The sequence below is a fragment of the Canis lupus genome, chromosome 5 (assembly GCF_048164855.1).
Source record: "Canis lupus baileyi chromosome 5, mCanLup2.hap1, whole genome shotgun sequence".
In the NCBI taxonomy this organism is placed as follows: Eukaryota; Metazoa; Chordata; class Mammalia; order Carnivora; family Canidae; genus Canis; species Canis lupus.
The window spans coordinates 23,795,030-23,846,918 of NC_132842.1; the positions used below are offsets into that span (position 1 = coordinate 23,795,030).

The 51,889-nt window shown below is 44.3% G+C and overlaps 2 protein-coding genes across 4 annotated transcripts; both read left to right on the forward strand.

Annotated features, from left to right (window-relative positions):
- The first annotated feature begins 1,636 nt into the window (after window positions 1–1,636).
- Window positions 1,637–20,565, forward strand: LOC140633364 (phytanoyl-CoA dioxygenase, peroxisomal-like). 2 transcript variants are annotated; one of them, XM_072825787.1, is made up of 9 exons: window positions 1,637–2,063; window positions 3,794–3,852; window positions 6,109–6,219; window positions 6,851–7,019; window positions 11,703–11,784; window positions 12,985–13,166; window positions 15,437–15,586; window positions 16,865–16,928; window positions 18,134–18,269. In XM_072825787.1, the coding sequence occupies exons 1-8, from the start codon at window positions 1,989–1,991 to the stop codon at window positions 16,913–16,915; spliced, it is 879 nt and encodes a 292-aa protein (XP_072681888.1). In that variant the 5' UTR covers window positions 1,637–1,988; the 3' UTR covers window positions 16,916–16,928; window positions 18,134–18,269. The 2 variants fall into 2 exon arrangements, with proteins under 2 accessions (XP_072681888.1, XP_072681887.1); XM_072825786.1 differs by lacking the exon at window positions 16,865–16,928 and adding an exon at window positions 20,255–20,565 and having other exon boundaries at window positions 1,642–2,063; window positions 18,134–18,268.
- Window positions 20,566–32,317: 11,752 nt separating this feature from the next.
- Window positions 32,318–51,397, forward strand: LOC140633365 (phytanoyl-CoA dioxygenase, peroxisomal-like). Of its 2 annotated transcripts, none has more exons than XM_072825789.1 (9): window positions 32,318–32,696; window positions 34,406–34,464; window positions 36,940–37,050; window positions 37,682–37,850; window positions 42,530–42,611; window positions 43,807–43,988; window positions 46,261–46,410; window positions 47,689–47,752; window positions 48,958–49,093. In XM_072825789.1, the coding sequence occupies exons 1-8, from the start codon at window positions 32,622–32,624 to the stop codon at window positions 47,737–47,739; spliced, it is 879 nt and encodes a 292-aa protein (XP_072681890.1). In that variant the 5' UTR covers window positions 32,318–32,621; the 3' UTR covers window positions 47,740–47,752; window positions 48,958–49,093. The 2 variants fall into 2 exon arrangements, with proteins under 2 accessions (XP_072681890.1, XP_072681889.1); XM_072825788.1 differs by lacking the exon at window positions 47,689–47,752 and adding an exon at window positions 51,087–51,397 and having other exon boundaries at window positions 32,325–32,696; window positions 48,958–49,092.
- The last annotated feature ends 492 nt before the right edge of the window (window positions 51,398–51,889 follow it).

The window sequence follows — 51,889 nt, forward strand, 5'->3', positions numbered from 1 at the left end:
TTAGGCGTCCACCTTCAGCTCAGGTCATGATTCTGGAGTTCTAGGATTGACACCTGTATCAGGCTGTGCACTAAGCATGTACTCTGTTGTCGCACTGCTTCTGCTCCTAACCCCTACTTCCTTTATCTCTCTCTCAAATTGATGAATAAAATCTTAAGAAGAAACCAAAATGATGACATATTTCTAAGGTGAGACATTCCTGAAGTAACTCTTTAAGACAAAGAAACAATGAGAAAAATGAAGAAGGAAAAAGAAACAATGAGATGCTATGTCAATCATCTGCAGAGACTGGATGAAAAGATATTCTAGAAAGAATTTCTAGTTCTTACAGTCATTATGGAAAGCAGTATGGAAGTTCCTCAAAAAATTTGAACTAGAACTACCATATGAGGGGCGCCTGGGTGGTTCCGTGGTTGAGCGTCTGCCTTTGGCTCAGGTGGTGATCCCGGGGCCTGGGATCAAGTCCCACATTGGGCTCCCCGCAGGGAGCCTGTTTCCACCTCTGCCTAGGTCTCTGTCTCTTCCTCTCTCTCTCTCTCTCTCTCTCTCTCTCTGTGTCTCTCTTATTTAAAAAAAAATAAAAATAAAAAAAGAACTGCCATATGATCCAGTAATCCCACTTCTGGGTATCTATCCAAAGGAACTGAAATTAGATCTCAAAGAGATATCTGCACTCCCACCTCCACCTAGCACTATTCACAAGAGGCAAGATAAAGCAAACCTAAGTGGTGGTCAACAAGTGAAAAGGTAAAGAAAACAAGGTACACACATACAATGGAATATGATTCAGCATTAGTGAGGAAGGACATCCTACCATTTTGTGACAACATGGATGCAGCTTGAGGGCACTAGGTTAAGTGAGATAGGCCAGTCACAGAGAGACAGGTACCTCCTTCTCCCACTTACCCAAGGAATTTAAGAGTCAAACTCACAGAAGCAGAGACAATGGTGGTTACCAGGGGTTAAAGAGAGGGGAGAATGGAGAGGTGACGGTTTAAGGCTACAAACTTTCAGTGAAGCTACATAAGTGGTTCGAGAAGTCTATAATACAGCATAGTGTCTACAGCTAGCAACGTTGCAATATATACTTAAAATTTGCTAAGACAGTGGATCTTATCTTGTGTTCTTCCCACATACAAACAAAATAGTGAGGTGAAGAGTATGGGAGAAAATTTTGAGAAGGGATGGTGGTTATGACCTCGATGGTGGTGGCAGTATCATGCATACTTACCCCAAAGAAACTGAATTGTTGGAACGGAACGGAAAGAAAAGGAGGGGAAGGGAAGAGAAGGGAAGGCCTGGCTTGGTTGGTGGATCCTGAACTACTGATGTTGGGGTGGTCAGTTCGAGCCTCATGTTGAGTAGAAATTAGTTCAAATAAATGAATTTAAAAAGAGAGAGAGAAAGATAAAACTTCAGAGTTTTAGAAAATTTAAAATACTAGACTGTGGATCACACTAGCTTCAGAGTCATTCATTCCTTCAGGGACTTTCTTTTTCTTGAATGAGAAGCCAATATGTTTCGGCAACCTCAGACTGGATCCCCAAATTCCTCTTTGGATCAGCACCTTACTTGTATGGGTGAACGACCACGTGAATTGTCAGAGCATCTGCACAGGGAGGGAGGGGCACAGTCACGTGGGATTAAACAGACTGAAAGTCCCGGTTGGGAGCATGGGTCATGTGTTGGCTCACTTCTCCCTGGACGACCTTCACCGGGTTAGAAGCCCTTGAAAAGCACTTGCTCTGCTCTGGGAGGCAGTGAGGATCTCTGCGATCTCGAGGAGCAGGGTGTGCGGGCATCCATCCTCTCCGCCCGGGGCGCCCAGTGCGTGGACCCAGGAGGCCCGGGGCATCTCCGCACGACGGAGAATCCGGGAGTTCTACGCGCTCCGCCTGGGCCACTACTGCTCCTCATCAGCCCCCACCCCCCCACGCCCAGCCCTGCAGCAGCTGTCAGGCCCTGCTGAGCCGTCTCCTGTCGCGGCCATGAACCAGCGCCAGGCAGCCGCCCGCCTGCGCGTCGTGCTGGGACACCTCGGCCAGACCTCCGCCAGGACCGGCGTATCCTTTGGGCTGCGGGAGCTCGGGCTGCAGGAGGGGTGGCCTCCAGGGTCCCCTGGGTCGGCGCCCGCGTCCCCGTGATGGTCCCGCCTGTTCCGGGCGCCCGGGGCGGGGGGCAGGGCGGCAGGCAGCAGGGGGCATCCGGCCGCCGGGAGGGCGCGGGCAGTGCGGGCCCCGGGGCTGATGCGCGCCCCCAGCCCCCGGCGTCCGCGCCGTCCCGGGCCCGGGGCCCCGCGCTGCGGGCGGAGAGCAGGCGGCGTGCGCGCAGCTCCCCGGGCCTCTGGCCGCGGCCGCCCGGAGCCCGGGAAAGGCGAAGCACGGGCCCGGCACCGCGCGCGGAGCTGCCCGGGGCGGCCGGGCGGGCGGGCGGGCGGGCGGCAGCGGGACCCTCGGGCCGGGCCGGCCCCCTCCGCGGGGGAGCCCGCTCTGGCCGCGGCCCCGGCGCTCCCCTCCTGCCCGGGACCTGCGTGCGCCGCCCGCCGCCCGCCGCCCGCCGCCCGCCGCCCGCCGCCCGCCGCGCCCAGGGGCCCGCGCTCTCCGCGGCCTCGGCCTTCACGAGGGCAGCTCGCAGGCGCCGTGGGCGCCACTGCTGTGGCATCCAGGACACGTCGCTGCAGGACAGGGACACCAAGTTGCCGGATAGAACCGGGTCTCCTGATCCCTCTGGGGGCCACTTCGGGGAGCCTGGGAAACGCTGCGCGCGATTTTCCCTTAAGCCGCGGGACTAGTCTCTGTCCTGCTGTGGGCAGGGTCCTGAAACCTTTCCTACAAATGAGACTGGCTGTTGTAGGATTGCTCTGAGTTCCAAGCCGCGATGCAGCGGTAAACCAAAGTCCAGCCGCCCTCCCACAAGGCTGATGAGGTGATCTCATCCGACGGGCCAGAAAGCAGAAACCCAGGCCAGGGGAGAGGCACACTCTTGACCGAAGCCATTTAACTAAAGCAGTGTGTTCCCGGGACGGGCACCGTCAACAGCAGCTGGAAACTTGCTAGAAAGGCAGATTCCAGGCTCATCTCTGACCCTGGACTCCAAACACCCGCGAGTGGGGCCCAGCCATCTGTTTTCACTTGTTTCGGATACATGCCCAACAGTGAGAAGCACCAACATACTGGGACTAGGGATAACTGGGTCCAGTCTGGTACTGCTGTTAACATTTGATATCATGGGCCCCTGGGTGGCTCAGTCCACGAGGCATCTGATTCCTGTTTCTAGCTCAGCTCTGGAGTGGAGCCTGTTGATTTAATGGACTCTTTATTTAATTTTTTAACGAGCCTTACTCCTTCTCCTATTTTGGTCTGGACTGCCACTAACTTCAATACCTCTTTTGAAGAGTACATTGCTCCTCACTGTTAGACATGAACCTTACAATGTTTATTTGTTCAGTAGTTTGGTGGAAGGAATAGTCACATAGAATAAACTAGGGAAATCTATGAAGGAAACAGTGATGGCTCAAGTGTGGGCTCAGCCATTCTCTGCTGGGTGACCTTGGACCAGTTACTGAGCCCAGGGGTCCAGGCCACCTGCTCTGGGCAGCTGGAATGCTGATAAAGGTCTTGGGGCTTCCAGCCCCTCCTCAGGACTTTGTGAATTGAAATGATGGAAGCAAGGGCGCATACCTGTCATCAGCTCTGTGTGTCTTCCCGGATGAGGGCTAATCCAGGGCCAACTGTGGGTTCCAGAAAATGCTGACTCTGAAATTTAATTTTATTTGCCTTAATTCATATTGTAGGTAGCTTACCCCACTTCGGGAGCTGTGTCTCCAAACAGCTTCCATCCTCCACAATTCCAGTAAGTAGATCTAATGGTCATTAAAAACCATATGATATACATATATACAGCTTTTTCTAGTGGTAATTAAGATATAAAATACAGGGGATGCCTGGGTAGCTCAGCAGTTGAGCATCTGCCTTCAACTCAAGGCGTGATCCCTGTCCAGGGATCAGGTCCCACATCAGGCTCCCTGTGAGGAGCCTGTTTCTGCCTCTATCTCTCTGCCTCTCTCTCTGTGTCTCAAATAAACAAAAAAACAAACAATAAATAAAATATTTTTTAAAAAAAGATATAAAATACAACATATCATGTTGTACGGTGAATTTATTACACAGGGGGTGGGGCGCTTGGGTGGCTCAGTGTGTTAAGCATCTGACTCTTGATTTCTGCTCAGGTCATGGTCTCAGGATAATGGAATGGAGCCCCATGGAGGGCTCTGTACTCAGCAGGGAGTCTGCTTGCCCCTTTCCCTCAGGTCCTCACCCTGCCCTGCCTGTCCTCCCTCCCTCCATCCCTAAAGAGAATAAATAAAATTAAAAATATAATTCATGGGGCAGCTTGGGTGGCTCTGTGGTTTAGAGCCTTCCTTCAGCCCAGGGCCTGATCCTGGAGACCTGGGATCGAGTCCTGCGTCGGGCTCCCTGCATGGAGCCTGCTTCTCCCTCTGCCTGTCTGTCTGTCTGTCTGTCTGTCTCTCTCTCTCTCTCTCTCTCTCGTAAATAAATAAATAAATAAATAAATAAATAAATAAATAAATAAAATATTTTAAAAAATAATTCATTATAAAAATCCTCTGTTGCCTGGACTTGTTCTAATTAAACCTAGGGAAAATGTTGAAGACCTTGACTTAATTTTTATATGTATTTTAACATTTAGAAAGGCAAAAAATTTTAGAAGTGTATAATCTGATTAATTCTTTTTAAAGATTATTTATTTTTTTATTCATCAGAGAGACAGAGAGACAGAGAGGCAGAGACACAGGCAGAGGGAGAAGCAGGCTCCATGCAGGGAGCCTGATCCGGACTGAATCCCGGAACTCCAGGATCATGCCCTGGGTGGAAGCAGGTGCTAAGCACTGAGCCACCCAGGGATCCCCTACCCCGGTTATTTCACATTCAGGCATGTTACACCTCATTGAAGTTAGCCCTTAGTGTGTGGTCATACTGCTCTATTAGGTAGTATCTTTGGTTTATCTTAAATTATCTTTGTAGGAGAAGACATGATATCCATGGACTATTATCATAGAGCCACAATTCTGATGTAAATTAATGGATGGGATGCTCTGAGTTGTGCATAAACTGACTTGGATTTTTCAACTTTGATTTCTTCTGAGAATGTATGATTTTTTTTTGAGAATGTATGATTTAATATAAAACATAAAATCTGTTATATTTAAAATAAAATTAAAATATAAAATCTACTGGATTTGATTCCCACCTAAAAAACCATACTTATTCCTTACAAAACAAATTACAAAATCAGAGAAATAAAAGGAATTTTAAAAAATCATTCATAATTCCATTACATAAGGCAATCACTTAAAAAACATGTTTTTAAAAAAATTTCTCTTCATTAATTTCAAGTAGTGTCTTGGTTTTGTGCAAATCTAAGTATATTTTACTATTATAAGCACTGTCCATGCTATTAAGTCCTTCATTTTTTTTAAAGATTTATTTAATTAAGAGAGAGAAAGCATAAGGGGTAGTGAGTGAGAGAGGGACAGAGGGAGAGAATCTCAAGCAGATTCCCCACTGAGGCCATAGTAAGCCATGGGCTCAATCTCAGGACCCATGAGATCATGACCTGATGTGAAATTACCAGTTTGCACCTAACCGACTAAGCCACCCCAGGGCACATGCTCTTCACTTTTAAAGCCCGAGTCCTATCTATCCCATTGAGTGGACATAAGTAATTAATTATTCTTCTATTTTTTGGTGACAGTAGTTAATGTTTTGGATTTAGACCTTTTCTAAATACATGTTGAGTTTAGGGGTTCCTGGCTTGCTCAGTCAGAAGAGCACATGACTCTTGATCTTGGGGTTATGAGTTCGAACTCCATATGGGATATGGATATAGGGATTACTTTTAAAAAAATGAACAAACTTAAAAGAAACCATTAGACATTAAATAAAAAGGTTCAGATATTTTCTTAGAGTAAATAAAAAATAGAAATGCCGGATGGAAGAGTAGTAGAAACATTTCTCAGGTTCTTGATACATAGTGTTGGGTTGTGATTTTTCAGTTGGACTTATTTGAAAGTTTTCTTTCCTTTAGGTATACTCAGGATAATGATGTCCTAAGCCTAGAACAGAGAAAATTTTATGAAGAAAATGGGTTTCTTGTCATTAAAAGTTTGGTGTCTGACCCGGACATTCAACGCTTTAGGTACAGTAACCTTTCATTATTTTAAGAAATATGTTGTATGTTTGCAATGGGAACATGGGTAGTAAGAGTAGTGTGTGCATGTTCAGATATTTTTCAGGGACTGGTTACTTGGGAACTGGTTGGGAACATGAGCTCTGGAGCAAGAAGGGCTGGCTTTAATCTTAGCCCTTCTACTTAATCTTGTGTGCCCTGGGGCAATTTACATTCCATGCCTCTCCTTTCTCATCTGTAAAATGGGGATAATAGTACTGAGCCCTAGTGTTGTTGTGAGGACTGAATAAGGTAAAAGACACACAGAGTGCTTCCAACCGGGCCTGGCCCATGGAATGGAGGAGAGAAGTATTTGCCATTGTTACTCAGATGCAACCAAATCACAAATTTTCCCCCACTGTTTTCTTAGGCTAAGGAAGATGTGAGTTCTCACAGCGAATTCTGGCCTCACAGTGAGGAGGCAGGGGCTTGTGAGCTGGCCATTTCCTCACCCTATGCTCAGAGCTGCTCAGTCTGGCCTGGAGGTCAACTTGGTGCAGAGACACCATCTCCTCAATCTTTGTGGATCTTTCCACAGAACTGGCCAGGCAGGTGCCTAGAGCCTGCAGTAATGACATCATCTGCCAATTTCATTTCCTAGGGACCAGTTTGAAAGGATCTGCAGAGGGGAGGTGAAACCAAAACAAATGATAATAATGAGAGATGTGTCCATTGCAAAATCAGAATATATTCCAAGTGAAAGGATGATTTCAAAGATCCAAGACTTCCAAGAAGACAAGGAACTCTTCAGATACTGCACTCTCCCTGAGGTTGGAGAACCTTCCTGTGTTTTCTTTGTTTTTAGGTTAACAGCCCACCGACATGCCTGCCCCAGGAATTGCTGCTTTTCCTTTCTCTGAGCCCCTCTCTGGTGGTTGTAGAGCAGTGGTTCTCAGTTGGAGGAGCACATCTGGTGGCGCCTGGAGCCCTGTAGGGTTGTCACAAGGTTTGGTCTGTAGAGCCTGGGCATGCCGCTAATGGAGCCCAGGGAGCCTATAATGCACAGAACAGCCCCTCCCCCCAATTAATGAATTATCCGGCCCCAAATGTCAATACTGGCCAGGTGGAGATACCCTGCTCTGGCGCTTGGTAATTAACCTGGTGGAGAAGGGCGGGAATTCTGCAGTGGAGAGGGGGAGCCTCTCTCACACTGAATATGGGCATATCAACAGGAGTCACATTGCAGATCCCACTCACTATACATCCATTTATTGTTGCTTTTGTTTCTGTGAATCTGGTAGTAGAGGTTTAAGTAGGTCTTTAGAGTTAAACTTGTCTAAAAAATTCTCATTCTTTAAGCATAAATCATGTTTATAAAGTTATCCACATAATATAGAACATGTAAAGTGAAGTCTCCCAACGTTCAGCCCCACTCACTGCCAAGCTTTTAGGTGTATTCAACTAGAATTCTTTCATGGCCATGAAAATGCATACGTAACCCCCCACGTTTTGTGTATCACGGGAACAAACTGGTTGTCACCGAGTCTTGTCCACTTATAATAGATCTCAGACATCTTTCCATATCACTTACATATTATCACTTATGTATCTATATCATACTTGCAAATTTCTGCATAAATATATGACAGTTTATGGATAATTTATTTAGAATGGTTTTAGATTTTTTATTGTTTTTTAAAGATTTTATTTTTTCATGAGACACAGAGACAGGCAGAGACATAGGCAGATTGAGAATAAGCTACCTGTGGGAAGCCTGATGTAAGACTTGATTCCAGGACCCCAGGACCATGACCTGAGTCAAAGACAGACACTCAACACTGAGCCACTCATGTGTCCCTTGACACATGGCACACTTTTTTTTAAGGGGCACTTTGCATATAGAACATTTTGGAAATTATAACCCCAAATGCTAGTAGATAATTTGACTTAATGGGAACCTGGCTGCTTTAGTTGGTAGAGCATGGGGGATCTTTTAGTTTTTAAGAGGTATGCACTTTTTTTTTTAAGATTTATGCATTTATTTTTGGCATGAGAAGGGGACGGGGCACAGGGAGAGGTAGAGGGAGAATCCTCAGGCAGACTCCCTGCTGAGTGCAGAGGACGACACAGTGCTGGATCCTTAGACCAAGATCATAACCTGAGCCCCAACCCAGAGGTGGACATTTAACCAAGTGAGATACTCAGGATATTCATGAGATATTCATGAGAGACGCAGAGAGAGAGGCAGAGACAGAGGCAGAGGCAGGCTCTTCACATGGAGCCTGCGCAGGACTTGATCTCTGGACTGGGATCATGCCCTGAGCCAAAGGCAGATGCTCAATCGCTGAGCCACCCCGGTGTCCCAGTTGCATGTGGAGATTATTTAAAATTTAGAAAAAAAAATACTTAAATAAATAATTAAAAAAAGGAAGAAAATTGTCCTCATGAGAAAAGACTGTACAGGCAGGCCACCTATCATGTCCAGCCCCTTGGGTTGGGGACAAAGGGGGACATGGCCCCTGAATCATCTATTCTTCCCAACCTCAAGTCTTGCAATAGAAATGGAACTTGTGAGCATCGATCAAGGAGGAAAAGCTTGAAGTTAGAGGTAACTTGTGTTAGATGAATCACGATGAGGCCTCCAGGGTTCCCACCTTTTGTGTAACACGGGAACAAACTGGTTGTCACTGTGTTTTGTCCACTTATAATAGACCTCAGACATCTTCCCATATGACTTACATATTATCACGTGTATCTATATCTATATCATACTTGCAAACTTCTGCATAGCATCCCATTGTATCAATGTACCACAGTTTATGAACCATTTATTTCAAATGCTTTTAGTTTTATTTTTATTATTTTTTAAAGATTTTATTTATTTATTCATGAGAGACACAGAGAGAGAGGCAGAGACATAGGCAGAGGGAGAAGCAGACTCCTCACACAGAGCCCGATGCCGGACTTGTTACCTGGACTGTGATCACACCCTGAGCCAAAGGCAGAGGCTCAACCCTGAGCCACCCAAGAGTCCCGGTTGTGTGTGGATATTACTTAAAATTTAAAAAAATCTTTAAACAAATGTTAAAAAAAAAGAAAGAATATTTTCCTCATGAGAGAAGACTGTACAGGCAGGCCACCTATCATGTCCAGCCCCTTGGGTTGGGGACAAAGGGGGACAAGGTCCCTGAATCATCTATTCTTCCCAACCTCAAGTCTTGCAATGGAAATGGAACTTGTGAGCATCAATCAAGGAGGAAAAGCTTGAAGTTAGAGGCAACTTGTGTTGCCTGAGGCCCTGGGTACCCGGAGGCCTCCAGGGTTCCCACTGTTCTCAAGTGTGCACCATGCACCTACTGGTTCATGCAATGACTTTTAGGAGATGGGTACGATATAGTAGTTGGGTATTTATTTCAATATGTATTGGAAAAAGTAGCTGGTGCATCAAACCTATGACTTCAGGAATATTATTAATCAGGATAAGACATGAGTTAATTTAGGAAAATTATTGACTAATATTGGGCAGTTAGCAACATATGCTAGAAATGGTAAAATGTCTCTTGAGTCACTGAAGTTTAGAAAATACTGGTAGGAGATGCTGGGCAGGCATGGCCCGATGGAGCATGTGAGTCTTGATCTCAGAGTCGTGGGCTCAAGCGATAGAGATTACTTAAAACCAGGAAACAGGAAAGGAAAGTATATGAAGAAATATATTTGAGGAATATATTCTTCAAAGAAAATATCACAAGAAAATATAAAAGATGACACCCTTTATAAAAAAAAAAACAAATATGAGCCCCGACTCCTAGGATTTGGGACCATTTCGAGTGTTTCATGCTCAAATTGCCAATATGGCTTATACGGGAGATCAAGTAGTGAGAAAGCAGTAGAAGAGGCTTCATTTTTTGAAGTCAGACAGAACTGGAGATGGAATACCGTCCTTTTCGTTGAAATTGCTCTGCCACCTTGGGCACTTTATTATCTGCAGGATAATGATCATTTAAAGGATCTTTAATTCCTGGGGGCATTACTTTTCAGGGATTGTTGTGAGACTTAAGTGGCTGACACATAAAGCGCCTGGCAGGTGGTAGGCATGCAAAGCTGAGTGCTTTCCTCCCTAGTGGGTTAGATGTAGGAGGGAGCACACCCGCTGCCAGACCTTTGGCCAAATTCAGCCTCCCCACCCCGCCTCTGCTTCCTCATACTCTGTAACTGCACCTTGCTGTCAAGCACCAGTGCCCATGTCATTATTTAACATCCTTCCAACAGAATATAGATGCCATGGGAGGAGGGACCTGCTCATCTCACTCCCTGCTGCGTGTCCTTTTCTATCACTGTCTGGTTTGTAGCCCTCAGTGAAGAGCTGTGGAAAGGGAGGTGGCCTGACTGTGAAGTGTCCCCCTGTTGCTGTTCTCTTGTCCCCTGGGCTCTGCATGGCAGCTGCACGTTATTGGGGCCTCTCATGGTCCTTTCATTTATTATTCTCTTTAATGATTCTACTTATTTGAGAGAGAAAGTGAGTGAGATCAAGAGAGATCATGAGTGGCAGGGAGGGGCAGAGGGAGAGGGAGAAGCTGACACCTCTCTGAGCAGGGAGCTGGACATGGGGATCATGACCTGAACTGAAGGCAGATGCTTAACTGACTGAGCTGCAATGGTGTCCCCCTACCACCTTTTTAAAAAGTGACTTCTACACTCTAGGAGTAGCTTGCAGTCACGACCCCGAGATCAACAGGTTCATGTTCTAGTGATTGAGCCAGCCAGGTGCCCCTCGTGGTCCCTTCTTATGAAGAGTCTCCGTGAGGGGAAGAGGAAGGTGCCTTCTCCCTGGGCATCTATGGACAGTGTCAGGTGAAAGGAGGGTATTCCTGCCCTTCCCAGTCGAAAGCTGAGAGAAACTCTTCGCATTCTCGTAGAAAATGGGGTTTGGTTTCCAACTGGCTTAAAAAGCCTGTTTAAGGGCAGCCCCGGTGGCCCAGCAGTTTAGCGCTGCCTTTGGCCCAGGGTGTGATCCTGGAGACCTGGGATCGAGTCCCAAGTCGGGCTCTTGGCATGGAGCCTGCTTCTCCCTCGACCTGTGTCTCTGCCTCGCTTTCTCTATATCTCTCATGAATAAATAAATAAAATCTTTAAAAAAAAAAAAAAAACCTGTTTAATTCAGAGTGTTACAGATTTCCAGTGCTGAGTTTTTCATTCTTTGTTTGCAACGTTGGGAAATACCAACTTTTTTTTTTTTCCTTTAAATAATTGTTTGATAGAGAGGGAGAGGCAGAAGGAGAAAACCTGAAGTAGACCCATTACTGTGCAAGGACCCCAAGGCAGACCTGTATCCTATGACCCTGAGAACATGACCTGAGCTGAAATCAGGAGTTGGATGCTTAAGCAACAGACTCACCCAGGCACTTCTACCAAGTGTTTTGTATAACTATGTGCATTTTGACTCTTGTACAAATAAGTGTACATTGTACTACGTGGTTGTTTATTTGATTTCTCATGCAACTCTTTACTCTTAGATTCTGAAATATGTGGAGTGCTTCACTGGACCCAATATTATGGCCATGCATGCAATGCTTATAAACAAACCTCCAGATTCTGGTAAAGTGGTTTTATTTGTTAAGTAGAAGCCAAAAAAAAAAAAAAAATATAGAGAAAGGTAAAGTAAGAAAAAGTTTCAAGGATTCAAAGGATCGCTTTGTGTATAACTGCTGAATATTAAAAAACAAATGTGGGGACGCCTGGGTGGCCCAGTGGTTGAGGGTCTGCCTTTGGCTCAGGTGGTGATCCTTGGGTCCTGGGATCTAGTCCTACATCAGGCTCCTCGCAGGGAGCCTGCTTCTCCCTCTGCCTGTCTGTGACTCTCATGAATAAATAATAAGATCTTTAAAAACATAAAATAAGGGCAGCCCAGGTGGTTCAGCGGTTGGCGCCACCTTCACCCCAGGGTGTGATCCTGGAGACCAGTGATCCAGTCCCATGTCAGGCTCCCTGCATAGAGCCTGCTTCTCCCTCTGCCTGTGTCTCTGCCTCTCTCTCACTCTCTGTGTCTCTCATGAATAAATAAATAAAATCTTTAAAAAAAATGTGTATATACTTTTAAGTCTTAAAACAGTATGTAAAAAAAAACCAGTATGTATCATAAGAATCGTGGAGTAGGGATTTCAGATGTCAACTATATGGTTATTTTTTCTTACTTTTAAAGATTTTATTAATTTTTTTGAGAGAGAGGGAGAGACACCATAGAGGAAGAGAGAGAAGCAGATTCCCTGCTAAGCAGAACCCTTTGCAGCTTGATCCCAGGGCCCTGAGATCCTGAGCTGAGAAAAGGCAAATGCTTAACCCACTGAGCCACCCAAGAGCCCTTAGAGGCCTTTTATTAACTTAGTTAGCTGATATTTTTTGCATCAGCCACTTAGAAGGCTAACAGGGAACCTCAAATTTGGTTGCTCTCTTCAATTACTCAAACTTTTTTTTTACTTTTTGAATTCTAGCTTCTATGCCCAAACCACAATTACAAAGGAATAAAACACAATAGAATTCATGACATGTGTATGAATTGCTAGTGAATGTTGTGTGTCAGTAAGTCCTCGGCTCCCAGAAACCCAGAAAAAAAATAGAGGATCTGGAGTTGTCCTGTGGATTTGATATTCAAATTTGATGCTTATCTCTCTGGACTGATTCTCAATAATGTTGTTTCACTTCTTTGGGTTTTGTGGGAATAGTCATTGCTGTGGTTTTGCAGGCAAAAGAGATGAAATCTGAGATGCAAGTGTGTATTAACAGCAGGTTCTGTTTCAGGCAAGAAGACATCCCGCCATCCCTTGCACCAGGATCTGCACTACTTCCCCTTCAGGCCCAGCAATAAAATTGTCTGTGCTTGGACAGCCATGGAGCACATCGACAGGAACAATGGCTGTCTGTGTGTGTTCCCAGGCACACACAAAGGCCCTCTGAAGCCACACAATTATCCCCAATGGGAGGTATGTCTGCGTAGAGGAGGCATCATTTTTTTGTTGTTGTTTTTTGTTTTTTGTTTTTTGAGGTTAGCTTTTTTTTGTATTTTTTTATAGGGTTCGATTTTTCAACCTATAGTATAATACCCAGTGCTCATCCTGTCAAGTGCCCCCCTCGATGCCTGTCACCCAGTCACCCCATCGCCCTGCCTGCCTCCCCTTCCACTACCCATTGTTCCTTTCCCAGAGTTAGGGGTCTCATGTTCTAGCTCAGAGGAAGAATCTGTTTTTTGTTTGTTTTTGTCGTTGTTTTCTTTTAAGATTTTATTTATTTATTTGAGAGAGAGAGAAAGAGCACAAGCAATGGGAGAGGAGGGGAGGAGAGAGACAAAGGGGAAGGGAGAGGGACAAGCAGACTCTGCTGAGCACGAGTCAGATATGTGGCTTGAACTTCGCACCCTGAGATCATGACCTGGGTTGGCATCAAGACTTGGACGCCCAACTGACTGAGCCACCCAGGCACCCCTAGAGGAGAAATCTTAACCAGAATATTGTTTGTTTTGATTTCACATCACTCTCCCTAAAGAGCTTTAACAATCAGATGGCATTTCCTTCCTTACAAAACATCATTATAGGATTTACAATTAGGGTCAGGGAAGATTCAAGGATGTCAGGTAAAATAACCATTTTTCCATCAAGAAGTGTTGGAAAGCTGACCAGTGTGGGGCACTTTGGTAGGTACTATATAGGATATGAAATTATCAAGCCCAATTGCACAGGTAAGATGTCAACACTTGCAACACCACATGCATGTGTAAAGTGCCAACTACAACTTACCCACTGATTGATGGCTCTTGGCATAAAGAAGAGAGAGGAATCATCTCTTTACTGCTAGAGAGACCAATGAAGACTCTGGGGAAGCATGAGTAGTATTCCATTGCATGACTGTTACATGGTGTATGGAATTGAGCTAGTTGAGGATGGAAAAGTATAGAAGGCTTTTGAGCCCATGAATGGTGAGATCAAATTGATCCTTCAATAATGATAATCTAGAGGCTTAGAGCAGGATATACTGGAGGTAGGGCTCCAGAGGCAGAGAAACCAGAGAGGAGATGATAAGTGTTTTAGGTATCAGACAATATGGTCTTGAAATCCCATAATGATGGTCAGAAAGAGAAGAGCACGGGTTGTTAACGCAGGAAGAATGAATGTGGTCTGTAGGAAGTAAAGAATATGGCTTTCAGGACTTCTGTCTCAATTAGATTCTTGCACTGAGCATTAGTGCCAAGGAAAATACTGGGGTCTGGATTCTGATATAACTGAAACTGTGAGATTCACAAATTCAGTTGAGTTTTGGGGAAAGTTTGGTGCAGGCAACAGAAGTGGGCTGTGGCTGACTTAAGCCAAACGAAGTGTTTTGGAGGGTGGCAGGCACCTGCTGAGTCCATGGAAAGGCTGGCTAGCTCTGATGAGCAGGAGAGTGGGGGTTATGTTCAGTGGGAACACTCGGGGTGGGGCACCTGGTGGGGTCAACTGAACTGTGATCATGACCAGTGCCTTCCATCTTCTGCTCAGATTCAAAGTGACCACAGTGGGCGGTTAGATTGACTTAGCTTAGGTCACGTATCAACCCTGGCCAGGAGAGAAGTGCACTGGATGAAAACCACAACTGAGTCCAGCAGGAAAGCAGTCCTTTCCCCAGAAGAATGTGGCACAGTCTCAGGAAGGGAAATGTGATGCCGTCCTTCCAACATAACTATTACTTAATGAAATAACTGACTTGGGAAATAGTTATAAAAAACAGAATGTTTTAATTTACTGTTTTTCTTTCCTTACTCTGCATGTGACATCAGTGCTTTCTGAGCTGAGAAAAATTGAGATTTTCTCTCTGCTGGTTTGGGAGAACAATTAGCTTCTTAGAGGTACTCCTGAGTTATAGAAGAATGGTTCAGGCAAAGTTCTAGGTGAGGAGAATATCATCCTGGGAAAGAATGATTATACATTCAGGCTTGAAAGGTGATCTCCCATGTTAACTGCAACATGCAACGTTGATCTAGATCCTCAATATAATACAGTTATGAAGGGTGAGAAGAAATTTCAGCATCTTCCTTTGCCTCCCTAAATCCATGATTTTAATATCACAATGTGACTTTCACAGCCACACATCTGAGAAGCTTTTGTATATTTGCAGTACCTGTTAAGAATCTATTTATCTTTCTCTTGGAAGAACTTAGGAAATCTACTTTTTAGTCATTGGGTTCCTCAAATACAGAGTTGGGTTCTCTTATGTGTTCTAGGGGGGCGTGAACTTAATGTTCTATGGGATCCAGGACTATGATGAAAACAGCCCCCGCGTGCACCTCGTGATGGAGAAAGGAGACACCGTTTTCTTTCATCCTTTGCTCATCCACGGATCTGGCTGGAACAGAACTCAAGGATACCGCAAGGTATGCATTACATCACCGTGCTTTCCAAAGACGAATAGGTTAGAAGCAAAAATGTCAAGATATGTGAAACTTTATGAGATTTGTGATGTTTAACTAAACTGCTCTTGCTCTGGTTTATTTACCAGGAAATATATTTGATACCACATTCTTTTTTGCTAAGTTATCAGTAGGAGGCCATGTGACCTCCAGTTCCCAATCCTACTGATCGTGAATTAGGAACATTCATAGAGTTGCTTGGTAGCCCACAGCCTGTGCTTTTGGAGACAGAAAGAATGGATGATGTACTAAAATCTTAAAATGGGAAATGGATATAGGAACCGTTTATGACGGCAGTTTATAATAGCTTTGTTATTGAATTGGCTGCCCAGAAATAAGATTTAGCAGCGAGCCATGTTTTTTGCCCCTTAGCTATGAATATATTAAAAACCTATTGATTTCATTGCTTGCATTAAAATTTGACAAAATTTCCCATATTCCCAGATTTCTCTCTTCTCAAAAATTCAGCAGCTCTGACAGTACTGTGGACTGACATTATTCCACATTACATGGCTCTTATTACGATATATAGGGGGTTTTTGGGGTTGAGTGAAGCGTGCCAGTTTGTCACACCAACACCCATTGTCTCCCTAGGTGCAGGGTTAGCTACCATGTTTCATCTTCCATTCATTCATATTTCCACCAGGTCAACAGGGCCAGGATGAGGGTGAGGCAAGAAAGCCCTCTCCTCCAGGGAAAATTTAGCAGCGGTCGGGGGATGGTGCCAAACACCTCAACAATCAAGTTAAATGATAGTTTAAGGCAGTATTTAGAAAATCAAAATCAATGCAAAAAATACCTTGATGAACACAATGCCAAAATTTTAAATAAAGACTAGATCAGACTCCCCACCAACATGATCCTCAGAACTGTACAAGCAGGGGTACAGCCACAATGACATAAATAATATGAATGTTCATGAAATTCATGAATTTGGCCATTTATCATGTGTCCTTGGTGTCAAAATTCAACTTGATATAAAAAATGGAATTTTATGTATATCCATCTGTATCAAAACAGCAAGCTAAGACAAATAGTCTTAAAGTCTGTATGAGTCAGAGAATTATATTACTTCCTATATGATCAGGGTTATAAACTGAGTAGGATAACAACATACTGAAAGATCTCATGTCAAAACCTGAAAATATAGTATAAAGTGATTACTGTATGAAACTAAAAGGTAAATGATAAGAAACCAAGTAATGTGATTGATAATATCCTAACTTTGTAATTTTTCAATAGTTTTTGAACTACTTTATTTGGGAAAAGATGAACCCCTACAAAAAGACTTAAAAATGCATATATGGTAATGTACTTATCCCCTTGGATGTCACTTTTTCTTGGTGTGGTTTGGGGGCTTCCATGGGAAATGGGGGTCCCTGTGTGGCTCAGCGGTTGAGCGTCTGCCTTGGCTCAGGGGGATGATCCCAGTCCGGGGATCCAGTCCTACATCGGGCTGCTTGCATGGAGCCTGCTTCTCCATTGCCTGTGTCTCTGCTCCCCTCTGTGTCTCTCGTGAACAAATTTAAAATATATATATATAATAAAAATTAAAAAAAAAAAGGAAATGGAATTTGTGACTCCACTGTCTACAAATCTCATGTTGTAAGCAAAGCAGACAGCCCTTCTGAGAGGTGAGGTCATCTCAAGAGAAGAGAACTAACATGCGACTAGGAAAGTGAGTTTTAAGTTTATCTGCTGATAACCTTTTCAAGAATGGGAACAACCGGGCAGCCCCGGTGGCCCAGCGGTTTAGCATGCAGCCTGGCGTGCAGCCTGGGGTGTGGTCCTGGAGACCCAGGATCGAGTCCCATATTGGGCTTCCTGCAGGGAGCCTGCTTCTCCCTCTGCCTGTGTCTCTGCCTCTCTCTTCGCTCTCTCTGGATGAATAAATAAGTAAATCTTAAAAAAAAAAAAAAAAAAAAAAAAGAATGGGGAGAACCAAGTAACCTCCTTTCCCTTAAGAAGGAAACAAGATGTGTACCTTATGTGAATGATCTTGGACTTCAAATGTCCTTTTGATTTGAAAGGGGTGGGTGTGTATATTATTTTCCTTTGCAAGGTATTTTTAATGTTGATTTCCCTGATCTTTAGACATTAAAATAACAAAGCACCACAAACTCAGCTGAGTAACTAACTTCTGTGACTAAGAAGAGGATGAAGAACCCTGGAACCCATTCCTGTTTAGGACTGGAGGATATGCACTAGCTAGATAAATCACATGTTAAAAAGTTTAAAGTCCTCTTACTCTTGTCATTATGTTCTCAGCCCATTTTGAAAACAAGTATCCCAGGGAGCTTAAAACCTCTTGGAATTTCTCAGTCAGCCTTTAGCTGTACCTAGGGGGAGAAAAGACTCCAACCCCAAAGAGGCTAATCCAAGACACGATGGAACATTCTAGAAATCAAATGCTAGTGAAATAGCTGATGTTCTAAAAGAAGTCTTTCTGTTTGGTTGTTGCTGTTAACAGATTTTTTTCTCCCCCAATATTAATCATTTCACCCTGCACAGGCAATTTCCTGCCATTTCGCCAGTGCTGACTGCCACTACATCGATGTGAAAGGCACCAGTCAAGAAATCGTTGAGAGGGAAGTTATGGAGTTAGTACACAGATTATACGGAATTCCGAAAGATACCAGCTTGCAGGTACGTTTGTATGAGATGAAAGATTTATAAGAGTATTTTCTTCAATGCATGACAATACTCATATCTATTTTTTTAAAGATATTCTTTATTTATTTGAGAAAGAAAGAGAGAGGGAGAGAGAGCATGAGCAGTGGGGAGAGAAAGAGGGAGAGGAAGAAGTAGACTTCCTGCTGAGCAGGGAGCCTGATGTTGGGATCAATCCAGGATCCTGAGATCATGAACTAAGTGGAACATAGAGGCTTAACCAAATGGGCCACCAGGCAACTCTGTTATCCCTGATTTAATTTGGAAGCATAATGTGCATTGTTTAGAGCACCGTGCAGAAGCCTTGCTGAGATCCACTGAGAATTTCAGCTAATACTTGCTTCCCCCACGTGGGGCACCTGAGCATCCCAGACTTCTTTATGTCTTTTGGCCGCCCTGTGCTGTGTAGGCTATCCTGTTCCAGGACCGGCAGGTAGGAAAGGAAACAGCAGATCTGGAGGAGAGCAAGTGAGCAACAAAAGCCACCTTCTGAATGCACATAAGGAAAGTTAAAGGTTTGGGGTGTTACCCATAGGCCTCCCTTAATTTCTCTACAACAGAGTATTTACATATATGCAGATCCAATAACTGTCCCAGAAGCAATTCTCAAGCAGGTTTCTGAGTGGGTCAGTTAGCATCTGGGGTTCCACGGAGCTGATGGCAGAAACCACTGATGCTTATCAAGAGGGGACATGAGACATTATTTCATATGCTTTGCTACTTAATACACAACACTTGTAAAGTAGTTGCGTGTAGCTAGTGGGCATTCAGTGCTGCCGATGATCCCCAGACAAATTACAGTCAAGCCAAAGAAATAAACATATTTGCCTGGTAGACAAAGACATTTTAGCCTCCGAACCAAGAGGCTGATCCTATGTTTCAATTTGCAGGAATCACCAATATATGTTTTCCTAGGGGGTGACAGGACCTCCACGTAGACTGAATGTAATGATAACTCGGCCCCTCTAGTACTGTGAAGAGTACCGCACACCAGCACTACGCTACTGGGCCACTGGGAATCACCTTCTGAAAGTCATTCCTAGCTGAAGAATCTTACTTCCCCCTTGGCCCCTTCTCCCTTTAGAACCTATGAATCTACCCCATATCAGAAAAGACTCTCATTTCTCATTTGCCGATGGTGGGAAGTCTTGTCCTTCTCTCTTTGCCCAGTTTTTAAAACGCTTTTATGAAGGCATCCTATTTTGTGAAGTGGGGCTTCCGGGCAACACACTGATTCTTGCAGCAGAAAACAAAAGCATATATTGTGTTGGCAGTTTGTCAGGGTTGTAAATGAATGAACTGCCGCCAGTATTTATTTCAATTATTTGAGAGAGAGAGAGAGAGAGAGAGGAGAGAGAGAGAGAACGTGAGCAGGAGGTGGGGGTATGGGCAGAAGGAGAGGGAGGGAATCTCCAGCAGATTCCCCACTGAGCCAGGACCCCAACACAGAGTCCATCCCAGAACCCTGAGATGAGTTGGACTCTGACTGAGCAACCCAGGTGCCCCAAGAAAGTTTGTTGACTCAAAAGTCTCAGTTGTTTGATGAAGAACAAAGCAATAATACCAAATCACCCCAATACCAAATCATGACCTGATTTTCACTGAGGAGCAGATCACTCTAGATGAGGCAGCGAGTGGCTAAAGGAAAGCCAGACAAGGAGTACAGGTCTTCTTGACCAAACAGCATGCTAAGCCTGTTGAGGACACCTGTAGTCAACAGGAGCACCAATTGGCACAGGCTGACTGGCCTGACTGGCGTCTGGCTCTCTCAGTTTGTTCAACACGATTTCAGATGTTGACAAGTAAATTATTGGGAGTCTTAAAAAATGGTTTATTTACTGATAGGACCACTGTGAGAGTTTTTCCACTTAACTATTCGTAGATGCTAGAAATCTACTTTTTTCTTATGCTGAACACATTCCCAGTGTTCCGTGGACTCCTTGTGGTTGGCTTTATTTCCAGGATGTCTTTAGACTGGGAGGACAGCTGGTGAAAGGAAGAAGGACCAACCTTTGAAGTGGCCGTCTGCTGGAGCTCTTTGAGAGGAAACCAAAAGGAATCAAGATGCCTATGGAACCTGTTTTATTAATGAGCTGTCCTAATCTTTCTTGTCACTTGTTATGAAGATCACAACGCACTTACAGGGAACTTTATGGGATCTGGTTAGCTCTGGGTGAGGGGCTGTTGTTTTAATGGATGAACAGGTGTAACAGTGGCATATTACTATTGTCAGGAATACTACTTTGCACCTAATAAAGGTCACTGATGTCTAATTTAAGTGTGTTCAGTTACTTTCATCCAGTTAGCTCTTTGCCCAAGCAAGAAGGAAAGCTTTGAAACTCAGGGTCTGCTGACTTTTTCGCACCCCTCTTCTGGAAATCCCACCACCCACTGATTTCATGGCATGAGAGACTTCTCAGATCTAGAACACTGTCCTCTACACACACGTTTAATGAAGGGCATTGTGGAGTGAGGACAAGGGTGGATGTTCATGCTCTGACACATGTCCTTGTGTCCTTGAGTCCTTGCATGACTCTTCCAACCCAGCCAGCTTGCTTAAAGAAAAGCCAGAAGTTTTCCAAATCTTTCTCTGTTGCTGAAGAAGGAAGACAAAGGTGACTTCCTCTGCTAGTTAGGCAGCTGGAAACCCTCAGCATTTATGAATGAAACCTAAACTCTCTCAAGGTACAGGGAAATTGTTAGTTTCGATTTCTAATGGGCAGGAACTGGGGAAATTTGTTTTTTTTTTTTTTTCATTTAAAGATTATTTATTTATGTTAGAGAGAGCACAAGGAGCAGCAGGTTGGAGGGGCAGAGGGAGTGGGAGAAGCAGACTGCCCGCTGGGCAGGGAACCCGATGGGGGCTCAACCCCAGGACCTGAGCCTAAGGCAGAGATGTTTAACCCACTGAGCCACCCAGGTGCCCCATGGGGACTTTCTTGTAATACAGAGCTGTGTTTCTACACCAGCTGAGGGTAGCAAAGACACATACTACTGATTATTAAGCATACCAGTTAGAATTTAGATCAGGAATAACAAGGAGTCCTTTTCTTTCAATCTGCTAAGCAGAAGTTGTTCTAAATGGACGTTCACCTTTTTTGTTGGTTTCTTTGAGGACGCTTTCTTTCCTTCTCTTTCTTTCCTTGTGAGAGAGCTCAGAGGGAGAGGGAGAAGCAGACTCTTTGCCTAATGAGGGCTCGATCCCCAGGAACCTAGATCATGAGATGAGCCAAAGGTAGATGCTTAACCTACTGAGCACCCAGGTGCAGGAGGACACACAGTTTAAGTTCACATCTGGCTGGAAACTGGAGAAGGTAAGACTATCCCTGACAGGGTTTAAGGAAATTGGATTATGGAAGAATTGTACATAAAATGTACATAAGGAATACGGTGTAATCAGCATGTATGGAGCACTGTTCTAGCAAAAACATTTTTTAACTCTTCAAATTTCAAATACATTTGAAAAAATAAACTTCAATAGGAAAGCAGACAGCACAGTTTATGTCCCTTAGGCATTTCTGGTTGCCAACTAGTCTCTCAGGAAACAATTCATTTCCCATTTGTTCTGTGTCCCTGGTGTCCATTAATTCATTTCCCAAACATCCAAGCATCCATTCCTATTCAGCGCAATAGGACTAGATGTCAAAGAAAGACAACAAGTGGAGGAGTTAGGACGGCTCCTTTTGTCTGTGTGGACCCACCTGGGAGAGGTGGGCAGGAGGATCAGCTGTAGAATGGAGAGCTGGGACGGGATTACCACCGGATCTTGGCAGAATGAGGAGCAGCCTGGTTTCCCAGTGGCTGTAAAGGGGAGGGATTTATCCTGGGCTAACCTTTTATTTCCCCAGAGACTCACTTCAAAGGGCTATAGGAGGTACTCCAAGTGCAGACCAAAACAAATAGAAAGGGTCCCTTTCGTTGATGATTGGCACTGACAGCCTCAGAAAAACAGACCTTGGCTCCTGGTATCTGCTTGGAGTTCCTCCTTTGTGAGCCACAGACTGAAGCAGTTTGAAAAGCTTCTGATTGAATCAACAAAGGGTGGTAACCTTTCCCAAAGCCAATCCTAGTAATATGGCTGCATGGTTCAAACCAAATCCACCTGTGCAAGACCTTTTCCTACTAACCCCGGGCAGGCCGGCAACTCAGCTCCCGTACCCATCCTGTATGTACAGCATAGCCCATCACTTGGCCCTTGACTTTTCCGGAAGGGATGATGTTCTTTTTTTTTCATGTTAAGACCCTGCCTTCCCAAATAGAGAGGGTAGGCTCTTTGACAGCCCTGTCTATTCCTTTGCCCCTCCTGTCCCCCGTGACCACTTCCAGCACACTCACACTCGAGGCACGTACTATTTATGGCTTGTTCAATGTGAACACCAAACTTCTCATTTTTGTAGCTGTCCCTCCTACATAAGAGAGTGTCTTCTTGGAAATGTAGACACTTTACCTGCACGGTACCCATTATGGTTCCCAGACATGTTTTTTTCTGAATGTTTCAACCACTTCTCCTTTTTTTTGAAATATATTTTACTTATTTACTCATGAGACTTACACACACACACACAGAGGCAGAGACATAGATAGAGGGAGAAGCAGGCTCCCTCTGGGGAGCCTGTTGCAGGACCGAATCCCAGGACTCTGGGTGGGATCATGCCCTGAGCCCAAGGCATATGCTCAACCACTGAGCCACCCAGGTGTCCCAGTTCCAACCACTTCAAATTCCAGGGCTCTCTTCACCAAACCTCTCCCCTATAGGTGGTGGTATGGGGGGGCGGGGCACTGGAAAAGTGGTGACTGTGGCTGAGTTTTTGCTCACTCATCAGAACTCTAGAAAATGTTTCCGTTGAATTCAACATTTTGTAAGTTTTAGTTTTATATTCTTTATTTTTTAAGTTTTATTCATTTTTAAAAATGTAATCTCTATACCCAGTTTGGTCCTTGAACTGATGAATCTGCCATCAAGAATCAGATGCTCTACCAACTGAGCTTGCTAGGCACCCCCAGTTTTGTTTTTTGTTTGTTTGTTTTTGGCCATGGGTGGATCCTGCACAGGGAGGGGCAGAGGGTGATGGAGAAGCAGACACATCACAGGGTGGGGAACCTAGAGTACAGCTCAATCCCAGGACCCCGAGATCATGACCTGAGCAGAAGACAGAGGCTTAAGTAAATGAGCATGCCCCCAGGTGTCCCCAATAGCCCCTAGGTTCAGTATTCTTAAAGAATTTTTTAAATGGTAGCAAAATGCACATAACACAATTTACCATCATCATCATTTTTAGGCCTCTAATTCAGTGGCATTAAGTACAATCTAATCGTTGTGCAACCATCACCGTCATCCATCTCTAGGACTCTTTGGCTTGAAAAACTGAAACTCTGTCCTCATTAAACACTAACTCCCCATTCCCTCTCCCCCAGGTCCTGGCACCCACCATTCTACTTTCCATCCCTATGAATTTGACTACAATGATAACTCAGACAGGGGGTGGTCCTACAGTATTTGTCATTCTGTGACTGGCTTATGTCACTTAGCATAATGTCCTCAGAGTTGATATATGTAGTAGGTGATGTGTGAAAATTTCCTTCTTTTTGAGCGCTGAGTAATATTATATTGTATGGATATACCCAGTTTTGCTTATCCATTCATCAGTCTGTTGACATGTGGTTTGCTTCCATCTTTCATCAAATGTGAAAATTGCTATGAACATGGTGTACAAATATCTCTTAGACACATTGCTTTCTTTTATTCCAGATACATATATTTATATGTATATTTTTAATATTTATTTATTCATCAGAGACAGAGAGAGGGAGGGAGAGACAATAGGCAGAGGGAGAAGTGGGTACCCTACTGAGAGTCTGAGAGAGACTTGATTCCAGAACTTTGGGATTATGAACTGAGCCAACGGCAGACACTCACCGATTGAACCATGCAAGCGCCCAAAGATACATATTTTTAAGTAGGCTCCATGCAAGGCATGGAGGCACTCACAACCCTGAGATCAAGTCCTGAACTGAGATCAGGAATCAGACACTTAAGTGACCGAGCCACCCAGGCGCCCCTGGAGAACTTGCTGTCAATTTTTTGGTATATATACCCAGAAATGGGGTTGATGGATCATATGGTTTTTCTATTTTTAATTTTTTGAGGAACCCTCATACTGTTTTTCAATAGTGGCTGCACCGTTTTGCATTCTTGCCAACATTACATGAAAGTTCTAATTTCTCTACATCCCCGCCAGTACTTGTTATTCTATTTTTGTGTGTTTATTTTTCTGGTTTTCTTGGCAGTATTCATCCTCACAGAGGTGAGATGGTGTTGTGTTAGATATTTTTAACTAAGGTAAAAATCTTAGCTCGTACTTCCAAGGACAACTGGATGCTAACTATGCCTTCACAATGACTCAGGGACAAACCGATTGTGAGGATAGCTAGGTTTAAGCTAGAGGGTTAGACAAGTTTAAAAAAATGAGCTGGTGTTAAGAAGGGGGGTGATGATGTTACAAAGCTGTTTTCTATGTTTATTGTTTATAAGGACCATGTAATAAAGCAGGCACGCTTTCTGATTGACTCTACAGAGGAAAGCCTTGCAAATGAAGCCCTAGCATAATGATTCTGGGCTTCCCCTCCCTGAACACAGATGGTCCCCCTGGAAGCTTTGGAGGAGGGGGATTTCACAGGAACGTGGAAGGTTTTGGGACTCTGGCTCTGCCACTTCCTAAAAGTTAACATTCCTGAGCCTGTTTCCTTACTGTAAGGTAGCAACACATATGTCTGACCTCTAGGGTGACAGTAGAGGATAAACAGGATAATATACTGTGGGGGCATGCAGCACTGTTCAGATTCTTTTCAGGAATAAAGAATTGGGGCCCCTGGGTGGCTCAGTCTGTTGAGTGTCCGACTTTTGATTTCAGCTCAGGTCATGATCTCTGAGTTGTGAGATCATGCGCCACGTTGGGCTCTGCACCTGAACTCTGGGCCTGGAGCCTGCTTAAGACTCTCTACCCCTCTCCTTCTCCCTACCACCTCCTCTCAACAGCTGATATGTGTGTGCACTTTCGCTCCCTAAAAACAAAAAAGAAAAGAAAAAAGAATATTATCTCTAGCTTTGAAAGGGCTGTCAGCAGATGTTCTTTCTGTCAGCCCTCTAGGGAGGGCCTCGGCTGCAGAGCTGCCTTGGTCTAGGTCATGTCCCTGCCCTGTGTCCACTGGCTGGTACAGCGTTAGAGCTGGTACTGCGTAGGGGGTATGAAAGCTGACACTTCTCAGCCCAACTCAAGGCAACTCTAAAGGGCCATTCCATTTCAGAATGTCTCTTGGCCAAGGGTGTCTCTAAGCTGTGCCTGCATTAGATGGTCCAAATCCTTTTAATTTTTGACTATGTAAAAGGAAAGCAACATATAAGTGGTTATTAGAATTTGCATTCCTTTCATAATAATGAGATTGAGGATTTGTCTCATCTTTATAGGCTTTCTGTGACTGACCAGCTAAATGCTGGTTTCTTCTTAGTTCTAGGTACACCGTCTTCTATAAAAGTTGTAGAAAAGATTTCACATAGCCATACATGACTCAAATGTTTTGAGAGATTAGCCTATTTTTTCTTTCTCATTCACTGCATGCCTGACTCCATGTTGTTATTCCCTGCCTCAGGGACTTTAACAGAAGCAGAATGTGATGTCCAGTCCTGAACCCACTGAGAGGTGCTGATATATGTCCTGGTAGGTAGGGAGGAAGGAGGGTGGGGACGAGGGTTTGGGCAGGGGTGATGTCTGAAGTATGTAACGAAGGCACCATTAATTAGATATCATGCAGACAGGAATGTGGCACATCTTGACAGTTTGTGAAGTTCCTGAGAAGTGGGTAACTCATCAGGCTTACTGGAACCACTCCAGGAAAATGGCCAGGCTCCGGAAGGCTCTCAAGGCAGGCTGTTCCCTGTGGCAGGTTGGGGCCTGGGTCTCACTTGCTGTCTCAGTCCTTGTCTACTATTTCCAGAGCAGCATTCCCTCTGCTTCCCATCCCTGGTTATCTCAACTCGGAGTAACTTACACCCAGGCCCCTTTCCCCAATGTAGGTGGGTACAAGATACATCATCCAGAGAAAAAGATCAATAAGGAATTGATGGTTTTCAATTAAACCAGAACCACCTAATACGTACATGTAGAACATTCTACCCCAAAGCAGCGGTGTACATATTATTCTCACATGTACATGGGACATTCTCTACAACAGAGCACACAAAGGACACAGGACAATTAGGAAAATGTAACTATCTCAAGCATCTTTTCCAACCACAGTGGTATGAAAATAAAAATTAATCACACAAAGATCCCCCAAAATGTGGAAATTAAGCAACATGCTCAACAAGTCATCAAAGAAATCGAAGGAGGAAAAATACCTAGAGACAAATGAAAACAGAAATACAATACAGCAAAATTTGTAAGCTGCAGCAAAATGATTCTAAGAGGGAAGGTAATAGCAATACAGGCCTACCTCAAAAAGCAGGAAATACCTCCAATAAACAATAAAATTTTACACCTAAAGGAATTATAAAGAGAAGGAAACAATAATTCAGAGCAGAAATAAATGAAAAAGATGAAAATGATAATAGAAAAGATCAATGAGGGGATCCCTGGGTGGCTCAGCGGTTTAGCGCCTGCCTTTGGCCCAGGGTGCGATCCTGGAGTCCCGGGATCGAGTCCCGCGTTGGGCTCCCGGCATGGAGCCTGCTTCTCCCTCTCCCTCTGCCTGTGTCTCTGCCTCTCTCTCTCTATGTCTATCATAAATAAATAAAATCTTTGAAATAAAAAAAATCAATGAAATTAATAACTGATCATTTGAAAAGATAAAATGGGTAAACCTTTAGTTGGAATAACTGAGAAAAAAAAGAGAAAAATATAAATAATCAAAATCGGAAATGAAAGAGGACATTAGTTTTAGTTATGACTGTTTAGATACAATACCGAAGGCAATGATCCTCAGAGAAAAAATTGACAAGTTGGAATTTATACCAAAAAAAATCTCTACTCTGTGAAAGATGCTAAGAATGAAGAGACAGGCCACAGACTGGGACAAAGTCCTTATAAGACCTATACTAGGGCAGCCCCGGTGGCGCAGTGGTTTAGCGAAGCATGCAGCCTGGGGCGTGATCCTGGAGACCCTGGATGGAGTCCCACGTCGGGCTCTCTGCATGGAGCCTGCTTCTCCCTCTGCCTGTGTCTCTGCCTCTCTCTCTCTCTCTCTCTCTCTGCATCTCTATGAATAAATAAATAAAATCTTAAAAAAAAAAAAAAAACCCACATACTAATACGATCCAGCGGTCCTGCTCCTTGGTATTTACCGAACTGAATGTGACAACTTCTGTCCACCCAAAAACTTGTACCCGGATCTCTTCACAGCTTTACCCGTATCTGCCAAGACTTGGAAGCAACCAAGAAGTCTCTCAGCAGGTGAATGGATAAGTAAACAGGTCCACCCAGGCAAAGGAATATTAGTCAGTTCTACAAAGAAATGAGCGATCAAGCCATAAATGACATGGAGGACCCTTAAAAGCATATTTCTGAGTGAAAAAAGCCAATCTGACAAGATCAAATGCTCTAGGATCCCAATTCTGATAATCTGGAAAACGCAGTACTGTGGAGAGAGTAAAAAGATCAGTGGTTGCCAGTTTTTAACTTTTGGTAAAGTATGAATAGCTACTTTTCCAGATGTGTTATTTCTACTTACTAATCCATACACTTTTCTGTCTTTGAAGGCTTTGGTAACAGGTTTCAGCTTTTTCTGTTTTGAAGATTACAGAGCCACTGACAGCATCTAGATATTTAGGGATACACTCTTTCATGATCTTGATTTTAAGTTAAAAAATATACAAGAAGTCTTGTGTAAAAGGAGGATTCCATGTAGAAAATCAAATCAAAGAGGAAAAGTTCTTGTTTGGTTTTAAAGATTTCTTTCAGTGAAGGTGTGACTCGGTGGATCAGTTGGTTAAATGTCTGCCTTCGGCTCAGATCATGATCTCAGGATCCTGGGATCAGGCCCCCAGCTAGTCAGGCTCCCTGCTCAGCTGAGAGGGTGGGGCATGGGCTGCTTCTCCCTTTCCTTCTGTGTGCATGTTATCTCTCTCTCTCTCTCTCTCTCTCTCTCTCTCTCTCTCCCCCTCCCTCCCTCTCAAATAAGTGAATAAATCTTAAAAGAAACTTTTTAAAGTCTTTTATGGGACCTATATTTTCTTGAATTAAATTTTGTAGTTCTAGAACAAATAGGCGATCTAAAAAGGTGTTTATCCGTGTTACTTAAGAACAGAGGCTTCCCTCTGTTGTAACCCACAAAAGTGAGAGGGACTGTGGTCATTAAGCACAAGCGCTGACTCCTCGAGTGTCCGCCTGAGAGAAACAGCACCTGGCCCAGGAGCCTCCCAACGCCTCCTGCCTCCAGGCACCAAAGCCTGGACAGCAGAGCCTGCCTGTCCTCCCCAAAGGAAGCGCCCCTTGGGGATGAAGCCCCAGAAGAGGCTCGGCTTGGATGCACCCTCCACGAGGAGCCAGAGGGCAGCCTTTCTGCAAGTGGGATTGGAACTCAAGCCATAAGTACGCTGTGCGGGACCCGACAGGCTGCTACGGAACTGACTGTAATTGGACATTTTATAGGGATTTATACACATGTTGGTCCTCAAAAGCGACAAACCAGTGCTCTACAAAATAAAATGTGTTGGAAACCTCTGAGTAAGGTGAACATACTGTTGGGCTTTTTTTTTTCTTTTTCTTTTTTTTTGGTATACTGGTGATGACTAAATCTGAATTCTTTTGAATGTCCATCATGTCTTGAATGCTGCTGGCTTCTTCGGTGGCAGGTCTCCTGAGAGGCAGGGAGCTAAGCAGATGATGTCCCTGAGGAAATCATCTTCGTGAAGATTGGATTTTGTAAAATGCAGGTCTGTGTGATTCATGTGATCCCGAGGAGGAAGAACTGGTCTTTAAAGCAGGGTTTCCCAGAGTGCATTCCAGATCATCTGGGGGTGCTTGTCACGGGCACGGTCTCGGGTCTCGCCACAGATCCGCAGGATCCGAGTTCTGGGTGGCCCAGGGAGTCTGTCTTCCACCAGCATCCCAGGTGGCTCCGTGCACTGAAGTTGGGACCACAGATCTGAGGAGTGTCCCAGAGGGCCAGGAAGAGGCAAAGGAGGGAAGGAAAGTGCAGTTGCTCTGGCAGCACCACTCTGGGCCCAGCAAACACGCACCCACGCCCAAGAATTTGGAGAGTTCCTTGAAGAATCAAGTGATTGAATATTTGACCTCTTAGCAAAATCTGTGTAGGAGATCTTCCAATTTGGTGAATACTTAATAAATAGACAATTATTTGGCTTCCTGATAGCATTTTAAAACTTCACATTGACCTTGGTATAGTGAGTTGTTTTCCTTAAATCCTATGATTTATCCAAAAATATAGCTTGTTGGGATCCCTGGGTGGCGCAGAGGTTTGGCGCCTGCCTTTGGCCCAGGGCGCGATCCTGGAGACCCGGGATCAAATCCCACATCGGGCTCCTGGTGCATGGAGCCTGCTTCTCCCTCTGCCTGTGTCTCTGCCTCTCTCTCTCTCTCTGTGTGTGTGACTATCATGAATAAATAAATTTAAAAAAAACAAAAAACAAACAAAAAAACCCACAAAAATACAGCTTGTTAAAATGCACGGCATTTTAAACTACAGTCTGAAAGGGCACGGCCCTGGTGAGGTAGGTTATTCCTATGGGCAACAGGAATTACCTGTCAATATCAAGGCTCAGCTTGTTATATTTGCACAGGCTGTGTTGAAACTTGGAATTCTGCCTAGGAAGAGATACTGAAATACTTACTGTGTAAGCAATATGTACTTTTTGGCCAAATATTTTTAAAATAACTTAGTACGTTGTAGTCTGCAATTCTGCATGCCTTATGATGAATAAATGGGAGTGCTTTAAGTTGTTCTGATCTGAGATGTTTGAGCCAGCAGTTTTGGTCTGAATTTAGCGTTGCCTTTCAAGGAGTTATAACCGAATTCTAAGTTTTACAGTTTTATTCTGTAAAGAGAGACCAGAATAGCTATACTGTACTACTACTGCGATGCTTTTCTTTATTTTTAGAAGTAATAAAGCAAGCATAGATAATGATGCTTCAGATACATAAGTATCTTGTGTGTGCATGTATGTGGGTACACAGAGAGAGGTCTAGATTTCCCCCAACCTACCTCCTTGAGCTTCTCATCCCCCAAGCTCGGAGCACCCTTTTTCTCTAGACAAGGTATTGGTTGCATAGATAATATAATTTACTTTCAACAGTAATTTTGCACCTTTTCTCACTAGAGAGAATAGTGCATATGGGGGGCACCTGGGTGGCTCAGTTGGTTAGGCATCCACCTTCAGCTCAGGTCATGATTCTGGAGTTCTAGGATTGACACCTGTATCAGGCTGTGCACTAAGCATGTACTCTGTTGTCGCACTGCTTCTGCTCCTAACCCCTACTTCCTTTATCTCTCTCTCAAATTGATGAATAAAATCTTAAGAAGAAACCAAAATGATGACATATTTCTAAGGTGAGACATTCCTGAAGTAACTCTTTAAGACAAAGAAACAATGAGAAAAATGAAGAAGGAAAAAGAAACAATGAGATGCTATGTCAATCATCTGCAGAGACTGGATGAAAAGATATTCTAGAAAGAATTTCTAGTTCTTACAGTCATTATGGAAAGCAGTATGGAAGTTCCTCAAAAAATTTGAACTAGAACTACCATATGAGGGGCGCCTGGGTGGTTCCGTGGTTGAGCGTCTGCCTTTGGCTCAGGTGGTGATCCCGGGGCCTGGGATCAAGTCCCACATTGGGCTCCCCGCAGGGAGCCTGTTTCCACCTCTGCCTAGGTCTCTGTCTCTTCCTCTCTCTCTCTCTCTCTCTGTGTCTCTCTTATTTAAAAAAAAATAAAAATAAAAAAAGAACTGCCATATGATCCAGTAATCCCACTTCTGGGTATCTATCCAAAGGAACTGAAATTAGATCTCAAAGAGATATCTGCACTCCCACCTCCACCTAGCACTATTCACAAGAGGCAAGATAAAGCAAACCTAAGTGGTGGTCAACAAGTGAAAAGGTAAAGAAAACAAGGTACACACATACAATGGAATATGATTCAGCATTAGTGAGGAAGGACATCCTACCATTTTGTGACAACATGGATGCAGCTTGAGGGCACTAGGTTAAGTGAGATAGGCCAGTCACAGAGAGACAGGTACCTCCTTCTCCCACTTACCCAAGGAATTTAAGAGTCAAACTCACAGAAGCAGAGACAATGGTGGTTACCAGGGGTTAAAGAGAGGGGAGAATGGAGAGGTGACGGTTTAAGGCTACAAACTTTCAGTGAAGCTACATAAGTGGTTCGAGAAGTCTATAATACAGCATAGTGTCTACAGCTAGCAATGTTGCAATATATACTTAAAATTTGCTAAGACAGTGGATCTTATCTTGTGTTCTTCCCACATACAAACAAAATAGTGAGGTGAAGAGTATGGGAGAAAATTTTGAGAAGGGATGGTGGTTATGACCTCGATGGTGGTGGCAGTATCATGCATACTTACCCCAAAGAAACTGAATTGTTGGAACGGAACGGAAAGAAAAGGAGGGGAAGGGAAGAGAAGGGAAGGCCTGGCTTGGTTGGTGGATCCTGAACTACTGATGTTGGGGTGGTCAGTTCGAGCCTCATGTTGAGTAGAAATTAGTTCAAATAAATGAATTTAAAAAGAGAGAGAGAAAGATAAAACTTCAGAGTTTTAGAAAATTTAAAATACTAGACTGTGGATCACACTAGCTTCAGAGTCATTCCTTCAGGGACTTTCTTTTTCTTGAATGAGAAGCCAGTATGTTTCGGCAACCTCAGACTGGATCCCCAAATTCCTCTTTGGATCAGCACCTTACTTGTATGGGTGAACGACCATGTGAATTGTCAGAGCATCTGCACAGGGAGGGAGGGGCACAGTCACGTGGGATTAAACAGACTGAAAGTCCCGGTTGGGAGCATGGGTCATGTGTTGGCTCATTTCTCCCTGGACGACCTTCACCGGGTTAGAAGCCCTTGAAAGGATCTCTGCGATCTCGAGGAGCAGGGTGTGCGGGCATCCATCCTCTCCGCCCGGGGCGCCCAGTGCGTGGACCCAGGAGGCCCGGGGCATCTCCGCACCACGCAGAATCCGGGCGCTCCACGCCCTCCTCCAGACCGACGTCCGCTCGTCGCCCCGCCCGCCGCCCGGAACGAGGCCGAGGCCGAGGCGGAGGCCGACGCCCGAGACCCTGCTGAGCCGTCTCCTGTCGCGGCCATGAACCAGCGCCAGGCAGCCGCCCGCCTGCGCGTCGTGCTGGGACACCTCGGCCAGACCTCCGCCAGGACCGGCGTATCCTTTGGGCTGCGGGAGCTCGGGCTGCAGGAGGGGTGGCCTCCAGGGTCCCCTGGGTCGGCGCCCGCGTCCCCGTGATGGTCCCGCCTGTTCCGGGCGCCCGGGGCGGGGGGCAGGGCGGCAGGCAGCAGGGGGCATCCGGCCGCCGGGAGGGCGCGGGCAGTGCGGGCCCCGGGGCTGATGCGCGCCCCCAGCCCCCGGCGTCCGCGCCGTCCCGGGCCCGGGGCCCCGCGCTGCGGGCGGAGAGCAGGCGGCGTGCGCGCAGCTCCCCGGGCCTCTGGCCGCGGCCGCCCGGAGCCCGGGAAAGGCGAAGCACGGGCCCGGCACCGCGCGCGGAGCTGCCCGGGGCGGCCGGGCGGGCGGGCGGGCGGGCGGCAGCGGGACCCTCGGGCCGGGCCGGCCCCCTCCGCGGGGGAGCCCGCTCTGGCCGCGGCCCCGGCGCTCCCCTCCTGCCCGGGACCTGCGTGCGCCGCCCGCCGCCCGCCGCCCGCCGCGCCCAGGGGCCCGCGCTCTCCGCGGCCTCGGCCTTCACGAGGGCAGCTCGCAGGCGCCGTGGGCGCCACTGCTGTGGCATCCAGGACACGTCGCTGCAGGACAGGGACACCAAGTTGCCGGATAGAACCGGGTCTCCTGATCCCTCTGGGGGCCACTTCGGGGAGCCTGGGAAACGCTGCGCGCGATTTTCCCTTAAGCCGCGGGACTAGTCTCTGTCCTGCTGTGGGCAGGGTCCTGAAACCTTTCCTACAAATGAGACTGGCTGTTGTAGGATTGCTCTGAGTTCCAAGCCGCGATGCAGCGGTAAACGAAAGTCCAGCCGCCCTCCCACAAGGCTGATGAGGTGATCTCATCCGACGGGCCAGAAAGCAGAAACCCAGGCCAGGGGAGAGGCACACTCTTGACCGAAGCCATTTAACTAAAGCAGTGTGTTCCCGGGACGGGCACCGTCAACAGCAGCTGGAAACTTGCTAGAAAGGCAGATTCCAGGCTCATCTCTGACCCTGGACTCCAAACACCTGGGAGTGGGGCCCAGCCATCTGTTTTCACTTGTTTCGGATACATGCCCAACAGTGAGAAGCACCAACATACTGGGACTAGGGATAACTGGGTCCAGTCTGGTACTGCTGTTAACATTTGATATCATGGGCCCCTGGGTGGCTCAGTCCACGAGGCATCTGATTCCTGTTTCTAGCTCAGCTCTGGAGTGGAGCCTGTTGATTTAATGGACTCTTTATTTAATTTTTTAACGAGCCTTACTCCTTCTCCTATTTTGGTCTGGACTGCCACTAACTTCAATACTTCTTTTGAAGAGTACATTGCTCCTCACTGTTAGACATGAACCTTACAATGTTTATTTGTTCAGTAGTTTAGTGGAAGGAATAGTCACATAGAATAAACTAGGGAAATCTATGAAGGAAACAGTGATGGCTCAAGTGTGGGCTCAGCCATTCTCTGCTGGGTGACCTTGGACCAGTTACTGAGCCCAGGGGTCCAGGCCACCTTCTCTGGGCAGCTGGAATGCTGATAAAGGTCTTGGGGCTTCCAGCCCCTCCTCAGGACTTTGTGAATTGAAATGATGGAAGCAAGGGCGCATACCTGTCATCAGCTCTGTGTGACTTCCCGGATGAGGGCTAATCCAGGGCCAACTGTGGGTTCCAGAAAATGCTGACTCTGAAATTTAATTTTATTTGCCTTAATTCATATTGTAGGTAGCTTACCCCACTTCGGGAGCTGTGTCTCCAAACAGCTTCCATCCTCCACAATTCCAGTAAGTAGATCTAATGGTCATTAAAAACCATATGATATACATATATACAGCTTTTTCTAGTGGTAATTAAGATATAAAATACAGGGGATGCCTGGGTAGCTCAGCAGTTGAGCATCTGCCTTCAACTCAGGGCGTGATCCCTGTCCAGGGATCAGGTCCCACATCAGGCTCCCTGTGAGGAGCCTGCTTCTCCCTCTATCTCTCTGCCTCTCTCTCTGTGTCTCAAATAAACAAAAAAACAAACAATAAATAAAATATTTTTTAAAAAAAGATATAAAATACAACATATCATGTTGTCCGGTGAATTTATTACACAGGGGGTGGGGCGCTTGGGTGGCTCAGTGTGTTAAGCATCTGACTCTTGATTTCTGCTCAGGTCATGGTCTCAGGATAATGGAATGGAGCCCCATGGAGGGCTCTGTACACAGCAGGGAGTCTGCTTGCCCCTTTCCGTCTCTGCTCACCCTGCCCTGCCTGTCCTCCCTCCCTCCATCCCTAAAGAGAATAAATAAAATTAAAAATATAATTCATGGGGCAGCTTGGGTGGCTCTGTGGTTTAGAGCCTTCCTTCAGCCCAGGGCCTGATCCTGGAGACCTGGGATCGAGTCCTGCGTCGGGCTCCCTGCATGGAGCCTGCTTCTCCCTCTGCCTGTCTGTCTGTCTGTCTGTCTGTCTCTCTCTCTCTCTCGTAAATAAATAAATAAATAAATAAATAAATAAATAAATAAATAAAATATTTTAAAAAAATAATTCATTATAAAAATCCTCTGTTGCCTGGACTTGTTCTAATTAAACCTAGGGAAAATGTTGAAGACCTTGACTTAATTTTTATATGTATTTTAACATTTAGAAAGGCAAAAAATTTTAGAAGTGTATAATCTGATTAATTCTTTTTAAAGATTATTTATTTTTTTATTCATCAGAGAGACAGAGAGACAGAGAGGCAGAGACACAGGCAGAGGGAGAAGCAGGCTCCATGCAGGGAGCCTGATCCGGACTGAATCCCGGAACTCCAGGATCATGCCCTGGGTGGAAGCAGGTGCTAAGCACTGAGCCACCCAGGGATCCCCTACCCCGGTTATTTCACATTCAGGCATGTTACACCTCATTGAAGTTAGCCCTTAGTGTGTGGTCATACTGCTCTATTAGGTAGTATCTTTGGTTTATCTTAAATTATCTTTGTAGGAGAAGACATGATATCCATGGAATATTATCATAGAGCCACAATTCTGATGTAAATTAATGGATGGGATGCTCTGAGTTGTGCATAAACTGACTTGGATTTTTCAACTTTGATTTCTTCTGAGAATGTATGATTTTTTTTTGAGAATGTATGATTTAATATAAAACATAAAATCTGTTATATTTAAAATAAAATTAAAATATAAAATCTACTGGATTTGATTCCCACCTAAAAAACCATACTTATTCCTTACAAAACAAATTACAAAATCAGAGAAATAAAAGGAATTTTAAAAAATCATTCATAATTCCATTACATAAGGCAATCACTTAAAAAACATGTTTTTAAAAAAATTTCTCTTCATTAATTTCAAGTAGTGTCTTGGTTTTGTGCAAATCTAAGTATATTTTACTATTATAAGCACTGTCCATGCTATTAAGTCCTTCATTTTTTTTAAAGATTTTTTTATTTTTTATTTTTTTTAATTTTTTTTATTTTTTTTTTTAATTATTTATTTACGATAGTCACAGAGAGAGAGAGAGAGAGAGGCAGAGACACAGGCAGAGGGAGAAGCAGGCTCCATGCACCGGGAGCCCGACGTGGGATTCGATCCCAGGTCTCCAGGATCGCGCCCTGAGCCAAAGACAGGCGCCAAACCGCTGCGCCACCCAGGGATCCCTTAAAGATTTATTTAATTAAGAGAGAGAAAGCATAAGGGGTAGTGAGTGAGAGAGGGACAGAGGGAGAGAATCTCAAGCAGATTCCCCACTGAGGCCATAGTAAGCCATGGGCTCAATCTCAGGACCCATGAGATCATGACCTGATGTGAAATTACCAGTTTGCACCTAACCGACTAAGCCACCCCAGGGCACATGCTCTTCACTTTTAAAGCCCGAGTCCTATCTATCCCATTGAGTGGACATAAGTAATTAATTATTCTTCTATTTTTTGGTGACAGTAGTTAATGTTTTGGATTTAGACCTTTTCTAAATACATGTTGAGTTTAGGGGTTCCTGGCTTGCTCAGTCAGAAGAGCACATGACTCTTGATCTTGGGGTTATGAGTTCGAACTCCATATGGGATATGGATATAGGGATTACTTTTAAAAAAAATGAACAAACTTAAAAGAAACCATTAGACATTAAATAAAAAGGTTCAGATATTTTCTTAGAGTAAATAAAAAATAGAAATGCCGGATGGAAGAGTAGTAGAAACATTTCTCAGGTTCTTGATACATAGTGTTGGGTTGTGATTTTTCAGTTGGACTTATTTGAAAGTTTTCTTTCCTTTAGGTATACTCAGGATAATGATGTCCTAAGCCTAGAACAGAGAAAATTTTATGAAGAAAATGGGTTTCTTGTCATTAAAAGTTTGGTGTCTGACCCGGACATTCAACGCTTTAGGTACAGTAACCTTTCATTATTTTAAGAAATATGTTGTATGTTTGCAATGGGAACATGGGTAGTAAGAGTAGTGTGTGCATGTTCAGATATTTTTCAGGGACTGGTTACTTGGGAACTGGTTGGGAACATGAGCTCTGGAGCAAGAAGGGCTGGCTTTAATCTTAGCCCTTCTACTTAATCTTGTGTGCCCTGGGGCAATTTACATTCCATGCCTCTCCTTTCTCATCTGTAAAATGGGGATAATAGTACTGAGCCCTAGTGTTGTTGTGAGGACTGAATAAGGTAAAAGACACACAGAGTGCTTCCAACCGGGCCTGGCCCATGGAATGGAGGAGAGAAGTATTTGCCATTGTTACTCAGATGCAACCAAATCACAAATTTTCCCCCACTGTTTTCTTAGGCTAAGGAAGATGTGAGTTCTCACAGCGAATTCTGGCCTCACAGTGAGGAGGCAGGGGCTTGTGAGCTGGCCATTTCCTCACCCTATGCTCAGAGCTGCTCAGTCTGGCCTGGAGGTCAACTTGGTGCAGAGACACCATCTCCTCAATCTTTGTGGATCTTTCCACAGAACTGGCCAGGCAGGTGCCTGGAGCCTGCAGTAATGACATCATCTGCCAATTTCATTTCCTAGGGACCAGTTTGAAAGGATCTGCAGAGGGGAGGTGAAACCAAAACAAATGATAATAATGAGAGATGTGTCCATTGCAAAATCAGAATATATTCCAAGTGAAAGGATGATTTCAAAGATCCAAGACTTCCAAGAAGACAAGGAACTCTTCAGATACTGCACTCTCCCTGAGGTTGGAGAACCTTCCTGTGTTTTCTTTGTTTTTAGGTTAACAGCCCACCGACATGCCTGCCCCAGGAATTGCTGCTTTTCCTTTCTCTGAGCCCCTCTCTGGTGGTTGTAGAGCAGTGGTTCTCAGTTGGAGGAGCACATCTGGTGGCGCCTGGAGCCCTGTAGGGTTGTCACAAGGTTTGGTCTGTAGAGCCTGGGCATGCCGCTAATGGAGCCCAGGGAGCCTATAATGCACAGAACAGCCCCTCCCCCCAATTAATGAATTATCCGGCCCCAAATGTCAATACTGGCCAGGTGGAGATACCCTGCTCTGGCGCTTGGTAATTAACCTGGTGGAGAAGGGCGGGAATTCTGCAGTGGAGAGGGGGAGCCTCTCTCACACTGAATATGGGCATATCAACAGGAGTCACATTGCAGATCCCACTCACTATACATCCATTTATTGTTGCTTTTGTTTCTGTGAATCTGGTAGTAGAGGTTTAAGTAGGTCTTTAGAGTTAAACTTGTCTAAAAAATTCTCATTCTTTAAGCATAAATCATGTTTATAAAGTTATCCACATAATATAGAACATGTAAAGTGAAGTCTCCCAACGTTCAGCCCCACTCACTGCCAAGCTTTTAGGTGTATTCAACTAGAATTCTTTCATGGCCATGAAAATGCATACGTAACCCCCCACGTTTTGTGTATCACGGGAACAAACTGGTTGTCACCGAGTCTTGTCCACTTATAATAGATCTCAGACATCTTTCCATATCACTTACATATTATCACTTATGTATCTATATCATACTTGCAAATTTCTGCATAAATATATGACAGTTTATGGATAATTTATTTAGAATGGTTTTAGATTGTTTATTGTTTTTTAAAGATTTTATTTTTTCATGAGACACAGAGACAGGCAGAGACATAGGCAGATTGAGAATAAGCTACCTGTGGGAAGCCTGATGTAAGACTTGATTCCAGGACCCCAGGACCATGACCTGAGTCAAAGACAGACACTCAACACTGAGCCACTCATGTGTCCCTTGACACATGGCACACTTTTTTTTAAGGGGCACTTTGCATATAGAACATTTTGGAAATTATAACCCCAAATGCTAGTAGATAATTTGACTTAATGGGAACCTGGCTGCTTTAGTTGGTAGAGCATGGGGGATCTTTTAGTTTTTAAGAGGTATGCACTTTTTTTTTTAAGATTTATGCATTTATTTTTGGCAGAGAAGGGGACAAGGCACAGGTTGAGGTAGAGGGGAGAATCCTCAGGCAGACTCCCTGCTGAGTGCAGAGGACGACACAGTGCTGGATCCTTAGACCAAGATCATAACCTGAGCCCCAACCCAGAGGTGGACATTTAACCAAGTGAGATACTCAGGATATTCATGAGATATTCATGAGAGACGCAGAGAGAGAGGCAGAGACAGAGGCAGAGGCAGGCTCTTCACATGGAGCCTGCGCAGGACTTGATCTCTGGACTGGGATCATGCCCTGAGCCAAAGGCAGATGCTCAATCGCTGAGCCACCCCGGTGTCCCAGTTGCATGTGGAGATTATTTAAAATTTAGAAAAAAAAATACTTAAATAAATAATTAAAAAAAGGAAGAAAATTGTCCTCATGAGAAAAGACTGTACAGGCAGGCCACCTATCATGTCCAGCCCCTTGGGTTGGGGACAAAGGGGGACATGGCCCCTGAATCATCTATTCTTCCCAACCTCAAGTCTTGCAATAGAAATGGAACTTGTGAGCATCGATCAAGGAGGAAAAGCTTGAAGTTAGAGGTAACTTGTGTTAGATGAATCACGATGAGGCCTCCAGGGTTCCCACCTTTTGTGTAACACGGGAACAAACTGGTTGTCACTGTGTTTTGTCCACTTATAATAGACCTCAGACATCTTCCCATATGACTTACATATTATCACGTGTATCTATATCTATATCATACTTGCAAACTTCTGCATAGCATCCCATTGTGTCAATGTACCACAGTTTATGAACCATTTATTTCAAATGCTTTTAGTTTTATTTTTATTATTTTTTAAAGATTTTATTTATTTATTCATGAGAGACACAGAGAGAGAGGCAGAGACATAGGCAGAGGGAGAAGCAGACTCCTCACACAGAGCCCGATGCCGGACTTGTTACCTGGACTGTGATCACACCCTGAGCCAAAGGCAGAGGCTCAACCCTGAGCCACCCAAGAGTCCCGGTTGTGTGTGGATATTACTTAAAATTTAAAAAGATCTTTAAACAAATGTTAAAAAAAAAGAAAGAATATTTTCCTCATGAGAGAAGACTGTACAGGCAGGCCACCTATCATGTCCAGCCCCTTGGGTTGGGGACAAAGGGGGACAAGGTCCCTGAATCATCTATTCTTCCCAACCTCAAGTCTTGCAATGGAAATGGAACTTGTGAGCATCAATCAAGGAGGAAAAGCTTGAAGTTAGAGGCAACTTGTGTTGCCTGAGGCCCTGGGTACCCGGAGGCCTCCAGGGTTCCCACTGTTCTCAAGTGTGCACCATGCACCTACTGATTCATGCAATGACTTTTAGGAGGTGGGTACGATATAGTAGTTGGGTATTTATTTCAATATGTATTGGAAAAAGTAGCTGGTGCATCAAACCTATGACTTCAGGAATATTATTAATCAGGATAAGACATGAGTTAATTTAGGAAAATTATTGACTAATATTGGGCAGTTAGCAACATATGCTAGAAATGGTAAAATGTCTCTTGAGTCACTGAAGTTTAGAAAATACTGGTAGGAGATGCTGGGCAGGCATGGCCCGATGGAGCATGTGAGTCTTGATCTCAGAGTCGTGGGCTCAAGCGATAGAGATTACTTAAAACCAGGAAACAGGAAAGGAAAGTATATGAAGAAATATATTTGAGGAATATATTCTTCAAAGAAAATATCACAAGAAAATATAAAAGATGACACCCTTTATAAAAAAAAAACAAATATGAGCCCCGACTCCTAGGATTTGGGACCATTTCGAGTGTTTCATGCTCAAATTGCCAATATGGCTTATACGGGAGATCAAGTAGTGAGAAAGCAGTAGAAGAGGCTTCATTTTTTGAAGTCAGACAGAACTGGAGATGGAATACCGTCCTTTTCGTTGAAATTGCTCTGCCACCTTGGGCACTTTATTATCTGCAGGATAATGATCATTTAAAGGATCTTTAATTCCTGGGGGCATTACTTTTCAGGGATTGTTGTGAGACTTAAGTGGCTGACACATAAAGCGCCTGGCAGGTGGTAGGCATGCAAAGCTGAGTGCTTTCCTCCCTAGTGGGTTAGATGTAGGAGGGAGCACACCCGCTGCCAGACCTTTGGCCAAATTCAGCCTCCCCACCCCGCCTCTGCTTCCTCATACTCTGTAACTGCACCTTGCTGTCAAGCACCAGTGCCCATGTCATTATTTAACATCCTTCCAACAGAATATAGATGCCATGGGAGGAGGGACCTGTTCATCTCACTCCCTGCTGCGTGTCCTTTTCTATCACTGTCTGGTTTGTAGCCCTCAGTGAAGAGCTGTGGAAAGGGAGGTGGCCTGACTGTGAAGTGTCCCCCTGTTGCTGTTCTCTTGTCCCCTGGGCTCTGCATGGCAGCTGCACGTTATTGGGGCCTCTCATGGTCCTTTCATTTATTATTCTCTTTAATGATTCTACTTATTTGAGAGAGAAAGTGAGTGAGATCAAGAGAGATCATGAGTGGCAGGGAGGGGCAGAGGGAGAGGGAGAAGCTGACACCTCTCTGAGCAGGGAGCTGGACATGGGGATCATGACCTGAACTGAAGGCAGATGCTTAACTGACTGAGCTGCAATGGTGTCCCCCTACCACCTTTTTAAAAAGTGACTTCTACACTCTAGGAGTAGCTTGCAGTCACGACCCCGAGATCAACAGGTTCATGTTCTAGTGATTGAGCCAGCCAGGTGCCCCTCGTGGTCCCTTCTTATGAAGAGTCTCCGTGAGGGGAAGAGGAAGGTGCCTTCTCCCTGGGCATCTATGGACAGTGTCAGGTGAAAGGAGGGTATTCCTGCCCTTCCCAGTCGAAAGCTGAGAGAAACTCTTCGCATTCTCATAGAAAATGGGGTTTGGTTTCCAACTGGCTTAAAAAGCCTGTTTAAGGGCAGCCCCGGTGGCCCAGCAGTTTAGCGCTGCCTTTGGCCCAGGGTGTGATCCTGGAGACCTGGGATCGAGTCCCAAGTCGGGCTCTTGGCATGGAACCTGCTTCTCCCTCGACCTGTGTCTCTGCCTCGCTTTCTCTATATCTCTCATGAATAAATAAATAAAATCTTTAAAAAAAAAAAAACCTGTTTAATTCAGAGTGTTACAGATTTCCAGTGCTGAGTTTTTCATTCTTTGTTTGCAACGTTGGGAAATACCAACTTTTTTTTTTTTCCTTTAAATAATTGTTTGATAGAGAGGGAGAGGCAGAAGGAGAAAACCTGAAGTAGACCCATTACTGTGCAAGGACCCCAAGGCAGACCTGTATCCTATGACCCTGAGAACATGACCTGAGCTGAAATCAGGAGTTGGATGCTTAAGCAACAGACTCACCCAGGCACTTCTACCAAGTGTTTTGTATAACTATGTGCATTTTGACTCTTGTACAAATAAGTGTACATTGTACTACGTGGTTGTTTATTTGATTTCTCATGCAACTCTTTACTCTTAGATTCTGAAATATGTGGAGTGCTTCACTGGACCCAATATTATGGCCATGCATGCAATGCTTATAAACAAACCTCCAGATTCTGGTAAAGTGGTTTTATTTGTTAAGTAGAAGCCAAAAAAAAAATAGAGAAAGGTAAAGTAAGAAAAAGTTTCAAGGATTCAAAGGATCGCTTTGTGTATAACTGCTGAATATTAAAAAACAAATGTGGGGACGCCTGGGTGGCCCAGTGGTTGAGGGTCTGCCTTTGGCTCAGGTGGTGATCCTTGGGTCCTGGGATCTAGTCGTACATCAGGCTCCTCGCAGGGAGCCTGCTTCTCTCTCTGCCTGTGTCTGTGACTCTCATGAATAAATAATAAGATCTTTAAAAACATAAAATAAGGGCAGCCCAGGTGGTTCAGCGGTTGGCGCCACCTTCACCCCAGGGTGTGATCCTGGAGACCAGTGATCCAGTCCCATGTCAGGCTCCCTGCATAGAGCCTGCTTCTCCCTCTGCCTGTGTCTCTGCCTCTCTCTCACTCTCTGTGTCTCTCATGAATAAATAAATAAAATCTTTAAAAAAAAATGTGTATATACTTTTAAGTCTTAAAACAGTATGTAAAAAAAAACCAGTATGTATCATAAGAATCGTGGAGTAGGGATTTCAGATGTCAACTATATGGTTATTTTTTCTTACTTTTAAAGATTTTATTAATTTTTTTGAGAGAGAGGGAGAGACACCATAGAGGAAGAGAGAGAAGCAGATTCCCTGCTAAGCAGAACCCTTTGCAGCTTGATCCCAGGGCCCTGAGATCCTGAGCTGAGAAAAGGCAAATGCTTAACCCACTGAGCCACCCAAGAGCCCTTAGAGGCCTTTTATTAACTTAGTTAGCTGATATTTTTTGCATCAGCCACTTAGAAGGCTAACAGGGAACCTCAAATTTGGTTGCTCTCTTCAATTACTCAAACTTTTTTTTTACTTTTTGAATTCTAGCTTCTATGCCCAAACCACAATTACAAAGGAATAAAACACAATAGAATTCATGACATGTGTATGAATTGCTAGTGAATGTTGTGTGTCAGTAAGTCCTCGGCTCCCAGAAACCCAGAAAAAAAATAGAGGATCTGGAGTTGTCCTGTGGATTTGATATTCAAATTTGATGCTTATCTCTCTGGACTGATTCTCAATAATGTTGTTTCACTTCTTTGGGTTTTGTGGGAATAGTCATTGCTGTGGTTTTGCAGGCAAAAGAGATGAAATCTGAGATGCAAGTGTGTATTAACAGCAGGTTCTGTTTCAGGCAAGAAGACATCCCGCCATCCCTTGCACCAGGATCTGCACTACTTCCCCTTCAGGCCCAGCAATAAAATTGTCTGTGCTTGGACAGCCATGGAGCACATCGACAGGAACAATGGCTGTCTGTGTGTGTTCCCAGGCACACACAAAGGCTATCTGAAGCCACACAATTATCCCCAATGGGAGGTATGTCTGCGTAGAGGAGGCATCATTTTTTTGTTGTTGTTTTTTGTTTTTTGTTTTTTTTTAGGTTAGCTTTTTTTTGTATTTTTTTATAGGGTTCGATTTTTCAACCTATAGTATAATACCCAGTGCTCATCCTGTCAAGTGCCCCCCTCGATGCCTGTCACCCAGTCACCCCATCGCCCTGCCTGCCTCCCCTTCCACTACCCATTGTTCCTTTCCCAGAGTTAGGGGTCTCATGTTCTAGCTCAGAGGAAGAATCTGTTTTTTGTTTGTTTTTGTCGTTGTTTTCTTTTAAGATTTTATTTATTTATTTGAGAGAGAGAGAAAGAGCACAAGCAATGGGAGAGGAGGGGAGGAGAGAGACAAAGGGGAAGGGAGAGGGACAAGCAGACTCTGCTGAGCACGAGTCAGATATGTGGCTTGAACTTCGCACCCTGAGATCATGACCTGGGTTGGCATCAAGACTTGGACGCCCAACTGACTGAGCCACCCAGGCACCCCTAGAGGAGAAATCTTAACCAGAATATTGTTTGTTTTGATTTCACATCACTCTCCCTAAAGAGCTTTAACAATCAGATGGCATTTCCTTCCTTACAAAACATCATTATAGGATTTACAATTAGGGTCAGGGAAGATTCAAGGATGTCAGGTAAAATAACCATTTTTCCATCAAGAAGTGTTGGAAAGCTGACCAGTGTGGGGCACTTTGGTAGGTACTATATAGGATATGAAATTATCAAGCCCAATTGCACAGGTAAGATGTCAACACTTGCAACACCACATGCATGTGTAAAGTGCCAACTACAACTTACCCACTGATTGATGGCTCTTGGCATAAAGAAGAGAGAGGAATCATCTCTTTACTGCTAGAGAGACCAATGAAGGCTCTGGGGAAGCATGAGTAGTATTCCATTGCATGACTGTTACATGGTGTATGGAATTGAGCTAGTTGAGGATGGAAAAGTATAGAAGGCTTTTGAGCCCATGAATGGTGAGATCAAATTGATCCTTCAATAATGATAATCTAGAGGCTTAGAGCAGGATATACTGGAGGTAGGGCTCCAGAGGCAGAGAAACCAGAGAGGAGATGATAAGTGTTTTAGGTATCAGACAATATGGTCTTGAAATCCCATAATGATGGTCAGAAAGAGAAGAGCACGGGTTGTTAACGCAGGAAGAATGAATGTGGTCTGTAGGAAGTAAAGAATATGGCTTTCAGGACTTCTGTCTCAATTAGATTCTTGCACTGAGGATTAGTGCCAAGGAAAATACTGGGGTCTGGATTCTGATATAACTGAAACTGTGAGATTCACAAATTCAGTTGAGTTTTGGGGAAAGTTTGGTGCAGGCAACAGAAGTGGGCTGTGGCTGACTTAAGCCAAACGAAGTGTTTTGGAGGGTGGCAGGCACCTGCTGAGTCCATGGAAAGGCTGGCTAGCTCTGATGAGCAGGAGAGTGGGGGTTATGTTCAGTGGGAACACTCGGGGTGGGGCACCTGGTGGGGTCAACTGAACTGTGATCATGACCAGTGCCTTCCATCTTCTGCTCAGATTCAAAGTGACCACAGTGGGCGGTTAGATTGACTTAGCTTAGGTCACGTATCAACCCTGGCCAGGAGAGAAGTGCACTGGATGAAAACCACAACTGAGTCCAGCAGGAAAGCAGTCCTTTCCCCAGAAGAATGTGGCACAGTCTCAGGAAGGGAAATGTGATGCCGTCCTTCCAACATAACTATTACTTAATGAAATAACTGACTTGGGAAATAGTTATAAAAAACAGAATGTTTTAATTTACTGTTTTTCTTTCCTTACTCTGCATGTGACATCAGTGCTTTCTGAGCTGAGAAAAATTGAGATTTTCTCTCTGCTGGTTTGGGAGAACAATTAGCTTCTTAGAGGTACTCCTGAGTTATAGAAGAATGGTTCAGGCAAAGTTCTAGGTGAGGAGAATATCATCCTGGGAAAGAATGATTATACATTCAGGCTTGAAAGGTGATCTCCCATGTTAACTGCAACATGCAACGTTGATCTAGATCCTCAATATAATACAGTTATGAAGGGTGAGAAGAAATTTCAGCATCTTCCTTTGCCTCCCTAAATCCATGATTTTAATATCACAATGTGACTTTCACAGCCACACATCTGAGAAGCTTTTGTATATTTGCAGTACCTGTTAAGAATCTATTTATCTTTCTCTTGGAAGAACTTAGGAAATCTACTTTTTAGTCATTGGGTTCCTCAAATACAGAGTTGGGTTCTCTTATGTGTTCTAGGGGGGCGTGAACTTAATGTTCTATGGGATCCAGGACTATGATGAAAACAGCCCCCGCGTGCACCTCGTGATGGAGAAAGGAGACACCGTTTTCTTTCATCCTTTGCTCATCCACGGATCTGGCTGGAACAGAACTCAAGGATACCGCAAGGTATGCATTACATCACCGTGCTTTCCAAAGACGAATAGGTTAGAAGCAAAAATGTCAAGATATGTGAAACTTTATGAGATTTGTGATGTTTAACTAAACTGCTCTTGCTCTGGTTTATTTACCAGGAAATATATTTGATACCACATTCTTTTTTGCTAAGTTATCAGTAGGAGGCCATGTGACCTCCAGTTCCCAATCCTACTGATCGTGAATTAGGAACATTCATAGAGTTGCTTGGTAGCCCACAGCCTGTGCTTTTGGAGACAGAAAGAATGGATGATGTACTAAAATCTTAAAATGGGAAATGGATATAGGAACCGTTTATGACGGCAGTTTATAATAGCTTTGTTATTGAATTGGCTGCCCAGAAATAAGATTTAGCAGCGAGCCATGTTTTTTGCCCCTTAGCTATGAATATATTAAAAACCTATTGATTTCATTGCTTGCATTAAAATTTGACAAAATTTCCCATATTCCCAGATTTCTCTCTTCTCAAAAATTCAGCAGCTCTGACAGTACTGTGGACTGACATTATTCCACATTACATGGCTCTTATTACGATATATAGGGGGTTTTTGGGGTTGAGTGAAGCGTGCCAGTTTGTCACACCAACACCCATTGTCTCCCTAGGTGCAGGGTTAGCTACCATGTTTCATCTTCCATTCATTCATATTTCCACCAGGTCAACAGGGCCAGGATGAGGGTGAGGCAAGAAAGCCCTCTCCTCCAGGGAAAATTTAGCAGCGGTCGGGGGATGGTGCCAAACACCTCAACAATCAAGTTAAATGATAGTTTAAGGCAGTATTTAGAAAATCAAAATCAATGCAAAAAATACCTTGATGAACACAATGCCAAAATTTTAAATAAAGACTAGATCAGACTCCCCACCAACATGATCCTCAGAACTGTACAAGCAGGGGTACAGCCACAATGACATAAATAATATGAATGTTCATGAAATTCATGAATTTGGCCATTTATCATGTGTCCTTGGTGTCAAAATTCAACTTGATATAAAAAATGGAATTTTATGTATATCCATCTGTATCAAAACAGCAAGCTAAGACAAATAGTCTTAAAGTCTGTATGAGTCAGAGAATTATATTACTTCCTATATGATCAGGGTTATAAACTGAGTAGGATAACAACATACTGAAAGATCTCATGTCAAAACCTGAAAATATAGTATAAAGTGATTACTGTATGAAACTAAAAGGTAAATGATAAGAAACCAAGTAATGTGATTGATAATATCCTAACTTTGTAATTTTTCAATAGTTTTTGAACTACTTTATTTGGGAAAAGATGAACCCCTACAAAAAGACTTAAAAATGCATATATGGTAATGTACTTATCCCCTTGGATGTCACTTTTTCTTGGTGTGGTTTGGGGGCTTCCATGGGAAATGGGGGTCCCTGTGTGGCTCAGCGGTTGAGCGTCTGCCTTGGCTCAGGGGGATGATCCCAGTCCGGGGATCCAGTCCTACATCGGGCTGCTTGCATGGAGCCTGCTTCTCCATTGCCTGTGTCTCTGCTCCCCTCTGTGTCTCTCGTGAACAAATTTAAAATATATATATATAATAAAAATTAAAAAAAAAAAGGAAATGGAATTTGTGACTCCACTGTCTACAAATCTCATGTTGTAAGCAAAGCAGACAGCCCTTCTGAGAGGTGAGGTCATCTCAAGAGAAGAGAACTAACATGCGACTAGGAAAGTGAGTTTTAAGTTTATCTGCTGATAACCTTTTCAAGAATGGGAACAACCGGGCAGCCCCGGTGGCCCAGCGGTTTAGCATGCAGCCTGGCGTGCAGCCTGGGGTGTGGTCCTGGAGACCCAGGATCGAGTCCCATATTGGGCTTCCTGCAGGGAGCCTGCTTCTCCCTCTGCCTGTGTCTCTGCCTCTCTCTTCGCTCTCTCTGGATGAATAAATAAGTAAATCTTAAAAAAAAAAAAAAAAAAAAAAAAGAATGGGGAGAACCAAGTAACCTCCTTTCCCTTAAGAAGGAAACAAGATGTGTACCTTATGTGAATGATCTTGGACTTCAAATGTCCTTTTGATTTGAAAGGGGTGGGTGTGTATATTATTTTCCTTTGCAAGGTATTTTTAATGTTGATTTCCCTGATCTTTAGACATTAAAATAACAAAGCACCACAAACTCAGCTGAGTAACTAACTTCTGTGACTAAGAAGAGGATGAAGAACCCTGGAACCCATTCCTGTTTAGGACTGGAGGATATGCACTAGCTAGATAAATCACATGTTAAAAAGTTTAAAGTCCTCTTACTCTTGTCATTATGTTCTCAGCCCATTTTGAAAACAAGTATCCCAGGGAGCTTAAAACCTCTTGGAATTTCTCAGTCAGCCTTTAGCTGTACCTAGGGGGAGAAAAGACTCCAACCCCAAAGAGGCTAATCCAAGACACGATGGAACATTCTAGAAATCAAATGCTAGTGAAATAGCTGATGTTCTAAAAGAAGTCTTTCTGTTTGGTTGTTGCTGTTAACAGATTTTTTTCTCCCCCAATATTAATCATTTCACCCTGCACAGGCAATTTCCTGCCATTTCGCCAGTGCTGACTGCCACTACATCGATGTGAAAGGCACCAGTCAAGAAATCGTTGAGAGGGAAGTTATGGAGTTAGTACACAGATTATACGGAATTCCGAAAGATACCAGCTTGCAGGTACGTTTGTATGAGATGAAAGATTTATAAGAGTATTTTCTTCAATGCATGACAATACTCATATCTATTTTTTTAAAGATATTCTTTATTTATTTGAGAAAGAAAGAGAGAGGGAGAGAGAGCATGAGCAGTGGGGAGAGAAAGAGGGAGAGGAAGAAGTAGACTTCCTGCTGAGCAGGGAGCCTGATGTTGGGATCAATCCAGGATCCTGAGATCATGAACTAAGTGGAACATAGAGGCTTAACCAAATGGGCCACCAGGCAACTCTGTTATCCCTGATTTAATTTGGAAGCATAATGTGCATTGTTTAGAGCACCGTGCAGAAGCCTTGCTGAGATCCACTGAGAATTTCAGCTAATACTTGCTTCCCCCACGTGGGGCACCTGAGCATCCCAGACTTCTTTATGTCTTTTGGCCGCCCTGTGCTGTGTAGGCTATCCTGTTCCAGGACCGGCAGGTAGGAAAGGAAACAGCAGATCTGGAGGAGAGCAAGTGAGCAACAAAAGCCACCTTCTGAATGCACATAAGGAAAGTTAAAGGTTTGGGGTGTTACCCATAGGCCTCCCTTAATTTCTCTACAACAGAGTATTTACATATATGCAGATCCAATAACTGTCCCAGAAGCAATTCTCAAGCAGGTTTCTGAGTGGGTCAGTTAGCATCTGGGGTTCCACGGAGCTGATGGCAGAAACCACTGATGCTTATCAAGAGGGGACATGAGACATTATTTCATATGCTTTGCTACTTAATACACAACACTTGTAAAGTAGTTGCGTGTAGCTAGTGGGCATTCAGTGCTGCCGATGATCCCCAGACAAATTACAGTCAAGCCAAAGAAATAAACATATTTGCCTGGTAGACAAAGACATTTTAGCCTCCGAACCAAGAGGCTGATCCTATGTTTCAATTTGCAGGAATCACCAATATATGTTTTCCTAGGGGGTGACAGGACCTCCACGTAGACTGAATGTAATGATAACTCGGCCCCTCTAGTACTGTGAAGAGTACCGCACACCAGCACTACGCTACTGGGCCACTGGGAATCACCTTCTGAAAGTCATTCCTAGCTGAAGAATCTTACTTCCCCCTTGGCCCCTTCTCCCTTTAGAACCTATGAATCTACCCCATATCAGAAAAGACTCTCATTTCTCATTTGCCGATGGTGGGAAGTCTTGTCCTTCTCTCTTTGCCCAGTTTTTAAAACGCTTTTATGAAGGCATCCTATTTTGTGAAGTGGGGCTTCCGGGCAACACACTGATTCTTGCAGCAGAAAACAAAAGCATATATTGTGTTGGCAGTTTGTCAGGGTTGTAAATGAATGAACTGCCGCCAGTATTTATTTCAATTATTTGAGAGAGAGAGAGAGAGAGAGAGAGAGAGAGGAGAGAGAGAGAGAACGTGAGCAGGAGGTGGGGGTATGGGCAGAAGGAGAGGGAGGGAATCTCCAGCAGATTCCCCACTGAGCCAGGACCCCAACACAGAGTCCATCCCAGAACCCTGAGATGAGTTGGACTCTGACTGAGCAACCCAGGTGCCCCAAGAAAGTTTGTTGACTCAAAAGTCTCAGTTGTTTGATGAAGAACAAAGCAATAATACCAAATCACCCCAATACCAAATCATGACCTGATTTTCACTGAGGAGCAGATCACTCTAGATGAGGCAGCGAGTGGCTAAAGGAAAGCCAGACAAGGAGTACAGGTCTTCTTGACCAAACAGCATGCTAAGCCTGTTGAGGACACCTGTAGTCAACAGGAGCACCAATTGGCACAGGCTGACTGGCCTGACTGGCGTCTGGCTCTCTCAGTTTGTTCAACACGATTTCAGATGTTGACAAGTAAATTATTGGGAGTCTTAAAAAATGGTTTATTTACTGATAGGACCACTGTGAGAGTTTTTCCACTTAACTATTCGTAGATGCTAGAAATCTACTTTTTTCTTATGCTGAACACATTCCCAGTGTTCCGTGGACTCCTTGTGGTTGGCTTTATTTCCAGGATGTCTTTAGACTGGGAGGACAGCTGGTGAAAGGAAGAAGGACCAACCTTTGAAGTGGCCGTCTGCTGGAGCTCTTTGAGAGGAAACCAAAAGGAATCAAGATGCCTATGGAACCTGTTTTATTAATGAGCTGTCCTAATCTTTCTTGTCACTTGTTATGAAGATCACAACGCACTTACAGGGAACTTTATGGGATCTGGTTAGCTCTGGGTGAGGGGCTGTTGTTTTAATGGATGAACAGGTGTAACAGTGGCATATTACTATTGTCAGGAATACTACTTTGCACCTAATAAAGGTCACTGATGTCTAATTTAAGTGTGTTCAGTTACTTTCATCCAGTTAGCTCTTTGCCCAAGCAAGAAGGAAAGCTTTGAAACTCAGGGTCTGCTGACTTTTTCGCACCCCTCTTCTGGAAATCCCACCACCCACTGATTTCATGGCATGAGAGACTTCTCAGATCTAGAACACTGTCCTCTACACACACGTTTAATGAAGGGCATTGTGGAGTGAGGACAAGGGTGGATGTTCATGCTCTGACACATGTCCTTGTGTCCTTAAGTCCTTGCATGACTCTTCCAACCCAGCCAGCTTGCTTAAAGAAAAGCCAGAAGTTTTCCAAATCTTTCTCTGTTGCTGAAGAAGGAAGACAAAGGTGACTTCCTCTGCTAGTTAGGCAGCTGGAAACCCTCAGCATTTATGAATGAAACCTAAACTCTCTCAAGGTACAGGGAAATTGTTAGTTTCGATTTCTAATGGGCAGGAACTGGGGAAATTTGTTTTTTTTTTTTTTTCATTTAAAGAT

Excerpts from the sequence above, each read along its gene's own strand:
- LOC140633365 (XM_072825788.1), top strand. The coding sequence starts at position 32,622 with ATGAACCAGCGCCAGGCAGCCGCCCGCCTGCGCGTCGTGCTGGGACAC. Across the intron at positions 42,612-43,806 it reads AAACAAACCTCCAGATTCTG|GCAAGAAGACATCCCGCCAT; the intron begins GTAAAGTGGTTT and ends GTTCTGTTTCAG. Across the intron at positions 49,093-51,086 it reads CGAAAGATACCAGCTTGCAG|GATGTCTTTAGACTGGGAGG; the intron begins GTACGTTTGTAT and ends CTTTATTTCCAG.
- LOC140633364 (XM_072825786.1), top strand. The coding sequence starts at position 1,989 with ATGAACCAGCGCCAGGCAGCCGCCCGCCTGCGCGTCGTGCTGGGACAC. Across the intron at positions 6,220-6,850 it reads CCGGACATTCAACGCTTTAG|GGACCAGTTTGAAAGGATCT; the intron begins GTACAGTAACCT and ends TTCATTTCCTAG. Across the intron at positions 15,587-18,133 it reads GAACTCAAGGATACCGCAAG|GCAATTTCCTGCCATTTCGC; the intron begins GTATGCATTACA and ends CACCCTGCACAG.